This window comes from Pseudochaenichthys georgianus, unplaced genomic scaffold (genome assembly GCF_902827115.2).
Source record: "Pseudochaenichthys georgianus unplaced genomic scaffold, fPseGeo1.2 scaffold_443_arrow_ctg1, whole genome shotgun sequence".
NCBI classification, from domain to species: Eukaryota; Metazoa; Chordata; class Actinopteri; order Perciformes; family Channichthyidae; genus Pseudochaenichthys; species Pseudochaenichthys georgianus.
The window spans coordinates 143,442-215,530 of record NW_027263008.1 but is presented as its reverse complement, the minus strand read 5'-3'; the positions used below and the strand labels follow the sequence as shown (position 1 = coordinate 215,530).

Here is a 72,089-nt window from a genome sequence, read left to right as displayed (position 1 = left end):
AAATCAAATCTACAAATCAAATCCTGTAGCAGTTCTTAGGATTTAGCAGCCCGGTATATATATTACAGTTATTAAAGATGGTATATGTATATAAAGTATATATTGCACATAAAGCACATAGTTTGACGGTATTTAACAGCAGCAAGTTACACAATGTTATAATCGGGAGATAAGTTTCCATTCATTTCGGCAAGCCTGGGCAACAACGATTAAAAGATTTCTTGCTCCCAAACCAATTGTGTATTTCATTACAAAAAGCAGTTATACCATACTATGTTTAGGTACTAATGAATTATATCCTCAAAACAAACGCACACATAAATAACAAAGGAAAATACATCATTTAATAAATCCACAATATGATAACATTTTACTGATTAATTTAATAAACTTTTACAAAACATAGGTTGATGTTATATCGGGGGGGGGGAAATACATATTTAAACATTTCAATTAGTCTCTGCATATTTAAGTAATGCTTGTTTATATAACAGATGAACAGATGTACAATATCCAGAAAGTAGATTAGCATTTCCAACATATCCTCTGAAAGAGTGTTAGTCGTTGAGTTGAATAGTGAGCCATTCGTTTGACTTTGAGGACATCTGGGTCTGGCAGCTCCCCCCGCACGGCCTTGTAACGTGTACTCCTTTGAACATGTTTATATGATAATTAGGACTTTAAGAACAATTTTACACTCAGACAACAATCACAAAGTTGTAGCAGGCTACATACAATTACTTAGGACAATATATATTACCTTACACCGTCAGCAACTGTAAACTGCTTTGGCTTAGTGGAAATGAACACCATGTCACTCACTCTGCCTGGTTTCACACCCTATTAATTACACAAAAGAATTGTAAAATGTATTGAAAAGGTCGTTGATGCAACATACTAGATCAGCTCTTGGCACAAAGGAAATACTCATTAAACCGTGGATTGGTTGTGAATACATACTGTACTTACCATGGTTCTTGGCTTGTGCCATCGCTGCTCTGTTTCAGTGCAGCTGAGGACAGGGGGTACAGCAGCCAGGTTGAGTGTGGAGTAGTGTGCGGTCTGGAACAGCAGTGCAACATTCAGGGTTCTTATACCTTTTCCAAAGTCAAATTCAAGCACTTTTCAAGCATTTTCAAGGTGCATTTTCCAGCTTTTCAAGCATCTTACAGCTGTTGTAAATTACATATTTATATACACATACTCAAATGATTATTTCCCTACCTCACATTAAATCAGATGTTCTTTATGCTATAAACAACCAGATGTGTGTTTCGTGATAGCCTTCTACACGAGGATGAAAAATTAAAGAAAAGAAAACTAAGTTTAATATTTCAAAATTAGTGATCTGTACGTAGACTGGGCCTCCCATATAACCTGTCTGAGCCGATATACAACAATCAGCCAAATAACTTTTCAATACATTATTGATTACTATTTTTGAGTTACTTTTAGGTTGGCAGTAAACATAAATCAGAGGTACATTGTGTACTTTTGCTCCACTACATGTATTTAATCCCTTTAGTTACTTCACAGATCTGGATGAATGATGTGAAATATAACCAAGTGTTAAATCAGACTTTAGTTCCAACTGGAGTAAATTCACAAGCTACCCTGCAGTATACAAAGTCATTCAAACTAGCTGCACCTTTACCAGCTTTGAGAACACTTTCATGATCAATCATACTATATTTTGATGATAATACTTTTCTACTTTCACTTGAGGAACATTTTGAATGCAGGACTTTTACTGTGACAAAGTATTACTACACTCTGGTACTTGTACTTTTACTCAAGTACAAGATCTGAGTACTTATTCCACCTCTGGTAGTGTATTAGTTTGAATTGTAGCCACAAAATCACGTAGCGCTGCATAAAAATAGACTCACAATGGTAACAAGTGGAAAATAATTAAAAATAATGTGTACAATGATTTGTAGGTAATGTTAGGCACGTTCACACCGCAGTACTTTTCCCACTTTAGTTCCGATATAGTTCCGAAATGTTGCGTTCACACCAAAAAGAGCCGGAACTAAAATTAGTTCATCAGAACCTTTTCACCCCCTTTTCAGTCCCTGCTAGAGAGCAGGGACTTTCGTGGGAGAAAAAGGTTCCTGTGTCTGATTGGCTGGGCGGATTGCAGACCACGCCCCGCAAAACTCCCAAAACGTTTTGTGAAGCCGCCATTTTATTATCCTCACATTAGCATTATTAGCATTAGCCCAGCGCAGATACGCAGAGAGACTAACTTATGGCAACACAAAATAAAACATGGGAGCGGTGGAGATGAAGAGGTGTCGGCATTCTCGCGATTTACTCGACCAGTCCCCAACTCCGGGGATTTTGGGCGGCAGTCAGTGATGTACCTGAACGCGTTCAATGAACGATCGTTCATGAACGCGTTCATATTTTGGGCGAACGTGAACTGAACGTACTGTATTTCCGCTAGATGAACGTAATTGAGAACGCGTTCATTCTCAGCGCTGTATAACGGCGTTCAAAAGTGCGTTCATTCTCAGCACTGTATTATAACGGCGTTCAAAAGTGTGCCAGATTTCATATGCCTTTCAGCCGAAAACCCAGTTAAAACACACCGTAAACAGGCTTCAAAATAATGCGGAAAACCACCCAATCTGGCAACAGCAAGCTGCCTGTGACGCGTACGCGCCTGTCACCCCTGGCTATCGCACTAAAATATAAATATACTAAATATATCAGACTCCTCACAACAAACAATGTGGAACCGCGGAACCGGCGAGCATTGAATGAATGAATGAATGAATTAGTATGGACGAAGCCGAGAGCAGCTGCAGCAGCACTCGCTCAGAGTGAGACTCTATGGCAGGGGTGGGGAACCTCCGGCCTCCGTCCGTATACGGCCCGCGAGACAATTTGGTACGGCCCTCGAGGTAATTTATAAACACACGCAAAAAATAAAAAAATGAAAGAAATCTAGACCGCAAAAAAATTAAACAAGCGAGTGCCTGTTTTTCCTGGCCAAGGTCAGGGTCCTTGAACACAACACGAGCCTAACGTGTCATCACGTGGTATATGTCTTGACTGACAGGGGTGCAGTTCTGACGGAGAGCACCAGAACGCCACTCCAGCACTTCAGAAATTGCAGTACCGATAAGTCCATACACATGCCGCAGTTTCTGCGTGTCTGTGTCTTTAGTTGAAAGCCCAGTGGCGATCTGCTCATCTGTCATTCTGATCAGACAGTCAATAACTGTGTTGTTATCATTAGCATCTGGTAAGCTAGCTATGCTAACGAATATAAGAAGCTTTGTCTACAACCAGTGAGGTAAAGGCACATCTTTATATGATCATTTTTAAAGTTATAAAAAAAATAAGAGAATAAAGTAAACAGGTATAAAATACTATATGACAGTTATTAATAAAGAAGAATACAGTTTGAAAGGGGAGTGATTTGTCAAATATCCATACATTAAAAGAAAATCTGCTTACAGTTGTGTTTGGGTGTTGAGAGATGTGTCCATAGATCTCCTAATGTTGCTCTCAAAGTGCAACAAATCTTCCCAGGGGAGCATGCCCCCCGGACCCCTCTAGAGGAGGTTAGGTCCCCCCCACTTAAACCATGTTCACATGGATAGGAAACTAAATACATTTGCACACATCTTGTGTCCATAACTTTCTGTGTTGGTGGTCACGCCACACCCTGCACGTGCATGCATACGCGAGTCATGGTGAGATATCTGGATTAGGAGGTTGCTTTTTCTTTGCACAGAATGAAATGAATGGGCTGTGATTTTAGTTTTTTTAAGCAGAGGTCAATAACTTGTACGGCCCTCTGAGGATATTGTAAACATTGCAATGGCCCATTAACATCGTACAGGAGACAAATAATAGCTCGCAGCAACGTATTGAAAAAAGAACTATAAACTATAAATTAGTTCATTTTTGAAACCATGAACTTTAGTTCAACATTTTGAATTATGAACTATGAACTGAACTAGTTCATTTTAAAATATGTGAACTGTGAACTGAACTAGTTCATGTAGAAAGTGAACTTTCCCAACACTGGCGGCAGTATATGCCGTGAAGTGGTTTGCGGCCTGCCAGTAAACCCAAAGCAGAAGAAGAAGAAGTGACGTCAGCGGCTTCATTTGCCTAATCCTCCCCCAGGGATTTATTCCGGTGTGAACGCGATCTGTACTTAGTTCATGAGAACTAAAGAGTTCTCATGAACCTTTGTGGGAAAAGTACTGCGGTGTGAATGCGCCTGTTGACTACTCAAGACACCTGATTTATACATCTTCAAAGGAAGACTGTGTTCATTCTACAATTACATGGGATTAAAGCAAAATGTAGTTTTACTTGTATAATACTTCACATCACACTTATTAAATTCGCCCTGCTACTGACGTACATGACGTACAGGGATGTACACAGTTTAATACTGGCCACTTCTTATTATAGGAAATACGAAAACGTCTTTTAAAACTACAACTCCCAGAAGAGGAGTGCCATAGAGCATGTTGCTAAACAGCCAGCATGTGTAGTTCTGGGGACGGGGTGGGGGACGGGGTGGACCCGTTCAAATCCAGTTTTGGACAGTCTGCCGTGGTTCCATCCCATTTCAAGTGCTGTTCGACGCTCGCACACTCTCCAATCACAGAGCTTGAGGACTATCACAGGGTTTGTCCATGGAAGCGAAGAGCGGAGAGAGCAGAGAGAATACTTACTTCCGGGTGTAATATTCTGTAAAGCAAATGAGCTGCTCTGACCCTCGGTCCTGACGGACTCCAACTTGTGTTTATTAATCAAACAAATAAATAAACACAAGGATAATTATGTGTTATTGTTGCATGGGAGCCTGCCTGCAGACCTCCACTCTCAGGACAGTTCCGGTGCAGACCTCCACTCTCAGGACACCTCCACTGTCAGTACAGGAAGTGACGATTCTGACACGTTTTTTTTCCCGCCCACCGAAGGGCTCTTTTTGATGGAAGTTTTCAAATCACAATGGGGACTCATCCGCCCACCGTGCACTTTGGGTCGGCCCCCCCGATTTTGTTAAACTAATACGTTTGCGCTGTGGATCAACACTATACATTGACGGGGAAGGGGGTAGCAATAAAGAGAACACCATTAAACAGTTACACAACATAACAGAAATAATATCGATAGCAGCATCCCTAGCAACCACCTTGTTGACAATGAAAACGTTGTATAGACAATTTCCTGAAGTAATCTTCGTAATAACTAGCAAACTAAAGAGCATGTGCATCCACTGCACACATAATCTGAAATAACAACTCATATTTCTCGCATCAAAAGGCATTTTAATGGCCAAACTAACTTTAAAATAGGCATTTTACACCGAGAATAAAACGAAGTTCGGCCATGTTTTTTTTTTCTGCAGGGAGAAATTTGAAGATCACGTGACATAGACGCCAGCCATTGGAATGAATGGCGAAAAAAACCGTAGGGATCTTACAATTTCAGAGGCGTTTTTGTAGAAATACTACGTCCTACGTTGTGGACCAACGTAGTTATTACACGTTTTTTTGTGAGACTGGGTTGGAGGGGCCACAGTCTGACTCCCAGTTATTGTTATGCTCAAGTACATAATGTATGGATATCAGGAGGTGGAGTTTGTCAGGTTCAAGATATCCTCATACTGGCATTGCCTCATATTGAATTGGATTGCCTTCAGCTGTGATTGACAAGTATATTTAGGTTATTTTGTAGCATTTATATTGACAGGTGCACTTGTGCAAAAATGCCTAGTATACACCAAATAATTGTCAACTGAAGAAATGATGTGTTACATCTGACAGGTCTGTAAATGCTCGACTGTGCTCATGAGGATCAGGGCTCAGAAATAATGTCGTTCCACTCATGGGAGAGTAAATTACAAAAGTATATCTGCCATTTGTACCTCTATTAGTTTACACCAATTAAGTTATGGCTAGCTAAGAATGCTACCAATATCAACTAGTTGCGCTCTGGTAGTTTTCCTCTAGGGGTGATCTACTGGACAACTCACATAGTTACGTGCTAGCTTACCTCCCAAGCTAAATAAACTCAAAACTGTGCTTTCGCCTTCCTTCTACATTTAAAACAAATGTAACAATGGTTTGAATTGCAATCTTGAGAACTAGCTGGTACTAAACAAAGAGCGGAGCATATGGAGAACATTGCAGTGTTGTTTTTATTGACACGGTTCAAACATACAGAAAGAAAATAACAAAGATTTATGAATTGACAGCCCCCCGAAACAATATGGTATATGTGACCTGAATAGCATAACCTTCTGTTTTTAGAAGTGTGTTTCATCAGTATGTAGGTATCGGTGTGGAATGCGTGTTTGATAAGGCAAAGGTTCGGTTGGATTGAGTTTTTATGTCTGAAGGAGGGGAAAACGGCTTTAAAAAAAACCAACTGGTGTCGAGGTGGCGACAACACACTTGTGTTCAGGTGATAATCCATGCCCGCTGAAACAGACCGGCTCAAAAAGTGCTTATCGCGGGTAATTCTAAAACCCAGAACACACTTAAGGTTTTTTTTAAGTCCAGGTTTTTAACTGTGCGTGTAAAAAAATGAGCCGTGACACCTCAACATTAACTGCCACCAAGTTTTACAGAGATGTGTGTGCGAATTTGTTCTCTTCACAGGCCAATGGTGTAAGAGCGCCCTGCTGGATTGTGGATGGCGGAGCAGGAGGGCTCGGTCACGGCCCATTCGTACCACACTTTCTTCCCGTTGTTGCAGCGCCAGAATCGCACCGCGATATCTTCATCTCGGGATACGGAGATGGGTTGCTATTGGAAGAAAGAAAAAGAGAAATAAATGTACCCTATTATGGTCTTCTTTCTTGGTTTTCCCATTGATGTAGTGTGTTATTTAGGTTTTTGTGCATGTCAAGGCTAAAATACTAAAATCCTTCGTTTACTTCTGTAAAATAGTGACTATGACACATCGCGCTTCTATTGGTTAGCACTCCAACACATTGTACGTGATAGGCTAAGGGGCGGGAAATCTCTTAAGCAGTTGAGCAATGATAACAGAGCCGGCCAGCTAACCAATCAGAGCAGACTGGGCTCTGGTTGCAGACAGAGGGTCAAAAGAGATGCTGCCGCATAGAAAGTATGAGAAAAGTAAAGACCTTTATGTAAACACAATATAGGCACAAAATATGAACCTGAAAATGTGCATAATGTCCTCTTTAATGTGTACAAATGCAAATGTAGAAGAGCAAACCATTTTCCTAATCGATGGTATAACTTACTTTGAGGGGGAAGAAGATGGGGAACCAGGAGAACATTCCAGCTGAGTGGGTCTGTGGATTTATACCTGCCACACACAATATAAACATCAATATTTTTTTATACCATCATGACATCACTTATTCCTTATAAAGATGACTTACTGAGTGTGACATCTTTGTACAGCGTGGTCTCAAAGTAGCCCGCAAAGCCATGGAGCACCGTGTTACACCCCGCAGAGAATCTGAGGCACTGATACCGGTTATTGTTCATATCTTAAAAAGAAAAAAAGAGGAAGGTCAGCACATTTCAAAACAAATGAAAAAAAAAACACTAACAAAAGTAGCTTGTTTCTTGACACGTTTACCTTTTGTGGGGTGTCTGAAGGTGAAGCACGGTTTGGGCTCAGCCAGCTGGTGGAAGTTGTGGAGGCGCACGACGTAGGGCGTCTCAAAGTGGCACTCTGGGTCCTTGTCGCGCTCCCGGCATCCCCGTACTTCGTTGTAAAGCTTTGAGGAGGACAGGGGAGCCAGGAAGGACGTGTAGGAGCAGGGGATGCTCACTCCGCCATCTGAGAGAGAAATCATCACCCCATCATTACATTAAGTCATTTAGCTGAAGCTTTAATCCAAAGCAACTTCAAAGTATCGAGCCTTATTCACTTTTACCAAAACATTGAAGTACCTTTGAGGAAGTGCTGCGCTCCGTCCAAGCACTCAGGGGAAAGTTCGTTGTCCCCAAATGATCCCAGCAGCTCACTGACGATGATGTCGGCTTTCTCAGGTGCTGACCACTCCCGCATGTCACATGACACCACCGTCACCTGATCACCCCACTCCTCAAAGCGCCAATTCTCCAGCCTGAACAGGTATGAGCAGTTTAAATGTTTGTGCATGGAATCGATACCTGCTTCATGTGCTTCGACATATGTTCCACTCACGTGATTACAGCGTTGGGATTTTTCTCCACGGCGTAAATCTTCAGCTTCCTGTCTGCCTGTCTGGCAGCACGCAGGGACGCATTGACCAGGGGACCCCTACCTGCTCCCAGCACCATCAGCACCCTGTGACAAAGGGACATCATTTTGAGGTTGCTGCATTTCCTTATTCATGACTTATCTCACTACGAGTATGTAACCCTGTTCAAATACAGTAGGAATAAGAAAGTAGAATTGGGTCTAATTCCATTTCTGGTGCAGTCCACTGTGCAAGCATTAAATGGTTGGAGTTTATTAAAAGGTCCCATGACATGGCCATTTCTACTGATCATAATTCCATTGTTGAGGTCTACTAGAATAGATTTACATTGTTCAATGTTCCAAAATCCCATTGGTTTTCCATACAGCATCTCTGTATAGTATGTGTGAGCTGAAGAGGTCGTCAACATGAAACAGATGACATTTCAGTAGAGTTGAGAAGATGCATAGATTGTGTTTGTTTTTCAGAAAGTTAATATTTTTCTTTGAATGACACGACCAGAAATGGCTGAGTTAGTCTTACAGAACTTAAACTAAAAAGCACTGGACAGCTGTGTCCGTGCTTGCCACCATCATGGAACATTCCAAGAAAACAGACAAGGCAACAGGGAAAAAAAGTCACGCTGACTGCTAAGCCAAGTGTGACACCTAGTGGTCAAATTCGGTATATCAATTGTGTCCAGTGTTTGGCTTTCTTTCAAACCAATTTGAAAATGTTTAGTCCCATTTAAAGCTCAACGCTTTTTCAGTGGGAGAGTCTATTGGTTGTAAATGTAACAATAGCAGCAATTTGATAATCAAATCACTATATTGTAATTGTTTGTTTTGGTACAGATACTCACTGAACGTTTGTGTCTTTCTGCTCCTCTGGAACTCTGTCAAGCAGACACTTATATACAGCCTGTAGACACAAGGAAAAAACCACATGTTGTGGGTCTCGTCTGAGCATAACGTCACACAAACAAAGAAATGTCAGTGGTGTGAGAATTCTACACAAGAGAAACATTGTCATATAAGCTCTTCCTTCACTTACAAATGCAAACATTGACTGGATAGGACATTCAATTAGTTTAAGAATGGTTAAATTAACTATTATAACCGTGCCACCATCTAGACTGTTTCTTAAGTATGTTATCACAACATAATGCTACACAATAAGCCTGCTACCTAAAATGAGTTTTTGCAAACCAAGAGTGTAGATTATGTTGCCAAATTACATATACAAAGTAGAGTGCGTGTGATTTGAATGGCTGACTTTAAGGTCCTACCTGTTGGTACTGAGAGTATTTAATAGGATCCTTCTCAAACACCTCATATGTCTGAGACTCCAGGTTGTCCATGAGTGGCTACAGAGAGAAACAAATACTGTTAGTGTATATCATCAAGGGTTAAAAATATTTCAATGAGATGAGCACTTCCTTACCTGGAGGGGGGACTGCAGGTAGTCTTCATAGCCTTTGGCAAAGAGCTCATATGAATTAGGGGCAGGACGGTTCTGGTTGAGGTATTCCAGGTACTGCAGGTAGGAGCGGAAGTCCTTCTCAGTGTGGCGGCTGGTGCCGGTGAACACGAACTGGGCCTCCAACTAAGAAAAAAATAGATTTTGTTTTATTATAACACTTCCCAATTTGTCTTGTGATTAATTCCACTTGAATCTGTGGTGTTATACCTTGAAAAGACTGAAGATTATCTGCTGATGGGCTTTCGACAGAACAGGGAAGCCCTTCTTATTGGTTAGGAAGATGCTGGTGGGGAGAATGGCCGCTTTGATTGGTTCCCCGAGCCACTTATCGATCACAGCTTCTGACGGCATGTCTGCTCCGACTTCAATAGCTTCAGGAATACCAAAAAAAGAGGGGAGTAGAGTTCAGTAGCAGACACGATCATAATTATTTCTTAATGCGCTGACTTTGACCCAAGCTGGTGCTTCACAGTGTGCGTTCTTACCGAGACAGATCCTCTTGTTGTAATCACAAAGGGTTCTAAATGAGTGCCACCTAAAGGGAGCAGAGGTGCGTAAACAAAATGAGTCACGATTTCAAAAAGGAAATCAATAGCGGCTATTTGAGCATGCAGACAGATGCTGAGAGAGTGGGTGTGAAACTCACCAGCCCCAGGTCTTCTCGTCAACACCCGTGTCATCGACGCAAGGGCCCGGTTCGTTCTCAATCACGTCCTCCCGCGTGTCCTCTGGCGCCATCAGCGGGACACGTATCCAGAACTACATCAGAGGAGTACAACAGTTAGAAGTGAATTTAGCCTTTAAGAAATCAAAATGTGGGTGTCGAGATGTTTAATGCTGTCTTACATTTGAGGTGTGGTGTCCAGTGTGGATGTGGTTTAGCAGCAGGCGGGCTAGATTGGCACAGTGAGGGCCCTTCAGGTGGAGCATGAAGACAGGCAGACCCAGGTAGGCGGAGAAGTTTAACTCCTGTGTCAGAGCCTGAGAGAAACACAGGGGAGAAGAAGGATGAGAGCATGACGGGGCATTTGTGGCTCAGGGGGGAAATGGACATTGACTGTCAATATGCAAAATACTTTGAATTGTATGCAAGTTGCTTTGGATAAAAACAAAGCTAAAAGACATTTCATGACAAGAGCAAAACGGGGTTGAGAGGAGAGACTGGACAAGATAAGTTCACTAATAGAAAATCTTGTTGTAACTTTGTTCATGCTGCCCTTCTTGGCCAGGTCACTCTTGGAAAAGAGATTTTAATCTCAATGAGTCTTTTACCTTGTTAAATAAAGGAGATATATATATATATATATATATATATAAAGCTTGAGGTCAAAGAATCCTTTTTAACTATCAACCTTATGGCAGCCATTCGAAATGTTATCGCAGTCTCAATATCTTTGCCAGAATATGTGAAAATATGATTCTGTATAAAGTGTTGTAGCATTTACTGCACTTGCAATAGTAGTCAGAACATTCCCAAATAGTTATTTCTTTCAAAATCATGCAGCCCTATTAAAAATCCACGTATACATTACAGAAATGGACCAAGATAAGGAACTTACCGCTTCTGAGTTTCTTCGCTCGGCCTCGACTTCTGCATCTGGATCGATCCATTGAGAGAGCTTTCCAACAATAAGAGTATTCCAATCTAGATAAAGCAAAATGGAAAGTTTAACATAGCTTCAACTGAAAACTGATTAGAGTTTCTTATGAATCACTTGACTCAAACAATATCTCAATAATAACATTATTAAATAAAATATGTATTAAAGTAACAGATGAAAAATGTACTAATGTTTCTTTTTAATACATCATTATTGCATCTTGGCTTATTTTATTTCATACAACTGTGATCTACCGTGATTATCTTCAATACTAAATACTTGGTCTGCTTTATGAACAATTATATTAAGATAATTAGGGTAAAATAATTATAATGTCTAGCTCTGACATTACATGGAGAAAAACCAAGATCTCCCAGGTCATGTCATGGATTTAATAGACGAAATACATTTGTTGACTTTTAAAAATATTATACATCTATTCCAAATACATTTTCAAGTTATGATTTTTTGTGTGGGAACGTTTTTCTTCTTTTCATTCAAGAAGGGTCTGCAACATGTATTTAGACAAAGAAAGCTCAAAAACCTCCATTGGTTTTCACTTCCCATACAATGTGAAAGTATTTGCAGTAGCACTATAGGATTTTGTCTCTTTATTGTAATATAAGTTTTCACACTATTGTTTTAAAGACTATCTATGACTTTAGGAGGCGTGTTTGTTTGAAACACCCAGCTTTGTGTTCTTATTTTTCAAAAAAAATCCCAATCCATCATGGGCCTCGCACAGCATACAGTGGTGTACAGTATTTATGTTATTTGTAAAGCGTGTAGAATAGGTAAATGACTAATCACGCATGGCGTTATAGAAAATGAGAAGGAAGAAGCACTAACCTCTGCCACACAGCAGCAGGTCAGACCGGGTATGGGCACCGGATCGGGTTTTAGCGGGCTCCAACTCAAACTCTCTCTTGAACCTCGAGTGGAACAGGGGCATGCACAGGAAGTCAAACCTGCGCAGCAAAGAAAGAACAGCGTTTTAACATCGGTATGCTTTATAACTACAAGTAGAGGTGACATGCTAAACAGTTTAGTCACATATCCTCCAGCCAGCTCACACAATACTATCAGGCAGGCCTATATGGATATTATAAACACTTCCCAACAATAGGAAGCATCATTGTGATTGGGCACGTGTTGGTAATTCACCGGCTAGCTTAGCAAGCATCACGCACAGACATGATGCTAGCAAACCCGTGCACGGCACAGTGCCAGCAGACCACAGGTCACTCCACTAAAGCTAACTTGCACTTAAAAATGATTTGCAAAGCACAGCATTGTCCTTACCCTAGTTTGGCAACCGCAGCTAAGGTGTCAGCTACCTCCGGCACACAATTCAAATCTCTCCCGCAGGACACCCTGCTCCCGGTACTGCCACACGCCATGGTTTTCGCAGAGTGAAAGGATTCTGCTGGGGCCTAGTTGCTCTATCTTACGAGGAAACTGACGCCATCTTGGATCTGCACAGACGTAAATACTCATTGGGTAGCAAGATGGATGTAGACCCAAAATGGCTGTGCACGTAGGACAGTTACATTTCTCGTAAAAGATCGCGATAACTGCTGTTCATGTCAAAGCCTGTGTCCATTTATTAATTGTCTTTCTACAGAAATATACTGCTCGTATTTCGTTTTCTAATACAGTTAAATATAGTAACTGTCACATTTAGTAATAATACAATATTTTTGTCAGATTGATATTACAAGCTGAATTAGGCATAGGCCTATCCTCTAAATAACAAACGTTGTATTTGTAGCGAGAGGATATTCAATTTCATAAATTGCTTCATAAATTGCCCATAGCAAATATATTTTCAAAAAGCATCAAAATAGACTTTTAACCGGCCCCTGGAAAAGTGGCCCTCAGGCAAAGCAGGTTGAGTATGGGCAATATTTTAGACTCCACAGGTCGCAGTATAAAAAGCAGGCTTGTTCAGAAGATTTTGCTGATGCTGGTGGTTGGTGCCTTATTTTAACTGCAAACTGAAAATGATGAAAGAGATATGTTCGAACTTGCACACACAACTAACAAGATGATTGTTATTCTGCAAAATGTATAAGGTGTGCAGAAAAAGGCTTCCCTGGATATTACTTTCACAGCATGGTGGGATAAAATATCACTTATGTCAACTCGAATGGTTTTGAAGATAGGTCTTACGTGTTTTTTGAGCAAGGTGTCATATTTGGGAGGTCTATAAAAAGGGAAAACCCAAGGTCTTTCAGACTTTGCGTTAGATGAGAGTGATACATTACAACAACAAAAAAGGTTTCTGATCTTGTTTGACCAGTTTTTTATAGATGGACTCTGCTTTAATCTTGTTGTAAATAATAATTTTGGCCGCCTGTCTCTGGGAAAGACAATCTGATTAACTTATCAAGAAATCTATCTGTATTTTCCTAATTTTTAAGTTATGGCATTGGAAGATATCTGTGGTTTCCAAGACACTCCTTTGCATCGCAAGTGCTTTCCTGCCTCTCATTTTGAGGACACAGCCACCTCTTTCGACTGTTACAGCGCAGAATTTAGGGGACTGAAGAAATCTGGGAGAGACAGTGGGATCCCGCTGCAATTCTTTATACCATCTTTGCCAAACTCTGCCCCTTTCAACCACAGATCTACATCCCATTTTTCACCATCCAAACATTCAGTGACGGTCCGCAGGCCTTTCCCTCTGTCTCATGGAACAACAACCTTGGGTTTCATCTTCCAAGGTGGGGTCATCGCAGCTGCAGACACACGTGCCAGTGCCGGGGGATTGGTTGCCTGTCCAGCTGTTCACAAAATTACCCCTATTCACTCCCATTTAGTAGTCACCTCCTCTGGGAGCGGTGCAGACTGCATGCTGTGGGAGCGAATTCTGACCAGAGAGATCAGACTCTACCAACTCCGGCACAGGCGTTGCCTTTCAATATGTGGCACTGCCAAGCTCCTCTCATTCATGCTTCACCCCTTTAAAGGGACTGATGTGTGTGTGGCTCTTACACTGTGTGGCTGGGATAAAGAAGCAGGCAACACTGACTCATCCTTTATTACTGACAATAGCTCCTCTGCTGGTTTTAGTAGCCAAGATGTTTCTGCAATGGCGTATCCTTCATCCCCTAACAGGGGCCCAAAGCTGATTTATGTGTGCAGCGATGGTGCCCGACTGCAGGGGGACGTTTTTTTCTGTGGGCTCAGGCTCTCCCTACGCTTATGGAGTCCTGGATGGAAGGCTGAGGTGGAACCTGAGCAAAGAAGAAGCTGTCTCCTTGGCAAGAGAAGCAGTGTTCAGAGCCACTCACAGGGACGCCTACTCAGGAAACAATGTGGACCTGTTCCACATCACAGCCCAGGGATGGAGCCGAAGAAAGAGAGAGGAGCTGAAAGAGGAATATTATAGAGACATGGAGAGGAGAACGAAGACAGTGGGGGAAAGAAAAAGAGAGACTGTATTGGATGCTTTGGGATAAAGAAAAAAATGGGGGCGGGGGATGTCATGGGAGGCTAATGTAGGGCTGGGTTATGAGAAAATCTAATTGTACAACATTTCAGGACAATTTCACAACATTACCCAACAACAAGCAACATGTCTGGTAATTTTTGAAAATTACCTCACTTTACTTTAAAGCATTCTTCAATTGTGTTTTTCTGGAATTAATCTACTTTTATGACATACATATTTAGTTCCTAACTCATATAATCAAGCATAGTTGCTATTATAAAATTGCTTAACCTTGAAATGTTACTTTTTGTTAATGTGTGTGTTGTTTGAGTTAATTATCTTTGTCACCTGTAGGCTACATCGGTACAGCCCGCCACACATACAGGGGGCGCTGTGTCATTTCCTCAGCATGACTTAATAAATGTTACCCGGCGGAAGTTGCTGGTTCATCACATAGTTTCAAAGATGGCTCTCGCAAGTGTGTTGAGCAGTGATTGTGCGAAATTTTCTTTTGATAATTGTGAACCTGATAGTTTCGGTTGTGCACCTGGACAGAGCGGTCTTGGATTTGACGCTACGCCGGGAGACGGTCTGAGTTTCTCCGTCAGAAACCCGCTGTGTGCCGTTGACGAGGATGGCGTCGAGAGGAAAATAGAGTTCCTGCATGGAACCACCACCTTAGCATTTAAAGTAAGTTAATTAGTTGCTTATTGTAGTTGGTTGGTATCGTACAACGCTAACATATAGTATAGTTGTCAAAATAAGCATTTGTTACGTCATTCAAGGTGTAAACATCATGATTGAGCGTTAACGTAACACTAATCTCACACACATCTCCGACGGTTAGCATGCTAGCACGGCTACAAACCGCTATCTCATTGCAGATGTTCACATGACGTTAGCTTTGTGATGATTTCTGTTGGACTTTTCTTGCTCCAAAAGCAAGTAGCTATACGTAGATTGATACTTTTTGTGTGTAGCCATGGCAGTTATTTATTTTATAGGTTTCACAAGACCTAGCTATTTAGCTGTATTTGCATCTGCATGAATGGGAAACAACATGACAGTTGTGCAGCATCCACACATGACTTCTGTTTGGTTCAACTAGATAAATACAGTAAGATTTCTTAACATAAATATGACCTTAAATTGGTTAACAACGTTTTTGTGCTTTCTTTCTGTATTGCGAAATAACATGAAATATAATAAAAAGCTGTCAATCATTTGTTTTCAACCTTAATATTTCATGATATTTAACTGTACACCGAACGATTTAATTTTACGATTTATTAGTATGTATTTTACATATTTTTACAGTAACATATTCATTTATAGCAGGAAAGAGAAAAGCATAACACATGTTTTATCACAATTATTTTCTCTCTTTTATTATTTGTAAATTCAATGTACTATTCTGTAAATGCAGTTTGTTTAACCCGTATCCCAACTTTGAGTTTCCATCATTCTTCATACCAGATGATATCCATATGATTTCAGAACCAGGCATACATGCAAGTGGAGGAGTAATGCATGTTTTTGAAATAGTCCAACTTCAAGATGCAAGTGTAAACAATATTTGGTTTATGAAAAATGTTGAGAAAATAATCACTATTGCTATGAATATTTAAGGAAGGCTTAGTATAAGATAATTAAAGTGATACCAGATGTGTTTACTTTCCACTGTAAGAATAGCTGGAAACTATTATTTTGTAACATCACCAAAAAGTCCTTTGAAAACGGCAGAACCAATAATGAATTCATGCTACTAACAAGATAAAGGCATACTACTGCATTTGTGTGATTATATGCTTTTATTGCACGGAAAGCAGCCAGCTTTTTCCACTCCGTCAGGCTCACAAGCAGAGCACTGTATATACTGAACCAACTCCTCGCAGTAGGTTTTGGTCTCTTCAGGGATTTGTTGATAAAAAGGAAGGATAAAATAACGCCAACTTTATCCCTTAATCCCTGAGTGCCAGTCGATGAAAACCTCCCCGGGAGACATTTCCCAAATCTGTTGTCTTCACTTCAGTGCTAGAGGATTTTAGAGGGGAGAGCAAAGGTCTTCCATCTTATTCAGTGACTTTCTGGCAGAGCCTTATATTGTATCTCTGACAACAGCATTGCATATCTGCTTTGTCTGGAATAAGCTAATAGAGTGGTGCACATTCATGATACTTACACGTTTTGTTCAGCAGGATAATCCTCACCTCAAATGAAATGGCCTGAAAGCTAACGTTAGGCTTTAAATGTACTCCATCATAGTTGCAGGATGTCATGTCTCCACCGCTCAGTTAAAGGTGGACTCGTGTTTGGTGTGATGTTAAGTAGTCTCATTTAGTCACTAGATAGTAGCAACCACCATTTTCATGACACATGGAAGCTTCAGGAGTGGGACATTTATTGACGTATTTTATGTTGTGTAACAATTTTAAGCCTTTATTTCAGGCATCTAACCAAAAACACATCCCACATTTTTTCTAAACGTAACCACAAGGGAATCAAACGCGAACTTATTTCTGTGTTTTAGGACTCATTCCTGCACCACTCTATTGTTAATTAAACTGTACACAATAGGGCTGCACGATATTGAAAAAAACTGACATTGCGACCCCCCCCCCCCCCCCTGCGATATGAAAACATACAGGAATTGAAGAAAATACAGTTTTTCCCCTCCAAACCATCCTTTCTTGAATGCTATACAATTGGTATTTTTTTTTAAATCGCACGTCCTGCGATGTGACTATCGCGATTATCGTCAAGACACGATATCGTCCAGCCCTAGTACACAATGATCCATCAGTGATTGCTCTGTGTGTGTTCCCCTCCTGCTGTGCTGTGCTTCATTAATGTGTTCCCCCTGCTGTTTGCTCTCAGTTCCAGCATGGCGTCATCGTGGCGGTGGACTCCAGGGCCACAGCGGGTGCCTACATTGCCTCGCAGACGGTGAAGAAGGTGATCGAGATCAACCCCTACTTGCTGGGCACCATGGCTGGAGGAGCCGCAGACTGTAGCTTCTGGGAGCGCCTGCTGGCCCGCCAGTGCCGAATCTACGAGCTACGCAACAAGGAGCGCATCTCTGTGGCAGCCGCCTCCAAGCTGCTCGCCAACATGGTGTACCAGTACAAGGGCATGGGCCTCAGCATGGGAACCATGGTGTGCGGCTGGGACAAGAGAGGACCAGGTAAATATAAGAGCTATTTATATGTGCATATATCCCACTTAAGGATATTAACCAAAATTATATTTCTACTAAAAACAAAGTTTAGTAGGTTAAAAATATCATGAATTCAAAAATACTTAACATTTATTTTTTGGAAAAAGTCATAGCATAGTATGTCCACAAAGTTAACATTACGGATTTGGTGTTTATTAGTATGCTATTGAGGAAGGGAGCCTCATTTAAATACTTAACCTGTCTACAAACCTTCTATGAAGATACATAAAAAAAATATATATTTTGAGATGGCATCAGTATTCCAAACAAAATAAATAGTATCTTTTTGTTGTTTTATATTTAATTAGTTTTTGAATTTCACTTAGGCTACAGGTAGGGTTCACAATGTAATTTAGGATTTAAAACTAAATGTAACTTTTTCAATAAAATATTCCTTTCTTATTGTATTCATTTCAACTAATAACTTGAGTTTCCTAATATCGAAGAGCCCAACGTGACGTCTTTAATGTCTTGTTGTGTCTAACCAACAATCCAAAATCAAAACATTATCATTTCAATTGACAAAAAACAGAATCCTCACAGCAAATGTTTGCCATTTTTCAATAACAATTAATTCCTTAAACAATAATCAGGTATTGAAAAGGTTCAGTCAATTGACTCAATCAACCTAATCATTCTAATTGGTTTTAATTAACAAAGGATTCACTCTCTTATGGATCTGCTGTAACTCCAACCTAATGAAATGTGAAATGTTACATGTAGTCAGTTATTTTATATATATTTTTTTGATTTTGTAATAATCTATATATAATTCAGATTTACAGCTCCCACAGTGATCGCAATAATCAACTCTTTTAAAAGCGCAGTGTGGTTGATTTTAGTGATGAAACACCTGCACTATTCCTTAGACAGGAGGAATTGAATGTGAGTGATTGGCTGTGTGATATCAAGTTTTATGTATGTCCTTTTGTTGCAGTGCAAGTTTATCAGTTAATCTCGATATGAAACTATTTTCTATCCCAAATTCATGAGTAAATTATTTTCTATTAAAATGCAATGATCCCTTGAACTATCAAGTTTTTTCCAGTTACATGTGCTGTTAGATTTGTCTAAGTACAGCCTGTAGTTCCCAGATTATCCCACTAGATGGCACTGCAGCCTTTTTAACTCTGCTCTTTGCACTTTTGAGCCATGTATTTGGGATGCCACATACATCACAGAACGTGTGTTTAAAGAGGCTGCCAGTGTGACACAGTAATAGGAAATCAATTATGCTGGGACTGCATGTCCAGGCGAGAGCGTGGTGCTATGATGGACGTTGGGCCTCAGCCTCGGACAATTGGGGCGCATGCATAATAGCAGCACACCCACTGACATCGATACCAGAGTTGTGTGGAAAGCAGACGGGGCCTGTGTGATCAACAGCCTGACCGTATGCCAACAAACGTAGATGACACAAGTTAAATCCCAGGCAATCAATTGGGGAAATAATGATCCCTGTGTAAGTTCAATAAGCGCCACCATGGCCCCCAACCATGCCTTACGATTGAACTGAGAGGTAAATGTCATGTAAATGAAATCAATCGCGATTAGACGAGGAAGCTCATTAGCCTGCTACAATCCTGTCAAGAGCGCTTATTCCCATGATGGAGCGTCTTAAGCCGCATGTACATACAAATCGAATAAAAGCCGTGTTGACAAGCTTGTCAAATACGAGACTGTGTAATAACATTAAATGTTGTGACACTCGTAATCAGTGCAGAGTTGATGATGGAAAGAGACCGCTTGACAGCAAATCCTCTATAACCCCTTCATCGCTACAAGGCCATGAAGGGTTTGCAATATGGTGATATTCAATTGGATGCAGCCACCATGACAACAAAGCAGTGTGAGATGAGACCTCGTCAGAGTAGACCCAAGTGGCCGTGAGTTTTACAGCCACTCCAAAGAGCGTCATGTAATACCCCCGGTGGCTTTCTTTTAACTCCTGATCCAGTGGTGAAGCGTAGGAAAGGGGAAGCACGCATTTGATGCTAGTTGCCACCCATCCATCGCACTTTGCTCCTCGCCTACCTCTAAAGGCTGTCAGTCCAGCCAGTTGCACCGGCCTCTGTTAAAGAAAGTCCCCTTAAGCACCTGTCAGTGGACTGACAGAGTGGAAGGAGTCTCTCTTGGCTGCTACTGCTGCAATGCTAAACCATCCAGGCAGCCCCTACCCTCCCGCTTCCGTTCTAAGTGGGCCTCATACATTTCACTGCCCCTTTTTTCCCTTTTGTTTTTTGAGCACTCATCGTCTTCATGCGTCAGTGTTGCAATGCAGGAACCGCCAAACAATTTGGCGTTGGGCTACACAAAGAACCAGGTGTGTTTCGGAAAGGAATGGATGCGGGAAGTGTTTTTCGGTGGCGCTCTGCTTCTAAACTTGGACCTCCTAAAGAGTCCTCGCGCACCTCCATCAACCGCGCCACTCGACACAAGAGGCCGCCTTTATAAACCCTCTCATCCCTGCCTATTATGTTTTCAAACGGGTCCCTTTACAGTTTTCAAGAGGAACAGACAGACAGGTCTCAGAATGGCAAATTACCCCCGTGGATAGACAGGCACTGGATGATTATCATGGCAAGCTAACGACAGGCTGAGGAAGCTGCAATTTTCCAGTTGAAAGCAATGTTGAGTTTTTTCCTCCCTCTCTTCAGAAAAGCAAGTGGCTCTCTACCCTTAACAGGCAAGTCTATCTGAGGAACTCTGCAAGCGGGGATGTGCCATCTGAGGGCATTTTAAAGTGTTTTTTAATGTGCGAGATGAGCGGCAGCGGCGAATATTGAGCAATTTCGTATGCATGTGTTCCTGCGTTTGTCGGTGCGAGTATCATTTTCACAGGTTTCCTTTTTGTGAAGCGCTATATAAAAAAAGAAGCCTTTTTACCATCTGTGGGCTGGCTGTGGGCGAGCTCACAGGCTGGTGCTAGTCACCCGTTCCACGTCACTCTGGGATCAGGCCTAGCGAGGGCGTCATGTCGCGGAACAAAATGTCTCGCAAGCGTCCACAAAGCGCGGCGTGGAGGAAACGGTCCCTCACAGGTCCATCAGAGCATTGTGTGTCTGCGGTGCACGTTGAATTACACGTTTGTCTGGTTTGGTGTGGGGTGAGTGCCAGTGTCACAGGTGAAGGAAATGTCCTGTGTAGAAGGATATGAATGTGCTGTACCCATCTCATGTCCGCAGGATGCGAGCACACTATTATTATCTTTTCTGTCCCTCCTGAGGGGCAAGGTGCAGTTACCTGTGCAGCTCAGGTTGCCGGTCGATAGTTAATTTTTAGCGTGTTTGCAAGGATCAATAAAGCCCGGAGCTAGGCCCCAGGGCTCACAGGGATGCGGCCCGCGTCTTGTCAGCAGGTTCCGTGGCCGGCTTCGTTTTACTTGAAGAGGATGCAGCTGTTCATACTGTATCTGCCAGCCTTACTTCACTTGGAGAGGTTGCAGCTGTTCATATTCTTTCTCCTGAGAACATAGTGTGTGTGTTTGTTTGGCCATATTAGATGTACAGCATCTCAGTTTTCCAGACAAAGCTCAACACCTGAGTCAGGAGAATGGAGGATACTTTTGTATCGAACACATCGCCCTTAGGGTAGTTTTCCATCACCTTCTCTATTGACTTCAGGAGACAAAGTGACTGAGAAGCTTCTTTTTTTTCAGATGTGCTATCAATCAATCAATCAATCAATGTTTATTTATATAGCCCAATATCACAAATGTTACATTTGTCTGAGTGGTCTTCACAGTGTGTACAGAATATCAGTATGACAATACGACACCCTCTGTCCTTAGACCCTCACATCGTACAAGGAAAAACTTCCAAAGAAAACCCACAGTTTAAAGGGAAAAATGGGAGAAACCTCAGGGAGAGCAACAGAGGAGGGATCCCTCTCCCAGGACGGCCAGACGTGCAATAGATGCCGTGTGTAAATTGAAAAGATAATACATTTGCAACATAGGTAGTCCAGATGTTTGGAAATGCATGTGTGTATAATAAGAAGATGAATCCACGAGGATATCCATCCAGGACCGATGATCCAAAAAATGATATAAAAATGATATGCTGAGATCCAAAAAAAGCTTTAAACAAGATCTTAATTAATACAAATTATCAACTTAATATAACGTGCACAAACAGATAATCAGAATAATCCAGCTATGACGAAGTTGCGGTCAACAAAAAAAACACAGCGACCCCCTCACACTTCATGGCTCCTACAGCAGTTTTCCATCACCTCCCTCACCTACCTTTTTGTGATTCGTCCCCAGGGCTGTACTACGTCGACTCCGAGGGGAACCGGGTGTGCGGCGACCTCTTTGCAGTCGGCTCTGGTTCCATGTACGCTTACGGCGTGATCGACAGTGGCCTGCGACAGGACCTGACCGTGGAGGAGGCATGCGAGCTCGGCCGCCGCGCCATCTACCAGGCCACGTACCGTGACGCCTACAGCGGGGGGCAGGTCAACCTGTACCACGTCCACAGCGAAGGATGGACCAGGGTCTCCCAGGAAGACGTCCTCATGCTGCACCAGCAGTACAAAAGTCAGGCATAGTGCGGACCAGAAAGCGCAGAGAAAATAGGTCGGGTTCGGAGTTTATTCTAATATCAGTTTAAATTGTTCCAAAATGTCCATAGGGTTGACACATGAATAAAAAAGGACTCGATTGATTTCCACTTCTGTGACCTTTCTTCACTTGTTGCTAGCTTCGAGCTTTATATTGTACATTTTTAACAATGCCAGCAAGCTCCACTCACCCCGCACTCGGTATGATTTGAGGTGCTGAAGCAAAGAAGAACGATGACTCAAACGTGCTTTAATACAGTGTGGGAGTAGTGTGGTGCTTGCCCTACATATGTACATTTAATTTGGATCCTACCCTGGGAATCTTCTTTCTCAATAAAACCTGTGATGTTCTTTTTTTCCAAGAGCCTTGTCTTTGTTTTGTTTTTTTACCTTGCAGGTTTAAAGATGGTAAATAGTTATCCCCAGAATGTACTTCTAACATAAACGTATAGTCTTTTTCCATCATCTTCCTTTGATGTAGTCATTTTCCCGCGTTTGTTTACATTTCAGTCTTCTGCTCCCCCAGATGTTGAGATGGGAGGTACATCCTTGTTTTCTCTCATCTATATGTTCTGCAGTTATTAGCACTGTCTCAATAGCACTATTTAATTGCATACCACCAGCCTCAATCATTGTGCCTCCTGAGTTGTAACAGTTTGTTTTCTTCCCTTCATTGATAATGTTCCTTTGCTCCGCTCACGTTGCACAAAATACGTCTTTTAATTGGAAGGGGAAATGTATTCTTTAATTCCTCTCCGACACACTTCTCAACGCGCAGTGTAGTGTGCCACCCTGCCATGGTGTTTCACTATGTAACGACCCGTGCTTGGGAGTGTGTGGCCCCTCCAACGGTTTTTATGGTTGGGAATAAACACTAATAAAGGGGATGGGGTCGACATTTGGAGCCAGTGCACTTTTCGAATCGTGGTTAAAAACTAGTTTCACAGGTGACTAGTTTGCAGATGGAATAGAAATGAAATGAGCAGGCCCCGTCTGCGATGCTGCTCTTAGTAAATGAAGTGATGGGAGTTGGACCATCAATAGAGGCAGAAACTGACAGCGCCTATGCGTGTGCCCATGGAGAAATGCTGAAATGGAGCAAATGTGGATTAAAGCATTACGAATTTTTACAAGAGTTAACCCATTAACCATCCTCCTGGGTTAAAGGGATTGATTGATGTGGGATTGTATAAAGTACTCTTAATTAAAAGTGTGTATAGATGACGCACCCTTTTTGGAAAAGTGGAAGTATTGGCACTTCACAAATCAATGTAATGTAGCAGCAACACACATTTTACGCATCATAAAGGCTTAACTTAAACAAAATCAGTTCCAGTGTACCCAATATGTAAAATAGTTTCACTGTTGACATTAATGTCAGGAGGACCCTTCCAACAGGCAATGAAAGCCGTTACATCTAGGCGAGGAGCATAGAAATAATGGATTCAGTTGCCTATAGGTCAAATGTACCCACCCATACTATCTTACCTGTACCTCATTACTGAATTTAATTAAACTAAGAGGTGAACGGGCTAAAATACATTTGGCTGTGGCCCCTTTCACAGCACTATATTGCTTTGTTTCTCCTGTCTACCTCTTGAAATTAATGGTGGGTTGACCGCCATCCACTATAAGTAACACTGACTATGAATAAGTTCCTCATAGCCGTAAGTAATCCCTTTAAGGGGTTAAAAGAGTCGTTTTCACAAACTGACTGAATAGGACCCTTCATTATATGCTCTGAAAAGTGGATAAAAGCTAGGTTCTGCAGCACCATTAAATATCCAAGGTTTTGAATTGTCATTTAAGTGTAGTGTAGGAAGCATTGCCTTGAAAAGAAAATCCAGGCTTTAAAAGGTTACAATTTGACTAATTGCTTGATTGGATACTATCTGAGAAAATCACTGCGCAGCATGTGTACATGAAGCCCACTTCCAAATCTATTTTCATTCCAAAGAGCCATCTGTGGCTTAGACAAGAAACCAACACATTACTCATGAACATGCTAACTAAACAGCTACCAGTGGTAGGAAGTAACAAAGTATTTACTCAAGGACAATGTTGAAGTACTTGTTCTTTACTTGAGTATTACCATTCAATTCTACTTAATACTTTTAGTCCACAAAATGTAAAAGGGATATAATGTCATTTACTGCATTGAAAATAAATTGATAAACTTTTAACATAATTGCATCTCAAAATTAAACTAGTGGACTAACTGTTTGAGGTACAAAAAGTAAAATGATACAATATATTGCAAAATGTTTTTTCAGTCAGTAAAATGCAATTTGATGCAACAATCTAATAATGTTTTACATACATACTAATATATCACATGGAGGACATTTTCTGCAGAATTAGTACTTTTAAAATTTAAGTATATTTTCTCTTGCTAATACCTATACCTTTACTTACGAATGTAGAACTTTTACTTGTCTCATCTCTTTCGACTCCACTTCGAGCGATAGAATGACTAACAAAGAACTGCTAACAGAGCACTTATATACTAATAAAGGACTGGCTTATCTAAAGCCAGTTGAGCAGCACTTGAAACGATTGTTCTTATATGATTCTGTTTTCCTCAAGGTTGTGTCTTCCTGGTCGAATGTACTTATTGTAAGTCGCTTTGGATAAAAGCGTCAGCTAAATGCAATGTAATGTAATGTAATGTAAAGAAGTATTTTGACATGAATGTATAATTTTTATTTAAGTAAACAATCTGAGTACTTCTTTCACATCTGATCATAATCCAGTAATGTCCTATGATTCTGAAATGGGCCTCTAGGCGTAATAACTTATTTTACTTTTGGTACTTTAAGTATATTTTGATACCAATACTGTATACTTTACTTGAGTAACATTTTGAAAGCAGGACTTTTACTTGTATAATAGTATTCCTACACATTGGTACTTCTACTTTTACTTAAGTACAAGATCAGAGTGATGATTTATTATAATTATTAATATAAACATTTGGTTGAACATATAAATATTATTATGAATATAGATAAATACTGTATTCTAAAAATGTTCACATTTGTTTTTTTAATCTGTTCGAAATAAAGATGGAAATGAAATGAGAGTACTTCTCCCACCTCTGACAGCTACTGACAAGCTGGATGGAGGATTGATCCGTCACTTCAGGTGGCTGTCGTTGGGAAAATATGGTGGCATCTATTTTACAACTGTCTATGTAATGTAAGTGAGAATGTTTTCAAGCTTTTCTTTGTCTCTTTTTTTTAATTCCTAACTTCTGCAGTCCCGTTTAGCTATCGATCTGCCAATGGATGGATGGCAGTTTCCTGTTGTCATTCAGACCACATCTGAACATCTCATTTTGTACAGACATAAATGGTCTCTAAAGAAAAATATGTCATAGACTTTCTATATCGCTTATATATCAAGTGTTACTACTACCAGCCCTGCAACACATATTAACTGGCGTAAAATGCACTTAAAAATGATTGTGTATTGAGGAAATACATCGTATCCAGTCATAAACAGGAATGGTACTAAAGCATGTATTCAAACGATTTTTGAAAGGCCTGCAAATGTATTCATCTTTTTTTTCTTCTTTAAAGCAAATGTTGTGTGGAAGGGGATGTGTCCATCAGTCTACCAAATTATCTTATAGCATAGGTATATGTAAATTAACATTACACATAAGAATGACTGGAAGCCTGTTGATCATAGCCGTGATTGTGATTCATGTTCAGCAATAGCAAAGCCCACACAAAGTATGATTATCTGGAAAGTACACACATGAAAAAAGATGTGTAAATATAAACAAAGAATCCACATTTTGCCATCCGGAGATACATTTAAACGAGGCAGCAAAGACATAAAGGTTATCTATAGTCTTTTTTAACAATATATTATAGGTCTCAGATATATACAAAACATGTCTCTGAAGCGTTTGCTGACAGTAACACACAGATCATGCATTGTAGCATGCTATTAACCCCTCTGGTTCAGCAGTGTTTCAAAAGGGCTGATTCTGGGTCTGTAGCTTTAAATGCTAATGAGCTGCTGCTGGCCACACCCCTACAAGAAGATTGGTTAAAAAAAACCACAATGGTGCTATGAGAGATTCAGGTGATAATGTGGGTTGGTGTTACCTTGGCTACTAATGGTTGCACAACCCCCCAAAAAAGTGGCCAACATCTGACCAGCTTATTTCCGAACAGGTTTTGATATAAATGGATCGGGACAAAAAGAGAGTAACTTTTTTCCGGAAACGTACGAATCTCTTAACACTGACGTGACACATATTTTTGTATAAAAGACACGAAAAAGTGGATTTTGCACAATAGGTGACCTTTAAACTAACCACAAATTGTACAATTGCAAAATGGTCATTGTACATCTCGAAACACTGACTGTAATCAACAGCTTTGCCTCTAGATATGCTCAGAAAACAGTTAGTACGAATACAGTTTACGCCTGAAGCATGATGAAGCTTTTAAGAAGTTTATTTTGGTGATCTTGTTCACAGATTTAGATTTGTAAACCTGGAGTTACTGGTGTGGATTTTCCTTCTGCTTTTTTGGCATATCTAGTCATGTGTAGAGGAAGCACTTCTCACCCGTGTTTTCCACCTTGTTAAGACCCTTGGCACTGGACCAGCAGACAGTGGGCAGTGTGCTGCCAGTGTCGGCGGTCGTCTATGTCTGGCACGGAGATTGCAGGTTGTCAACAGGTATAGCCGCTAGTAAGTACCAGGCTTTCAGAATTTCTCACAGACAGCTTTACACTCAGGGCAAGACAGTGACACTCTGGAGAGGCATGACAAAATGAAGAAAATAGCTTTTTCCCCCAGCCTAAATTAGACGGAATGCTTTGAAAAAGACCAGCTGGCGATGTCGAAATGTGCCAGCGTGATGATTTTCACACTGTTAGAAAATAAACCCCGTGCCCACATTATACCATCTGTCAGGTGGTCATATGTGAGTTTCAGTCCGAGACACCAGATCATTTCTGAACCTTGTCCTAAGGGTTTCCTGACAACCTTTTTTTGGATTCACAACACCTCACATGTGAAGCCTTATTTCTCGTGATTTGATGCCCGGACTTTGTAATTGGATCTTCACCGAAAAAACCAAACACCCCCTGCAAGGGTGCACGATTGGTGATTGAGTATCTATCAGCCATTGTTTATTCCCGTTGATGCTTTGCCCCGACGGAAAAATAAACGAGAAGTCTATTTGGTTTGGTAATGACTCCCGGCTGGCTGCCTCTTGTCCACCCCAAAGGCTCTCCGGGTGTCATATAATCAGTACAACCCACTGACCCAAGTCTTTTAATGCGTGCCAGTTCTGACAACAACAAAGCTGGCGTGAAGATAATTGCGTTCGTGGTCCCTGCGCATCCCCTTCCTCGCTGGCGCAAGAGGCAGCCGCTGCCTCGCCTCGTCAGCGAGGTGCTGTTTTTCATCCCTCGCGATGACAGCAACGCTCTTGTCATTCCCGCTGCATGCTTGCCACTGCCGCCTTCTCCCTCTCTGTCTGTGAATGTTCTTTTTTTCCTGCACGCCCCCCTCTTCCCAAGCAATGTTTTTGGCAATTGGCTTTTTTTTTACTCGATTAATTCAGTGACCACGAATGAATGCGCCCGGAAAGTAAACAGTGCAGCCCTTGAGTTTTGTCCAATCAGAGTCATTTACTCGTCCGCTTCCCACAGGCACCCAAGAGCTCTGGCCAACACCGCTATTGCTGCTCTTGATGATGATGATCACGAGGTTGATCTGAGGATGAGGATGATGATAGCCCCGCTATTAGTGTAGACTGTTTCTCAAGAGGCCCCAAGCAGGCCGGCTGTTGTATCCCTTGTCATGACACCTGACTGTATAAATGGAAGCTGTCTGTTTGTTTATCGTCAACAGCGCCGGGCTTTGCCTCACAGGCAAACGGCAGACAGGGGTCACAGAGACTACAGCTAAGACGTGGCAGTAAGAGCGATGGTGGCTGCCACGGTCACTCCACTCACTCCCGTGGGGCTCGTGGCTTTTTCAGATTTTCTTATATGGCACTGCGTCCTTTAACACGTGGTGGCCAAGTCCCTCAGGGTGGACGAAAGTGCGGATTATGTTGTTTCACAGTGTCAATTGGATTTTTCCCCGACTTCTTGCTATTATAGTGCAGTTCTGGTTATGTGAGCACTTACATTTGTTAAGGTGACGCACCATTACAGGGGGTTGTGTTTTTTCATTTGAATGACCGCATATGCTACTTTGCTTCTACGACCTTTCTGTGATCTTATTGCGGAAATGTTGAATAGTGGGTTGTGGAGGTTGTCAGCAACAAGTATGGAAATCTATTAAATCTATAAAAGGCAGCTTTTGAGTTTTTCTCCCTCTAGAAGTATCTGCTTTACAATTCTGATAGAAGAGCCCAACAGAATGTCACTCTGAGCTGAAGGGTTTTTGACAGAGGAGCCGTCCCCAGCGGAAGACCTATCTGTCGAAGAACAACTCTGCCAGGATTAGAACCACCTTCCCCCCTTCTCTACTTTTTCTCTCTAGCGTTTACCTCTCAATCCGTCCATCCCTTTTTCTGTTCCACATTCTGACTTAATCCCCCCTGCGGTGCCCTCGGCCTGTTGCCCACTTCCCTCCGGCCTGATCCCACTCTGATCAATGCCACATCCCCCCCTGACAATACCATCGGGGAAATGGAGGCATTAATTACCCACCCCAGAGCTTGTTACCCAGGCTCAGCCCTTTCAGCTTCCTGGCTCTTCACTGACTCTGCAATTGTGATTCAGCTGTGGGCCAAAGACGTGAGGGTAATAACAGAGGGTATCCATCCAAACGGACGATCGCCCACTGATAGATGATCCGCTGGGTCGGACGTGACGGAACTGACGTGAGGGGGCCGGGAGTGTCTCCAAATTGATTGACACACGGCTCTGGCACTGGGATTACGTGTGAGGGAAATAATTTATGACTTTCTGTTCCGGAGCCGAGACGAATGCCAGAAATGAGTAACGACCTCTTGGAAGTTCAGCTTCTCTGATCGCAAACAATAGCCCAGGTTGTCACTGCGGTGGAAAATGACAGAGTTGGAAATGTTATGAGAATGAGAAGCTAATGGACTAAATCACGGAAATGGCAGTTTAATTAAATATCAGGACCCTGCTATGAACAACATTTAGAAATTAGAGACACCCTTGCTGGTCCATAGTTTCCCCTGTTCTGGTGCAATGATAAATAAGGTAAATTGTTCTTTCTTTCATTAACTGCCTTTCTTCGTGTTCCCTAATAGTCAATCTTTCGTCTTCCTTCCCTATTGTTTTATGATTATAGTTTGAGAGCCAGAGTCTTGAGTGCCCAGCAGTTGTCCTCCTTTCACTTGACTCTGTGTATTTCAGCATCTGATGTTTTCATGTAAGCACTGTGGTGGAAAAATAAACGTTATGTTTTTGCCAAGCTGAGTCAAGCATTTCCCAATAGTCCCCATGTTTTCCTATAGCCCCTTAGTCCTTATCCCTTTAACTGCAACTTTTTCTTCTCCTCCCATGCTTTATTCTATATCAATTTTTTTCCTTTCTCTCTGTCCCATCGCTTTCCCTCCCCTTCCCCCTCCCACTGTTACTCCATGTAACCAACTCCCTCTTCCCCCTCCTTGCCTTTTCTTTGCTCAGGACCGATCTGCCCTCATTACATTGATGGCCATGATGATTCAGTTGAATGGTGCACTCTCTCCCCAGTGCCTCTCCAAGGCCTTTCTCTGCAGCCTGCTCAGGCAGCAGCACTCAGCAGCACTCTGCTCTTTCTCTGCTGGCACAATGACTGCGTGGCACCTGCTACTCACTGAACTCTTTTTTATCATGATATAGGTCACGGCAAAATGTGTGTGCTTTATTTAAGAGTTTAAAATGTTGTCCAAGTAAGAAGATAAATCAAACACTGAGATGATGAAGTGAGGAATTGTCAAGTTCTTGTTGTGAATGTATGTGTGTGTACAGGCAGCCCGGTTTGGGAGTATTAAACAAGGTTGGTGGACATTTCAATTCCAAAAACACATCCCACATTTTTTCTAAACGTAACCACAAGGGAATCAAACGCGAACTTATTTCTGTGTTTTAGGACTCATTCCTGCACCACTCTATTGTTAATTAAACTGTACACAATAGGGCTGCACGATATTGAAAAAAACTGACATTGCGATCCCTCCCCCTGCGATATGAAAACATACAGGAATTGAAGAAAATACAGTTTTTCCCCTCCAAACCATCCTTTCTTGAACGCTATACAATTGTTATTTTTTTTTAAATCGCACGTCCTGCGATGTGACTATCGCGATTATCGTCAAGACACGATATCGTCCAGCCCTAGTACACAATGATCCATCAGTGATTGCTCTGTGTGTGTTCCCCTCCTGCTGTGCTGTGCTTCATTAATGTGTTCCCCCTGCTGTTTGCTCTCAGTTCCAGCATGGCGTCATCGTGGCGGTGGACTCCAGGGCCACAGCGGGCGCCTACATTGCCTCGCAGACGGTGAAGAAGGTGATCGAGATCAACCCCTACTTGCTGGGCACCATGGCTGGAGGAGCCGCAGACTGTAGCTTCTGGGAGCGCCTGCTGGCCCGCCAGTGCCGAATCTACGAGCTACGCAACAAGGAGCGCATCTCTGTGGCAGCCGCCTCCAAGCTGCTCGCCAACATGGTGTACCAGTACAAGGGCATGGGCCTCAGCATGGGAACCATGGTGTGCGGCTGGGACAAGAGAGGACCAGGTAAATATAAGAGCTATTTATATGTGCATATATCCCACTTAAGGATATTAACCAAAATTATATTTCTACTAAAAACAAAGTTTAGTAGGTTAAAAATATCATGAATTCAAAAATACTTAACATTTATTTTTTGGAAAAAGTCATAGCATAGTATGTCCACAAAGTTAACATTACGGATTTGGTGTTTATTAGTATGCTATTGAGGAAGGGAGCCTCATTTAAATACTTAACCTGTCTACAAACCTTCTATGAAGATACATAAAAAAATATATATTTTGAGATGGCATCAGTATTCCAAACAAAATAAATAGTATCTTTTTGTTGTTTTATATTTAATTAGTTTTTGAATTTCACTTAGGCTACAGGTAGGGTTCACAATGTAATTTAGGATTTAAAACTAAATGTAACTTTTTCAATAAAATATTCCTTTCTTATTGTATTCATTTCAACTAATAACTTGAGTTTCCTAATATCGAAGAGCCCAACGTGACGTCTTTAATGTCTTGTTGTGTCTAACCAACAATCCAAAAAACATTATCATTTCAATTGACAAAAAACAGAATCCTCACAGCAAATGTTTGCCATTTTTCAATAACAATAATTCCTTAAACAATAATCAGGTATTGAAAAGGTTCAGTCAATTGACTCAATCAACCTAATCATTCTAATTGGTTTTAATTAACAAAGGATTCACTCTCTTATGGATCTGCTGTAACTCCAACCTAATGAAATGTGAAATGTTACATGTAGTCAGTTATTTTATATATTTTTTTGATTTTGTAATAATCTATATATAATTCAGATTTACAGCTCCCACAGTGATCGCAATAATCAACTCTTTTAAAAGCGCAGTGTGGTTGATTTTAGTGATGAAACACCTGCACTATTCCTTAGACAGGAGGAATTGAATGTGAGTGATTGGCTGTGTGATATCAAGTTTTATGTATGTCCTTTTGTTGCAGTTGCAAGTTATCAGTTAATCTCGATATGAAACTATTTTCTATCCAAATTCATGAGTAAATGTATTTTCTATTAAAATGCAATGATCCCTTGAACTATCAAGTTTTTTCCAGTTACATGTGCTGTTTAGATTTGTCTAAGTACAGCCTGTAGTTCCCAGATTATCCCAACTAGATGGCACTGCAGCCTTTTTAACTCTGCTCTTTGCACTTTTGAGCCATGTATTTGGGATGCCACATACATCACATAACGTGTGTTTTAAAGAGGCTGCCAGTGTGACACAGTAATAGGAAATCAATTATGCTGGGACTGCATGTCCAGGCGAGGAGAGCTTTGGTGCTATGATGGACGTTGGGGCCTCAGCCTCGGACAATTTGGGGCGCATTGCCATAATAGCAGCACACCCACTGACATCGATACCGAGTTGTGTGGAAAGCAGACGGGGCCTGTGTGATCAACAGCCTGACCGTATGCCAACAAACGTAGATGACACAAGTTAAATCCCAGGCAATCAATTGGGGAAATAATGATCCCTGTGTAAGTTCAATAAGCGCCACCATGGCCCCCAACCATGCCTTACGATTGAACTGAGAGGTAAATGTCATGTAAATTGAAATCAATCGCGATTAGACGAGGAAGCTCATTAGCCTGCTACAATCCTGTCAAGAGCGCTTATTCCCATGATGGAGCGTCTTAAGCCGCATGTACATTACAAATCGAATAAAAGCCGTGTTGACAAGCTTGTCAAATACGAGTCTGTGTAATAACATAAATGTTGTGACACTCGTAATCAGTGCAGAGTTGATGATGGAAAGAGACCGCTTGACAGCAAATCCTCTATAACCCCTTCATCGCTACAAGGCCATGAAGGGTTTGCAATATGGTGATATTCAATTGGATGCAGCCACCATGACAACAAAGCAGTGTGAGATGAGACCTCGTCAGAGTAGACCCAAGTGGCCGTGAGTTTTACAGCCACTCCAAAGAGCGTCATGTAATACCCCCGGTGGCTTTCTTTTAACTCCTGATCCAGTGGTGAAGCGTAGGAAAGGGGAAGCACGCATTTGATGCTAGTTGCCACCCCATCCATCGCACTTTGCTCCTCGCCTACCTCTAAAGGCTGTCAGTCCAGCCAGTTGCACCGGCCTCTGTTAAAGAAGTCCCCTTAAGCACCTGTCAGTGGACTGACAGAGTGGAAGGAGTCTCTCTTGGCTGCTACTGCTGCAATGCTAAACCATCCAGGCAGCCCCTACCCTCCCGCTTCCGTTCTAAGTGGGCCTCATACATTTCACTGCCCCCTTTTTTCCCTTTTGTTTTTTGAGCACTCATCGTCTTCATGCGTCAGTGTTGCAATGCAGGAACCGCCAAACAATTTGGCGTTGGGCTACACAAAGAACCAGGTGTGTTTCGGAAAGGAATGGATGCGGGAAGTGGTTTTTCGGTGGCGCTCTGCTTCTAAACTTGGACCTCCTAAAGAGTCCTCGCGCACCTCCATCAACCGCGCCACTCGACACAAGAGGCCGCCTTTATAAACCCTCTCATCCCTGCCTATTATGTTTTCAAACGGGTCCCTTTACAGTTTTCAAGAGGAACAGACAGACAGGTCTCAGAATGGCAAATTACCCCCGTGGATAGACAGGCACTGGATGATTATCATGGCAAGCTAACGACAGGCTGAGGAAGCTGCAATTTTCCAGTTGAAAGCAATGTTGAGTTTTTTCCTCCCTCTCTTCAGAAAAGCAAGTGGCTCTCTACCCTTAACAGGCAAGTCTATCTGAGGAACTCTGCAAGCGGGGATGTGCCATCTGAGGGCATTTTAAAGTGTTTTTTAATGTGCGAGATGAGCGGGCAGCGGCGAATATTGAGCAATTTCGTATGCATGTGTTCCTGCGTTTGTCGGTGCGGAGTATCATTTTCACAGGTTTCCTTTTTGTGAAGCGCTATATAAAAAAAGAAGCCTTTTTTACCATCTGTGGGCTGGCTGTGGGCGAGCTCACAGGCTGGTGCTAGTCACCCGTTCCACGTCACTCTGGGATCAGGCCTAGCGAGGGCGTCATGTCGCGGAACAAAATGTCTCGCAAGCGTCCACAAAGCGCGGCGTGGAGGAAACGGTCCCTCACAGGTCCATCAGAGCATTGTGTGTCTGCGGTGCACGTTGAATTACACGTTTGTCTGGTTTGGTGTGGGGTGAGTGCCAGTGTCACAGGTGAAGGAAATGTCCTGTGTAGAAGGATATGAATGTGCTGTACCCATCTCATGTCCGCAGGATGCGAGCCACACTATTATTATCTTTTCTGTCCCTCCTGAGGGGCAAGGTGCAGTTACCTGTGCAGCTCAGGTTGCCGGTCGATAGTTAATTTTTAGCGTGTTTGCAAGGATCAATAAAGCCCGGAGCTAGGCCCCAGGGCTCACAGGGATGCGGCCCGCGTCTTGTCAGCAGGTTCCGTGGCCGGCTTCGTTTTACTTGAAGAGGATGCAGCTGTTCATACTGTATCTGCCAGCCTTACTTCACTTGGAGAGGTTGCAGCTGTTCATATTCTTTCTCCTGAGAACATAGTGTGTGTGTTTGTTTGGCCATATTAGATGTACAGCATCTCAGTTTTCCAGACAAAGCTCAACACCTGAGTCAGGAGAATGGAGGATACTTTTGTATCGAACACATCGCCCTTAGGGTAGTTTTCCATCACCTTCTCTATTGACTTCAGGAGACAAAGTGACTGAGAAGCTTCTTTTTTTTCAGATGTGCTATCAATCAATCAATCAATCAATGTTTATTTATATAGCCCAATATCACAAATGTTACATTTGTCTGAGTGGTCTTCACAGTGTGTACAGAATATCAGTATGACAATACGACACCCTCTGTCCTTAGACCCTCACATCGTACAAGGAAAAACTTCCGAAAGAAAACCCAAGTTTAAAGGGAAAAATGGGAGAAACCTCAGGGAGAGCAACAGAGGAGGGATCCCTCTCCCAGGACGGCCAGACGTGCAATAGATGCCGTGTGTAAATTGAAAAGATAATACATTTGCAACATAGGTAGTCCAGATGTTTGGAAATGCATGTGTGTATAATAAGAAGATGAATCCACGAGGATATCCATCCAGGACCGATGATCCAAAAAATGATATAAAAATGATATGCTGAGATCCAAAAAAGCTTTAAACAAGAACTTAATTAATACAAATTATCAACTTAATATAACGTGCACAAACAGATAATCAGAATAATCCAGCTATGACGAAGTTGCGGTCAACAAAAAAAACACAGCGACCCCCCTCACACTTCATGGCTCCTACAGCAGTTTTCCATCACCTCCCTCACCTACCTTTTTGTGATTCGTCCCCAGGGCTGTACTACGTCGACTCCGAGGGGAACCGGGTGTGCGGCGACCTCTTTGCAGTCGGCTCTGGTTCCATGTACGCTTACGGCGTGATCGACAGTGGCCTGCGACAGGACCTGACCGTGGAGGAGGCATGCGAGCTCGGCCGCCGCGCCATCTACCAGGCCACGTACCGTGACGCCTACAGCGGGGGGCAGGTCAACCTGTACCACGTCCACAGCGAAGGATGGACCAGGGTCTCCCAGGAAGACGTCCTCATGCTGCACCAGCAGTACAAAAGTCAGGCATAGTGCGGACCAGAAAGCGCAGAGAAAATAGGTCGGGTTCGGAGTTTATTCTAATATCAGTTTAAATTGTTCCAAAATGTCCATAGGGTTGACACATGAATAAAAAAGGACTCGATTGATTTCCACTTCTGTGACCTTTCTTCACTTGTTGCTAGCTTCGAGCTTTATATTGTACATTTTTAACAATGCCAGCAAGCTCCACTCACCCCGCACTCGGTATGATTTGAGGTGCTGAAGCAAAGAAGAACGATGACTCAAACGTGCTTTAATACAGTGTGGGAGTAGTGTGGTGCTTGCCCTACATATGTACATTTAATTTGGATCCTACCCTGGGAATCTTCTTTCTCAATAAAACCTGTGATGTTCTTTTTTTCCAAGAGCCTTGTCTTTGTTTTGTTTTTTTACCTTGCAGGTTTAAAGATGGTAAATAGTTATCCCCAGAATGTACTTCTAACATAAACGTATAGTCTTTTTCCATCATCTTCCTTTGATGTAGTCATTTTCCCGCGTTTGTTTACATTTCAGTCTTCTGCTCCCCCAGATGTTGAGATGGGAGGTACATCCTTGTTTTCTCTCATCTATATGTTCTGCAGTTATTAGCACTGTCTCAATAGCACTATTTAATTGCATACCACCAGCCTCAATCATTGTGCCTCCTGAGTTGTAACAGTTTGTTTTCTTCCCTTCATTGATAATGTTCCTTTGCTCCGCTCACGTTGCACAAAATACGTCTTTTAATTGGAAGGGGAAATGTATTCTTTAATTCCTCTCCGACACACTTCTCAACGCGCAGTGTAGTGTGCCACCCTGCCATGGTGTTTCACTATGTAACGACCCGTGCTTGGGAGTGTGTGGCCCCTCCAACGGTTTTTATGGTTGGGAATAAACACTAATAAAGGGGATGGGGTCGACATTTGGAGCCAGTGCACTTTTCGAATCGTGGTTAAAAACTAGTTTCACAGGTGACTAGTTTGCAGATGGAATAGAAATGAAATGAGCAGGCCCCGTCTGCGATGCTGCTCTTAGTAAATGAAGTGATGGGAGTTGGACCATCAATAGAGGCAGAAACTGACAGCGCCTATGCGTGTGCCCATGGAGAAATGCTGAAATGGAGCAAATGTGGATTAAAGCATTACGAATTTTTACAAGAGTTAACCCATTAACCATCCTCCTGGGTTAAAGGGATTGATTGATGTGGGATTGTATAAAGTACTCTTAATTAAAAGTGTGTATAGATGACGCACCCTTTTTGGAAAAGTGGAAGTATTGGCACTTCACAAATCAATGTAATGTAGCAGCAACACACATTTTACGCATCATAAAGGCTTAACTTAAACAAAATCAGTTCCAGTGTACCCAATATGTAAAATAGTTTCACTGTTGACATTAATGTCAGGAGGACCCTTCCAACAGGCAATGAAAGCCGTTACATCTAGGCGAGGAGCATAGAAATAATGGATTCAGTTGCCTATAGGTCAAATGTACCCACCCATACTATCTTACCTGTACCTCATTACTGAATTTAATTAAACTAAGAGGTGAACGGGCTAAAATACATTTGGCTGTGGCCCCTTTCACAGCACTATATTGCTTTGTTTCTCCTGTCTACCTCTTGAAATTAATGGTGGGTTGACCGCCATCCACTATAAGTAACACTGACTATGAATAAGTTCCTCATAGCCGTAAGTAATCCCTTTAAGGGGTTAAAAGAGTCGTTTTCACAAACTGACTGAATAGGACCCTTCATTATATGCTCTGAAAAGTGGATAAAAGCTAGGTTCTGCAGCACCATTAAATATCCAAGGTTTTGAATTGTCATTTAAGTGTAGTGTAGGAAGCATTGCCTTGAAAAGAAAATCCAGGCTTTAAAAGGTTACAATTTGACTAATTGCTTGATTGGATACTATCTGAGAAAAATCACTGCGCAGCATGTGTACATGAAGCCCACTTCCAAATCTATTTTCATTCCAAAGAGCCATCTGTGGCTTAGACAAGAAACCAACACATTACTCATGAACATGCTAACTAAACAGCTACCAGTGGTAGGAAGTAACAAAGTATTTACTCAAGGACAATGTTGAAGTACTTGTTCTTTACTTGAGTATTACCATTCAATTCTACTTAATACTTTTAGTCCACAAAATGTAAAAGGGATATAATGTCATTTTACTGCATTGAAAATAAATTGATAAACTTTTAACATAATTGCATCTCAAAATTAAACTAGTGGACTAACTGTTTGAGGTACAAAAAGTAAAATGATACAATATATTGCAAAATGTTTTTTCAGTCAGTAAAATGCAATTTGATGCAACAATCTAATAATGTTTTACATACATACTAATATATCACATGGAGGACATTTTCTGCAGAATTAGTACTTTTAAAATTTAAGTATATTTTCTCTTGCTAATACCTATACCTTTACTTACGAATGTAGAACTTTTACTTGTCTCATCTCTTTCGACTCCACTTCGAGCGATAGAATGACTAACAAAGAACTGCTAACAGAGCACTTATATACTAATAAAGGACTGGCTTATCTAAAGCCAGTTGAGCAGCACTTGAAACGATTGTTCTTATATGATTCTGTTTTCCTCAAGGTTGTGTCTTCCTGGTCGAATGTACTTATTGTAAGTCGCTTTGGATAAAAGCGTCAGCTAAATGCAATGTAATGTAATGTAATGTAAAGAAGTATTTTGACATGAATGTATAATTTTTATTTAAGTAAACAATCTGAGTACTTCTTTCACATCTGATCATAATCCAGTAATGTCCTATGATTCTGAAATGGGCCTCTAGGCGTAATAACTTATTTTACTTTTGGTACTTTAAGTATATTTTGATACCAATACTGTATACTTTACTTGAGTAACATTTTGAAAGCAGGACTTTTACTTGTATAATAGTATTCCTACACATTGGTACTTCTACTTTTACTTAAGTACAAGATCAGAGTGATGATTTATTATAATTATTAATATAAACATTTTGGTTGAACATATAAATATTATTATGAATATAGATAAATACTGTATTCTAAAAATGTTCACATTTGTTTTTTTAATCTGTTCGAAATAAAGATGGAAATGAAATGAGAGTACTTCTCCCACCTCTGACAGCTACTGACAAGCTGGATGGAGGATTGATCCGTCACTTCAGGGTGGCTGTCGTTGGGAAAATATGGTGGCATCTATTTTACACTGTCTATGTAATGTAAGTGAGAATGTTTTCAAGCTTTTCTTTGTCTCTTTTTTTTTAATTCCTAACTTCTGCAGTCCCGTTTTAGCTATGCGATCTGCCAATGGATGGATGGCAGTTTCCTGTTGTCATTCAGACCACATCTGAACATCTCATTTTGTACAGACATAAATGGTCTCTAAAGAAAAATATGTCATAGACTTTCTATATCGCTTATATATCAAGTGTTACTACTACCAGCCCTGCAACACATATTAAACTGGCGTAAAATGCACTTAAAAATGATTGTGTATTGAGGAAATACATCGTATCCAGTCATAAACAGGAATGGTACTAAAGCATGTATTCAAACGATTTTTGAAAGGCCTGCAAATGTATTCATCTTTTTTTTTCTTTCTTTAAAGCAAATGTTGTGTGGAAGGGGATGTGTCCATCAGTCTACCAAATTATCTTATAGCATAGTATATGTAAATTAACATTACACATAAGAATGACTGGAAGCCTGTTGATCATAGCCGTGATTGTGATTCATGTTCAGCAATAGCAAAGCCCACACAAAGTATGATTATCTGGAAAGTACACACATGAAAAAAGATGTGTAAATATAAACAAAGAATCCACATTTTGCCATCCGGAGATACATTTAAACGAGGCAGCAAAGACATAAAGGTTATCTATAGTCTTTTTTAACAATATATTATAGGTCTCAGATATATACAAAACATGTCTCTGAAGCGTTTGCTGACAGTAACACACAGATCATGCATTGTAGCATGCTATTAACCCCTCTGGTTCAGCAGTGTTTCAAAAGGGCTGATTCTGGGTCTGTAGCTTTAAATGCTAATGAGCTGCTGCTGGCCACACCCCTACAAGAAGATTGGTTAAAAAAAAACCACAATGGTGCTATGAGAGATTCAGGTGATAATGTGGGTTGGTGTTACCTTGGCTACTAATGGTTGCACAACCCCCCAAAAAAGTGGCCAACATCTGACCAGCTTATTTCCGAACAGGTTTTGATATAAATGGATCGGGACAAAAAGAGAGTAACTTTTTTCCGGAAACGTACGAATCTCTTAACACTGACGTGACACATATTTTTGTATAAAAGACACGAAAAAGTGGATTTTGCACAATAGGTGACCTTTAAACTAACCACAAATTGTACAATTGCAAAATGGTCATTGTACATCTCGAAACACTGACTGTAATCAACAGCTTTGCCTCTAGATATGCTCAGAAAACAGTTAGTACGAATACAGTTTACGCCTGAAGCATGATGAAGCTTTTAAGAAGTTTATTTTGGTGATCTTGTTCACAGATTTAGATTTGTAAACCTGGAGTTACTGGTGTGGATTTTTCCTTCTGCTTTTTTGGCATATCTAGTCATGTGTAGAGGAAGCACTTCTCACCCGTGGTTTTCCACCTTGTTAAGACCCTTGGCACTGGACCAGCAGACAGTGGGCAGTGTGCTGCCAGTGTCGGCGGTCGTCTATGTCTGGCACGGAGATTGCAGGTTGTCAACAGGTATAGCCGCTAGTAAGTACCAGCTTTCAGAATTTCTCACACAGCTTTACACTCAGGGCAAGACAGTGACACTCTGGAGAGGCATGACAAAATGAAGAAAATAGCTTTTTCCCCCAGCCTAAATTAGACGGAATGCTTTGAAAAAGACCAGCTGGCGATGTCGAAATGTGCCAGCGTGATGATTTTCACACTGTTAGAAAATAACCCCTGTGCCCACATTATACCATCTGTCAGGTGGTCATATGTGATTTCAGTCCGAGACACCAGATCATTTCTGAACCTTGTCCTAAGGGTTTCCTGACAACCTTTTTTTGGATTCACAAACACCTCACATGTGAAGCCTTATTTCTCGTGATTTGATGCCCGGACTTTGTAATTGGATCTTCACCGAAAAAACCAAACACCCCCTGCAAGGGTGCACGGATTTGGTGATTGAGTATCTATCAGCCATTGTTTATTCCCGTTGATGCTTTGCCCCGACGGAAAAATAAACGAGAAGTCTATTTGGTTTGGTAATGACTCCCGGCTGGCTGCCTCTTGTCCACCCCAAAGGCTCTCCGGGTGTCATATAATCAGTACACCCACTGACCCAAGTCTTTTAATGCGTGCCAGTTCTGACAAACAACAAAGCTGGCGTGAAGATAATTGCGTTCGTGGTCCCTGCGCATCCCCTTCCTCGCTGGCGCAAGAGGCAGCCGCTGCCTCGCCTCGTCAGCGAGGTGCTGTTTTTCATCCCTCGCGATGACAGCAACGCTCTTGTCATTCCCGCTGCATGCTTGCCACTGCCGCCTCTCCCTCTCTGTCTGTGAATGTTCTTTTTTTTCCTGCACGCCCCCCTCTTCCCAAGCAATGTTTTTGGCAATTGGCTTTTTTTTTACTCGATTAATTCAGTGACACGAATGAATGCAGCCCGGAAAAGTAAACAGTGCAGCCCTTGAGTTTTGTCCAATCAGAGTCAGTACTCGTCCGCTTCCCAGCAGGCACCCAAGAGCTCTGGCCAACACCGCTATTGCTGCTCTTGATGATGATGATCACGAGGTTGATCTTGAGGATGAGGATGATGATAGCCCCCGCTATTAGTGTAGACTGTTTCTCAAGAGGCCCCAAGCAGGCCGGCTGTTTATCCCTTGTCATGACACCTGACTGTATAAATGGAAGCTGTCTGTTTGTTTTATCGTCAACAGCGCCGGGCTTTGCCTCACAGGCAAACGCAGACAGGGTCACAGAGACTACAGCTAAAGACGTGGCAGTAAGAGCGATGGTGGCTGCCACGGTCACTCCACTCACTCCCGTGGGGCTCGTGGCTTTTTCAGATTTTCTTATATTGCACTGCGTCCTTTAACACGTGGTGGCCAAGTCCCTCAGGGTGGACGAAAGTGCGGATTATGTTGTTTCACAGTGTCAATTGGATTTTTCCCCGACTTCTTGCTATTATAGTGCAGTTCTGGTTATGTGAGCACTTACATTTGTTAAGGTGACGCACCATTACAGGGGGTTGTGTTTTTTCATTTGAATGACCGCATATGCTACTTTGCTTCTACGACCTTTCTGTGATCTTATTGCGGAAATGTTGAATAGTGGGTTGTGGAGGTTGTCAGCAACAAGTATGGAAATCTATTAAATCTATAAAAGGCAGCTTTTGAGTTTTTCTCCCTCTAGAAGTATCTGCTTTACAATTCTGATAGAAGAGCCCAACAGAATGTCACTCTGAGCTGAAGGGTTTTTGACAGAGGAGCCGTCCCCAGCGGAAGACCTATCTGTCGAAGAACAACTCTGCCAGGATTAGAACCACCTTCCCCCCCTTCTCTACTTTTTCTCTCTAGCGTTTACCTCTCAATCCGTCCATCCCTTTTTCTGTTCCACATTCTGACTTAATCCCCCCTGCGGTGCCCTCGGCCTGTTGCCCACTTCCCTCCGGCCTGATCCCACTCTGATCAATGCCACATCCCCCCCTGACAATACCATCGGGGAAATGGAGGCATTAATTACCCACCCCAGAGCTTGTTACCCAGGCTCAGCCCTTTCAGCTTCCTGGCTCTTCACTGACTCTGCAATTGTGATTCAGCTGTGGGCCAAAGACGTGAGGGTAATAACAGAGGGTATCCATCCAAACGGACGATCGCCCACTGATAGATGATCCGCTGGGTCGGACGTGACGGAACTGACGTGAGGGGGCCGGGAGTGTCTCCAAATTGATTGACACACGGCTCTGGCACTGGGATTACGTGTGAGGGAAATAATTTATGACTTTCTGTTCCGGAGCCGAGACGAATGCCAGAAATGAGTAACGACCTCTTGGAAGTTCAGCTTCTCTGATCGCAAACAATAGCCCAGGTTGTCACTGCGGTGGAAAATGACAGAGTTGGAAATGTTATGAGAATGAGAAGCTAATGGACTAAATCACGGAAATGGCAGTTTAATTAAATATCAGGACCCTGCTATGAACAACATTTAGAAATTAGAGACACCCTTGCTGGTCCATAGTTTCCCCTGTTCTGGTGCAATGATAAATAAGGTAAATTGTTCTTTCTTTCATTAACTGCCTTTCTTCGTGTTCCCTAATAGTCAATCTTTCGTCTTCCTTCCCTATTGTTTTATGATTATAGTTTGAGAGCCAGAGTCTTGAGTGCCCAGCAGTTGTCCTCCTTTCACTTGACTCTGTGTATTTCAGCATCTGATGTTTTCATGTAAGCACTGTGGTGGAAAAATAAACGTTATGTTTTTGCCAAGCTGAGTCAAGCATTTCCCAATAGTCCCCATGTTTTCCTATAGCCCCTTAGTCCTTATCCCTTTAACTGCAACTTTTTCTTCTCCTCCCATGCTTTATTCTATATCAATTTTTTTCCTTTCTCTCTGTCCCATCGCTTTCCCTCCCCTTCCCCCTCCCACTGTTACTCCATGTAACCAACTCCCTCTTCCCCCTCCTTGCCTTTTCTTTGCTCAGGACCGATCTGCCCTCATTACATTGATGGCCATGATGATTCAGTTGAATGGTGCACTCTCTCCCCAGTGCCTCTCCAAGGCCTTTCTCTGCAGCCTGCTCAGGCAGCAGCACTCAGCAGCACTCTGCTCTTTCTCTGCTGGCACAATGACTGCGTGGCACCTGCTACTCACTGAACTCTTTTTTATCATGATATAGGTCACGGCAAAATGTGTGTGCTTTATTTAAGAGTTTAAAATGTTGTCCAAGTAAGAAGATAAATCAAACACTGAGATGATGAAGTGAGGAATTGTCAAGTTCTTGTTGTGAATGTATGTGTGTGTACAGGCAGCCCGGTTTGGGAGTATTAAACAAGGTTGGTGGACATTTCAATTAATATTTCTCACACTAAACCAGTCTATTTCAGATAAGACTTCCCCTTTGTTTTTGGCTATAGACAGTGAGAGCCAACTCTGCAAGCAACCTGAACCCCAACCACCTTCTATTAGTCGTCCTTAAAGGCGCATGTTTCACACATTCACACAATTACCCGCACTGCAGCGGTGGTTTGCCTCCACTCCAAGTGACTCTCACTACTAACCCTGAATTTATTGCTGAAATGCAAATGGTGCAGACTCATCTTACACCGTGTCCCATTTCTTCCCTCCGCCCCTCACCCTCAATGTTTCCTCATCATACGTACATTCATGGGAAATTAAATGTTATTCCAATACAGGACTTAATGAAGTCAGGTTTTTAAACTGCACTTACATCAAAGCATATCAATGTACCCCTTAAAATCACAATGTTCCCTTTCAATGATTCAGCATGGCATTTTCATAACATCTTTAGATTTATGAATCAAGATCGACCGAAAAAAGCTCCAAAATGGATGCAGAACCCATAGACTATAAGAAGAAATGTCCTTTCGTCTTTGCCATCTTGTTATTTGGCCATTGCCATCTTAGTAAAAAAAGACGAAAACACAAACAAACAATTTGGACAACTCTGCAGTGGCGAAAACCTAATTAACAAGGTAACCACATCGTGAAGGATACCCGTAAATCGTATTTTTTACCGTAAATAGGACCATAATGGACCATGGCAACTTCATACTGTATAAACTTGTAAGAACAATGTCTACTGGAGTAATAATTGAAGAACTAAGTAGACGTTTTCATAGACTTTTATAATAAGCTGACTCAGAGGCGCGGGAAGGTATTTTGAGTGGGGGTGCTGAGGTGCTGGACTCCAGTGAACACTCTTACGGGCACTATAGAGCACGCACAAAAGCACTCCCCACACGCAAACACACAGTACACCCGCGACTGTTACAATGAAGGCTCGATAATCAGCACGCGGCATATAGGCAGGAGTAAAGTGCTATTTTTTACGAGTGGGGAGCGGACCTGACCTCCTCTAGGGCAGAGTCCTGCATCGGGTCGGGTACCCGCGCTTTTTTCCGGGTTCGGTTCTGGGTAAAACAAAGATGATGCGGGTCGGGTCGCGGGTATTGCATAATAAATATATTAAAATAATAATAAATTAGTTTAATGATTAAAATCCTCAGACCTCTCCCCCGCGGGACCGCGCATAATCATAACCTCTGCAGCGCATCAATCTGCTGCTGTGCCCGCCACATTCTAAATGGCTGAGGTGAAGCTCTCTAGCGGAGAATACAGCATTTTCAATAACACTTCCTCAAGAGCGAAATCCAACGTCTGGGAGGCTTTCGGTGTCATCCTAGATGGAGAAAATAACCAACATCCCACGCTTTTTGAGACAAATATGCAACTGCGTGTGTTAATAATTGCACGTTTTCAGTGCTCATATATATGCGGGTTCGGGTCGGGTTGCGGATCTTGTGCCGACGGGTCGGGTTGCGGAACTAACGGCACGTCCACACAGCAGCTTTAAACAAATCTTCCAACGCTTCTCTGCCCATTGACTTTGAATGGGGATGACGTCACTTTGCCTCGCTTTTCGCCGAACTGCATTGTGGGGGAGCGAAGCGAAGATTTCCAGGATTTTCAGGATTCAAAAGTTGAGCAATGTTTAACTTTTGAAGCTGAGCTGGAAGCGTCAGCCAATCAAATCCTGTTTATGCAAATCTGACAGTAGAAGCGCTAGCCAATCAAACCGCGTGTAAGCAGGGAGAACCAGACCGCAGTTCATTTCCTCATATTCCAAACGAGAAATTACGGTAGCAAATCACCCGGTTCTTTACGACCAGAACTATTAACGGGATACAAACCGGAGGAACCAGGCATGGAGGGAGGTGGCAGAGACAGTGGGTGAAACTGGTAGGTTTTCGCCTGTTTGGGGAGTTTACATATATATATATATTGCTCGCATAAAATCCCAGGGGTTTTTTGCTTTGTATGTCGGGGGCGGGAGATTCATGTGATTGGTTGTTGGTCGCGTTGCTCGCAAAAAATCCCCAAGCTTTCAGACACGCCCAGCTCCAAGATTTTCAAGATTTTTGAAAAGCTGCTGTGTGGACGTACCGTAATTGGCAATATGTGCGGGTAGCGGGGCGGGTTCGGTATTGCACGTCGCGGGGCGGGAGCGGGTCTTGAAAATCAGACCCGTGCAGGACTTTGCTCTAGGGGGGTCCGGGGGATGATCCCCCAAGAAGATTTTTAATAAATATTGAGGTTAATAGCATCAATCTGGTGCACTTTGAGAGCAACATTAAGAAACCTATGGATACATCTCTCAACACCCAGATGAAACACAACTGTAAGCAGATGTTCTTTTTCTTTATGGATATTTTACAAATCACTCCCCTTTCAAACTGTATTCTTGTTTTACTGCCATATAGTATTTCATAACTGTTTTTCCTTTATTCTCTTATTTATTTTATAACGATAATGATCATATGAAGGTGTGCCGCGGAAATAATCTTTTGAATAATTTGTGACCAAACCGTTTGAGACCCACTGAGATAACTTAGGCTGCGGCCCCACGAGGACGAATTCGGTCGTTTGCGTTACTGTTTAGTGTCATATAGACCGTTCGGCCACACGAGGACGACCGAATATGGCACTAAACGACTGAGGAAACGACAACGGGTCCCAAGGTGGATAGAAATGCATACGCCACTCTCTGGGGGGTCAAACAGCTCCGTGTGTGCGCCCTATACGGACATTTTCAGATCACTGATAGTGATTGCGCAATAGCCCCGCCTCTCCCCACCTCTTCTGCTCACCTCCGCTTACCCCGCGCCAGTGCTGAAGTGTTTCGCCACCAACAACAACAACAATGGCGGATCGCAGAGTTGCTATCGTGCTCCGGACGCTATTGACCATGCTACAGTTGTTTATGCAACATCTACAGCAATAATGATGAGGCAATAGCCCCGCCTCTCCCCACCTCTGCTGCTCACCCCCACGTCAAAGTAAACTGCACCCTGAATTCAGATTATTTATCTTTCTCTCGAGAGTGAAGTCTAATCTGACAGGACGGAGACACGCAGCTCTGCTCACCTGCAGCTCCTCCCTCTGCAGCAAAACACACACTTCAAGTCAGATCATCACCCTTAGCTATTTTAATTACCTCTCAAACTTCCTAAACTAGTTATAAATATGTTTATTTGTCGTTATTCATTTGTTTTAAAGCTCAATAAATAACAAAGAAGACCTTTGACCGGGACTTTTATAATTTTGTCCGGAAGATTTCAACTTTAATACACGCTGACTGGCGAAAAACTCTGCCCGGTTCCCTCCGCCCCCACCGCGGAGAATAAACAGAAGGGCAACCATGACAACCTTCTTCTTTGCTGCTTTTGTGGAGGAAGTTACAGCGCCACCTACAGGCTCCTGCATATGTACTGCAGCTTCTCCAGCGGTTGGAGCTAAACGGAGCGGTCTCGTGTGGGCAGACACTATCCGGATAATTATTGCATGTGGACGGAAGCCGTTTGCGATTGCGTTTGCGTTAATCCTATGCGTTTAGCCGTTTTCGTCCTCGTGGGGCCGCAGCCTTAGACTAAAGTGAACTATCTAAACACTCAGAGAGTCCTTTAGCTCACCTGAGCCTCTCAGTCTGAGAGGAGAGCTCTCCTCCAGCTTGTTGTGGAACCAACAGCTCCGTATGTCCGTTAGTGCAGCTAGCTAACCAGATGCTAACATCACGGTCCCTGCTGCTGGCACCGGTCCCTCTCTCTCTCTCTTCCTCTCTCACACACACTAAATGCGCTATTTCCGCACACACACAGAGCGCTTGAATGACACAAGCATACTTTTATTTCCATGCAACTCTCTGATTGGTCTGGTGTCTTGCCTCTGCTGCATTCACTCAACACGGGAAATTACAGTTCTATCGTCCTCGCTATTGTCTTGATGAGGTTCACGTAAAGCACGGTTAATGTATTATATTATGGAGGTAGAATTGTCCAGGGCTACAGAAACAACATTCGGGGCAGGCCAAAATATTGTTTTACCAACAATGTGGAATTTATTGGCTACATATTACACAGATTATGCACAGCGGGAGCAGCAATAACCGTCAAATAATAATTCAGACAGGGGCGCTCCGCACCCCCTGCCTGCCGCTGCAGCGCCCTCAGCACCTGCTCAGCACCCCTCAGCACCCCCCTTCCCGCGCCCATGAGCTGACTTGTTTTTGCAACCAGTGCTGTCGCCTCCTGCTTGATAAAAATCTTCTGCAATGGCTTCACTTTCCAAACTATGAGGTGTTTCGTTACTTAACTTAATCTTAACATCTATATTGCCAAGAATGCAACTTTCTAAACGTTCTAAATTGATAACCCAAAATTGTTTTCATTTTCAAACCTCAAGTCTTATATCTCAATTGAAAGGGGACCTATCATGCAAAATGCACTTTTTGATGTCTTTTACACATAAATATGCATCCCCGGTGTATCGGGGAACTCACGCAGCGTCAAAAAATAAAACCCTTTCTTCTCTTTTCCTCCGTACCCAAATCTTTTAAAAACGGGGCTACAACGAGCGGATACAGATTTGCTGCCGATATTACGTAATTTCGGATAGTGGACCCACAGAGAGTTGCTATCAGAAACAATGCCTGACGTGTTTTGGACGTAATATGGTATTAGCAAACCTCGCTAACACTAACCTGTACTGGAGAGCACATGTGTTTAAAAAGCAGGAAATATAAAAAGGAACTCACCTTGTGATAAACCCGCTAGAGAAAAAGCATTTGAGCTCCATACTATTTCAGAAATAATCCATGATGTGGTTTAGAACAGGATGGCGTTTTATCACAGCAGAATTTAACTTAATCTCCTGTAGAATTCTGATCAGGCATTAGCTCCGCCTCCTCCTCCTCCTCCTCCTGTTTTTTTTTTTTAAAGCTAAGGACCCAAAATCCGCGTTTCTCTAAACAGGGCTAGAATAGAGGGATATGAGGCATGGCTAGAATGCATGATCTGTTTGTATTTTGAGCAAAACACATCATAGACATGTTTTTATATAATTTTATATATCTGAGGCCCATAATATGCCTTAAAATAGCATGATAGGTGCATTTAAGTAATCTGCAATTGTTCAGGATTCGAACAACTCCCCCTATAGAGTTAAAGGGCTTTAAACAACCTTTTTCTCATACTCCCAAGCAAACGTTGATGTTTATACTCAGTGGAGTTCCCCTGGCTGTAATAACTATTTTATTTCAAACTGTCTGATGTTAACATATATATATAATCTTAATTCACATGTTCCAATTCTTGAAATAAACGACTGTACTATTATATTTACAGAGTTACTTATTTAAACCCCAAGACTGAATTGCTGCACTTGTCAATCAAATGGAAATATTCACAATATAGTGGATTATTTTATATGCTCTTCCCCTCATTTTATCCAGGATCCAAGATAGAAGGCAAATGAACCAGTGTACGTTTGAAAAATACTTCACTGCAGTGCATGAACCTATGACTCTCCCACTGGTGAGACCAGGAGGGAAAAAAGTAGATGAGGGAGTGAAACCTTGGATGTGATCTACAGTAAATCACAATATAATCTGTGCTGATGTTTTGAGAAAAACCCTTTTAAATCTTACAATGTCACCCTATTGTTACAGAGTTGTTAAACATTAAGGTTGTGCTACTAAAACCAATAAAAATAGTCTGTCTCTTTAATATCATATTATCTGCAGACCTCGCAATGAACTGTTTCCATTGAAACTTCTTTGACGAAACACAGTCCCAGTGAAACTACAATAAGTACAAGAAGTGGTCCATTGCTCAGTTCAGTGAGAGAACTGCCCGGAGAGTCAGCTATTTTCCAAAGAGAAGTTCGCTCCACTGCACTTAATATCCAACTGAGTTAAATCCCAGAATGCACTGTAAAAAGCAGGGAGCATTGATTAGAAGTGACGTCACTCAATTTCCTCTTAACTACACTTCAAAAGAGCACAGTGTGGCATCAAGGATACATCAATGCATTGCTGCCACAGAGAAAAAAGTAATATTTGTCAAAGTATCATGTTATAACTTCAAGCCTCTCAGAGGGGTTTCTCATAAAAGAAAGATTATTAACCTGTTAAACCCTGAGCCTGTTTTTCAGGTTTCAGGCTCGAAAATGACATTCCCAGAACGAATGACTATAACTTCACTTCTAAAAGGTTTATATGAATAATTGTTGTTGTCAAAGCAAGGTTACATCTGTGAGTTGGATGTAGAAGTGTCAGAATCAATATAGATTTTTCTGTGTCAGAGTAAATTCAGATGGAACATAGCAAAAAAATGTAAATTCCTGTCTCCGCCTAAAGAAAACCCATTACTTATAGTGAAGACCAGTGGCGACTGGTCATTAGGGGCAGGTGGGGCACAGCCCCACCTAGTGTCAGCAGAAAGTATTAAAAATAATGATTACAACAAAATGCAAAAAATAAATTAAAAAATATATAAAATATATTTTAAGATCATGTTTAATCATCTGATTCGTCTGTACATTGCTGTTTTAGTATGTATCCTTCTAATTAGTGTCTACAGTGTGTGCCTATTGAGCTGTTTAGAGCCATGTGGGACAAAACCTGATCCTGCCCCTCCCTCTGACTGTCTAAGTGAACGGTGACTGCAAAAACTACACTGCGCATGCTCAGAGTATTTTCCTATTTAATGTGTGTGGCAAAAAATAATGACCATAGGGGCAAAGTGCTGCCATCCCCACCATACGTCATCTCACATAATTCAGAGCTGATTGGCTGTAAGTACGTGTGCCGCGAAAAGTGTGGTGTGTGAAGAGGAGACGAGAGAGCTGCAGTGAGGCGTCCTAAAACCAGGAAGTAAGCTGCGCATGGCTTCCCTCCACAAAAAAGCAACGAGATTTCTCCATAGGATTTTAGAAAATAGCTCAAAATAAGATCTGTGGGAAACGTAGCTGTTAGATAAATGCACGTTTTGTTCAGCCGGATAATATCCACATGTCTACCCTACTTTTATCATTTTCGAATCAAAAATCTATTGATTAGATTAGATTTATGATAGACTTTTGAAACTACAAGAACATAAGGAGGACTTTTACAAAAAAGTAATAGAGATTTTTGTCCAGAAGGATAGGCAAATGGACTTCATCTTCATGTCAAGGTAAGACTGCAATTTTATTGAAAATGGGATCTTACTAAGAGAGAACAATTCAATATTTAAATGATAAAATTACATTTTTTTGGGTATCCTTCTGTTAAACTGTCTGTTTAAAAGTAATTGAAGCATCAGACAAAAAAAGCTTTTGAAAATAATATTATATTTTGATTTAATATATTTGTAAACCTGAAGAGTCAGTGCCAGTGCCTCACCAGCCATGAACCTCTCTGCAGAAGCTTATATATAGACATCTGAGTTTTTGGGCCCCACCACTTTTGTACATATAGAAACGCCACTGGTGAAGACCAACCTTGAATGATGGGTTAGTAGCCTAAAAGCTTTAGGAATCCAAAGTATAACATATAATAAGTACCCTGTATCAAGATTGAGGCAAAACAAGTGACATTTGACCTTTTTAGAGAGGTTTATGTAAATAAAGTCCAGGCGGAATAAGCTTTGGGCACATTTGGGCACATTTGGTTCCATCAGTGCCATTTGACCTTTTTCAGGTACCAGACTATAAAAATGATTGTATTACATTGAATCATCACTATAGGTATTCATTCCATCCAAAAAAAAAAAAAAAAAAAAAATTCTGTGATGCTATCTGTAGTTGTCTGTCTTATTTTTTGTTGATGTCATCTTGTTTTCACAGTGCTGTAAAATGAATTTCCCCCTGGGGACAAATCAAATCAATGTTCCAAAATCCATCACTAGATGTCGCTCATTGTACCAATACGGTTTATATAATACAGATTACCACAACAGAGCTGTGGAAATGAATTTCCCCCTGGGGACAATAAATCTAATCTAAACTAATTTAATATTCAATCCCACACTTAGCGATTGAGAACATAAATTCGTAACTTACCTCGTTTAAAGCACTTTTGTTGTAATACTATGGATTTAGTTGACACTACTAGCTGAGTTTCTTTTGTCCAATATTTCGCAGGCAGGTACATTGAATTAGAAGTAGAAGAAGAAGAAGTAGAGGTAGAAGAAGAAGTTACAAGAACTAAAGAAAGTGAAGACATTTACATTTCTGGGAATATGGTTGGACGAGAGAATCACATGGAGTACTCTCATTGATAAAGTAGTAGATAAATATAAAAAGGTTTTAAATGAGGTGCTTGGCAGGCACTGAGTGGGGGGCTGATAAAGCTGCTTTGAGGAATGTATACACAGCCTTAATTAGATCAGCCATAGAATACGGACTAATAGTGTATGGTTTAGCTGCATACTCTTCTCTTCAAAAATTAGATAGAGTCCAGGCACAAGCACTAAAGATATGCTGTGAGGCAGTCAGATCTACACCAGTGTCGGCACTTCAGGTAGAGGTCGGAGAAATACCCATTTCTTTGAGGAGAAAACAGTTAATTGTTGATTACTGGGCAAATCTACAGGGCCATAAAGATACTCACCCTACTAAACAAACTGTAACAAATAAGTTGGGAAAGTAACTAAATTAAAAAAGTTTTTGTGTTTGTGTTTCAGAAATATGTAAGGAATTCAAAGTTAAAGAATGGAATATTAGTCCGACGGTGTTGTTATCAGCTGTTCCACCATGGTTGCTACCTCAACCTGTAGTAGATTTATCCTAAGTTATTGAAACGGTTACATTCAATGAAAAGTAAAATCAATGTGCAGGCTTATGTGAACACTGTTCTACATGAACAGGGCAGTTTATAAAAATATTTACTGATGGATCCAAAAATCCAGAACATTGTCAAACTAGTTGTGCATTTTATGTTCCTGAGTTAAAGGTGAAAGTGGGAAAGTGAACGGGTGATCACATCGCAGTATATACAGTAGAGATGATGGCTATCTCACTAGTACTTCAGTGGATAGAGGAAATACAGCCAATGCGAGTGGTCATTTGCTCTGACTCCAGCGCAGCTCTGGAGAGTATAAACAACTTCTCTTCAGCATGTCGTCAGGATATTTTACATGCAATTTTGCACATCATGTAGGTTAGTTCATTTGGGAATTGTCGTTCAATTTGTGTGGGTTCCAGCGCGTGTGGGTATTAGAGGGAATGAAGTAGTGGATCAACTGGCAACATGTGGTTTGAAAGCAAACCAGATTGATATTATGGTACCCATCAGTAGAGCAGAAGTCAAATCTGTTACAAAAGTTGTTATCAAGCAACAATGGAAAAAGTTATGGGACAGTAACACCAAAGGAAGACATTTATACCAGATACAAAGGGAAGTAGGAACAGGAAGCACTTGGGGGAGTAGTAGAAGAGAACAGAGCATTAACAGCAGGATAACATTGGGTCACTCTGGATTAAATTCAACAATGCATCTGATTGGAAAACATCCAAATGGCAATTGTGATGGTTGCCAACAACCAGAGACAATATACATCATGTATTTTTTAGCTGCTGAAGAGAATTAAATTAACATATTATAGCAGGAAGTTTAATACAGTGTAATTTTTGGTATATTCATTTTAATGTCTCCTGATATATAAGAAGTATGTTTTTATATATTCATGTGTGTACTTAATTACTTTGTATTTAATAGTAGCAGTTTATATGAACAAGAAGCTGGAGAAATGAGAAGTGAAAACTTCCCTGTCAGGAGAAAGGGACAGAGAGGAAATACCCTCATATAGACATATGCTATAGGCAGCAGAGAGAAGTGTGTGTGTGTTGCAGTAAGCCATGGTCTGTGTAATAACTGCTCAATTATACTGGTGCTTGTGTTTTTATTGATTTCTTTCGGTTTCATTCTTTCATGTTGTGAGTACTAAATTGCCACAACTTTGTGCAGTAGTTGGCTTAAATGTGTTTAAATTACTTATGTGAAATAAGGAGCAGGTTGGCATGACAGGAGACTGGGGATGTGGGGAGAGGACACATTCTTATCTAAACACAGAATGCCAAGTAGCTAGAACATACATGTCTAAAATATATGTGTGTGTTTAATTACTTTGTATCAATAATAATAGGGAGTTGGAAATATGAGGAGTAAAACCATTATTTAGAGTAAAATGTGAGCAGGAGAATGCCCTTATTTGAAGATAGCTCAGATCTCTGAAATGAGTGTGCGTTCTCTGTATATGTTATGTAGGGTCCGGGTAGGACACCCAATGTGTCTGTGTTACCTTAAATGGTAAAAGAAGGAAAATGAGTGTGCGTGACACAACCTAAGGGAAAATGAGTGTGCGTTCTCTATAGAAGCTGATATTCTACTATTTTACTGCTTGAGAGCAGAGGTAATGTTTTCCTCGTTATTATTGATATTAAAGTAGTACATATATTGTTTGTATTAGTCAACTATAACAAAAGTATGTGAAACTGTGTGTACATTGAACTAAGGGGGAAGGGGGGCCACAGAGAGGGAAGTCTCTGCAAAATGTGTGGGTGTGTGAAAGTACACCCAATGCGTCTGTTTTACCTTAAATGGTAAAAATGGTTGTTTCTGTGGGTCCTCTGCTGGCTCGTCGCTTTTATATCAACCAATGAATGGACTCTATGGGAGGAGAATCCGGCACACCTTATCCCCGTTCTCTTTGCATATAAGCCTGTTGTTTCTTTAGATCACTCTCTCTTCTCCTGCTGTCAAGACCGGAATCTGAACAGCACGCGAACCAGGGCAGGAGTACTCCTTATTGTATTGTATTGCATTGTATTTTTACCTTTTATAATTAAAACAGATTATTGTTTAACTGGTATCCTGGTGTCTTCTGATTTGGTTCCTGTTTATGATTTTAAGCAGCTCGCCAAACGACACGCGGAGCCGAGGTGGGTTGTAAAAACCTCTCAGCTACAACACTGCCCGGATTATAACAGACAAAGACTCATTCTGAAAACTGCACTGGAACAACTTAACATCAAGGACATGGATTTCAAGTCAATATACGAAAGTAAATCAAGAAATGAAGTAAACAAGCTGATCTTAAAGTTCCTCAAAAACACTGGTCTGAGGACAAGCATTTAATATGAACATTTAATAAATCAACAGTAGGTGGCGATATATGCTCCAACTGGAAGTGATTCGCCATTAAAGAAAAAATAAGAAGTAGAAGAAGAAATAGCTAACGCTACAAACAGGCACACCACTAGTGATGGGAATTCCGATTCCCTTCGGGGACACAAATCTTTTGATTCAGTTCACTTGAAAGATTCGTTCACTGATTCGTTCACCGGTTCGCGAACGACTTCTGGTGATTTGCACGTTCGCGAACGATTCGTCTTTGTACTTAATTCGTTCAGTGAGTCTTCACTACTGCCAAAGTCCGTACAAGAAGTTTGCTGGCGTAACATTTATGATATTAAAACACATTTTACACCTCACCTTGTTGCCCCATGAATTATGCTCTGGGAATAGGCTACATATTATTTAAGAAATATAATTGGCCATTGTTAAATCTCTCATAAATGTGTGCCTGACTATACGATGTATTACAGCAGGCTAGCACGTTATACTTTCAAACCCATGCATGGACTATGTGCTTAAATCCAAAAGCATTAAACTCCATTTGGGCGAGTTCAAAGTGAATACAAAGATATATCCTCTACATCGGTGACGATTTATTCATATTCTATAGTATGTACCCATCTATGTTTACCTTTAGCTAGCGGCTAAGCTAGTGGGACGCTACGGAGCCCAGATATCCGCCCTCTGAAGCTTTTAGGGCCGACAGGGAGAGGAGAATGTCCCGCTAACGCGGTGTGTGTGTTTCACATGAGCGGGACGCTATGGAGCTCAGGTATCCGCCATCTGAAGCTTTTAGGGCCGACAGGGGGAGGAGAATACAACGCTGTGTGTATTTATTGCTAAGCTAGCGGCTAAGCTAGCTGGACGCTACGGAGCCCAGCTATCCGCCCTCTGAAGCTTTTAGTGCCGACAGGGGGAGGAGAATGTCCCGCTAACGCTGTGTGTGTTTTTCACATTAGCGGGACGCTATGGAGCTCAGGTATCCACCATCTGAAGCTTTTAGGGCCGACAGGGGGAGGAGAATACAAAGATGTGTGTATTTATCGCTAAGCTAGCTGGACGCTACGGTTCAGGTATCCGTCCTCTTTATTGCGGACAGGTTGAGGAGGATGTCCCGCTTCTGTGTGTGTGTGTGTGTGTGTGTGTGTGTGTGTGTGTGTGTGTGTGTCGGAGCTCAGGCTCTGATTACAGTAGCTACACTGTAGGAAACAGTTCTGAACTGTTTCCGCCAGTTCTTTAAGTTCGTCGTTCGCGAACAGCGAACGAATCGTTTTGTGGGAGGAATCAGTTCATCTCGTTCACTTCAAAGATTCGTTCAAAAAGAACGAATCGTTCGCGAACGACCCATCACTACACAACACTGTTACTCTGTTTTTACTGACATATAACATTTGATTTCACCTTGCTCTATTCTTTTTAACGCATGTTAAAAAACAGGAACATTTTCGGGAGTTTCAACCGGGTACCGGCCACGGAAAACGGGGACGTTTTGGTCACCCACCCGACCGTGTTTACAGCTAGCACAACGCTAACATTAAGACTACAAGCTCACTTGGGGTTGAGGCTTTTTTACACGTTGCTTGACCCACACATCTGATCTAAACAAAGTAACGTGTCTTGGGGAAAATAATTATTTAAAGTTATTTAATAATTGTGACATTTATTGTACTTGTTGATGGATGAATGATGCTCAAGTGAGGGGGCAAAGAATACAACTGAGGGGGCAATGCCCCCCTTTTGCCCCCTGCAACAAAACTGCAGATAAGACAACATTTCATGTACTGTTCTCTTACTAACGTGTTTGACGCATCTATTGTTTGACAAGAGGAACATGTGTGTGTTTTAAGCCCTAAAATAGAATAATTCAACTCTTAGTTGATTTCTGCAGTAAAACTGAATCAACACTTTGTATTATAACTTTTCTTCTAACTTCAATTGTGTAGTATCTAATGATATTACTATGCTGTTGATTAAAGATGGCACAGCTGCGTGTTTAAAATCAACAACAGGTAAGTGTAAGGTGAGCCAGTGAGTAGGCCCCCGAGGCCATACTGATTAACGCAATCAAACATACCTGTAATTATTTTGTATTAGCTGCAGCTGTGTTTTCCACTAAATGACTGCTCTGTGAAAAATGGTCCCATTATAAGCAAATGTAAGCTCTGTCACACATTCATATATCACACAGTTTAGACTTTTTTATTTAGTCCAGAAGACTCTGAGGAGATACTTTCTGTCTACTGTGTCTGTTGTGTAAGTGCGCATGCTCCAACTGTGCTTGCAGTCTGTTGCAGTTGCTCCTGCTATATTTGTAATATTTTCAACTTTTAGATTTCTTATTTGATCTTACTTGTTAATATTATGTTAATAAATTCTGTCAGTAACTTATAAAGCTTTGTCTACTCTAAACTCTCTTAGAGAGAGAGATTTATATATTTTTTCCCGGTGTTGATTTGCTGCTGTTGTTGCTAATTGTGCCAAAGCCGGCTAGAATGGTGGACGGAACAACCACTATCCCCACTGAGATCGGAAAAAGGACACACAATTCAGGGGCAAACCAATGAGACAAAGGAGGGATGGTGGGTCCAGATTTATGGGGAAAGTAGATATTTAGGCCATGTCTCCCCTCTCATCATGGGCAACGTAAGATCACTGGCTAATGGATCGGAAGAGCTATACCAGCCGGAAGTCAGAGGGAATATCTGGAGGGAAGTTAAAGTGCTTTATCAAAACATGGCTGCAGCAGGATTGTTACGACCCTGGGTCGTTATGTGTATTGTGTGCAGATTTTCTTCCTTCTGTGTTTGTGTGGCTGCGTGTGATTGAACAGGTAGTGTCCGGTTGCTGATTGGCTGCCATCGACAGGCTGATTGGTCCACCTGAGGAGACGGGAGCATTTTAAGCTGCAGCCGTGCAGTTTCTCGGCGCTCTCTCTGACTCAACTTCTCCTACTCCCAACGCTGCGCGTGTTAAGATATTTTGTCCTGTTGTGCTGTGTTCGCACTTTGAGAGTAGCTTGTCCTTCTCTGCTTGCTGTGAGCTATTTTACTTTACCTGTCTTTGTAGACGGGTTATTTTTTCTCAGGAGTGCAAACCCTTTTTTTTTTCTTTGGTATTGTTCGTTTTCTCCTGTTTTAAGTTAGAGTAGGTAAGAAGCCTCTATATTTATTATTTCTCTATTAGGTAAGATGTTGTGTTAAAGGTTAGTTTGTTTTTGTGGTTTTGTTACTCCTGTTTTGTTCATTTTGTATCAGACTTTCAGCATGTTTTTTTGTTGTGAAAGTATATTTTTGTTGGATTTGGTAAATTAAATTTACCAAATGACATTCTCTGTCTCGGCGTCCTTTGTCTTGAGAGTGGGAAAAGTGGGGAGAGAGCAAACTTTGTGCTGCGCCTAGGTTCCCCTAGGCCTGGGCGTAACAAGGATATATCTGTCAACCTTTCAATCTATGGCTTCCCAACTGTTTGAAACATCATCAAGAACATTTACAACATTTCCTTTGATGGCTTCCGGACTGTTTGGTCTGACAAGGATGCTTTGAGAGCTTCAACATGCACTTACAATGAGTCTTCAGCTGTGTCCTGCCTCGTTCCTGTCCGTAAAACTGTTCAAGGACTTATATAGCACATTCTTTCTTCAACCATGTTTATATAAATACATTTTTATTGTCAGATGGTGTCCGGCACAAAACCTAATATTCCCCATGAATTAAAAAGTATTTTTGATCAATGGCTTGATTAATTGATTGCTACATGTCTCTTCACAGGGTGACACTCCAAACCAAGGTGACTTTAAAATGGGGGTGAGTACTGGGACAAATCTCATTATAGACTAATGTCATACAGTGATATGTACTTTCACAGGGGCGGTCAACCATATACCATGGAGAGACAAAAGTCTTCAGGTATTTATTGTAACAGATCTCCTCAGCAGATGACTGAGGAGTTACTCCCTAGTGCGGACCGTAATTAGTGTCTCTTTGGTTTCATAAATAAAAGCCTTCAACATGGGTTGGCTACATTTGTAATTACAGGTATGTTTATAATGAGTTTTAGACATTATAGAAATTATTACTTGGAAGAACCAACATCAATCAAAATGCAACTTCAGAGAAAACGTTTGCCAATTAAACTTATGGAGACAAGAAAAAAGGTTTTTAATATTTTGTTTACTGGGATTCTCTTGGATCTGTCTCGGCGTCATCAACTAAATGTTACATTTATTTTCCCCATCGTGAGCAGCTCCTCCATTTCCTTTGATGTGCATTTCATTGATAGTGTCCATCAAAAGTACACTAAAGCATCAAGCAAATGTAATATGCATCCTCATACATTTCAGTATACACAATTTAGTATTTTTTTATATTTAATATGGCAACATTTGTTTATAGTCGTGTCTCTGGCCACCTAATGAATGTTTGTCCATCAGACCTTGAAAGAGCTGCAAATATTGCAATAAGTGTTGAGAGTGAATAAAAATGGTAAAGTTGAGCTAAAAAAAGCTCTATAGAGCTGCAATTTAGCAACCCTACAGTTTACACTATAAACTGCTATATATTATAACTGCACTTGTTATGAATTCATTGGTTTAAAATGATCAAAAGCACAAGACAGCAAATATTACTTTTTAGTCCGTTACCTTGCTACCACTGCTGGCAGCACGGCTGACTGAGCTAACAGTTCACTAGCTGACGGCAACTGCTGTTAGCAGCGGTTAGCGTTTAGCATTACTTTAGCAACAAAAAACGTTCTGTCCTTTTAGAAACTTTGTAAATCACAGAAAGGGAAGGCCTGTGGACTTCAAAGGGATAGAGCTTGCCACAAAGCCTTACACACTTCCTGGAGATTAGCCTATAGCAGGGGTATTCAACTAAAATTATACGAGGTCCAGTTAGAGAGAATCTCCCCATGCAAAAGTCCGGAGCTTCAAAATGTCTAACTTGCTTTATGAATTAGTGTGATATATATATTGAAGTAGCCTGTAGCTTTATCAACGTCTGCATGTAATCAACAACTGACTGCCAGATAAAGAAAGTACAATTCATAAACAACAACAATATTTATATATATTTTGTCAGTTAACATTGAACTACACAGATATACAGTAAAATACTGTGGATATGTGTAATGTTCCTCTCGGGCTGCATTTAAAAATAAAATGGGAGAAAATAAATAAAATAGCTTTTGAAATATGTGCATCTCAAAAGTGCTTAATTTTAGATAAATAAAATAAAGTGTAGCAGCAGCTTGAGTTTCCCTTTTTTCTTTGTTAACCATTTCACATCATGACCTAACAGTTTCAGACGATTATAGAACAATATCAGTCTTTACACATCAAAATTGAACAGTTTTAAAGTTTCTCTTTCTTTCCCTCTTATATTGCAGTCCCTCACTCACTTTTTTTTATTCAGTGTGAGAATTGAGCTGGAGCTTGTCCTGCCAGGAGTTTAAATCTGGGCTGAAATGGTGTCAGGGCCATTCTCATACACAGGTGCTCATTGGTTAGCCTCGGTTAGCCTGCGCTGGAACGATATTTATTTTTTGTGACCTCAGTTCTGACTTGAGAGGGAATGTTTGGTCAAACACTTTGTGTATTGTCTCATAGTGGCGTTTTGGCACTTTTAATGAGCGCCACGGTCTCTGAACAAATGAGACACACTGGCTCTGTCCTCCCAGTGGGCAGGATGAACATGAATGAGTCCGTCCACTCAGGGTTAAAAGCTCTGTTCTCACTGTTCACTTGCCTCTTCTTGGAGAGCGCCATGTGTAATTATGTGTCTCTGCCGCTAACACGCCTGTTCACTCTCCTCTCCGCTTCTCTCCCTGTATCGCTAATTATTGTCTTCACTTACTTTCCTCTCCGCTTCTCTCTCTGCCGCGCTCTCGTCTCTTCTTCTGTGTTCCTCTCCCTGTATCGTTCACTCCTCTCTTTCGCCCCTGTCGGCAGCGGTTAAAATAGAATCGCCCCGTCAAAATTGAAATCCCCTATTAATGTATTGATTATAGGTCTGGGTCCCGATCCGGACCGCGGTCCACCTGTTATCGACCCCTGGCCTATAGTATGACCAACTACACAAAGTTACAAACTGTCCACCCAGTCTCACGGCATTTCATATAGTCACGACATTTCATCTATTGATTCGTGTTCACCAACACGATTTTCCCCTTTTTGTGTGTGGTTCATTAAAAACGTTTTCTAACTCAATATCAAGCCACGATTATTGTTTTTATTTTAAATCGTATAATGTCGGACTTTTTTTGCCATCCGCGAGGAAAATAAATGGGGCTCAGAATAGTGCAATATGTATTTTTAAAATCTTTTTTTCCCTTCTAATTTGTTATTCTTTTCTAAATAACACACTGTTATTTACTCAATAACACACAATTATCCTTGTTTTTATTTATTTGTTTAATTCTATAATCTCTGTTTTGTTTTTGCCATCCGTCAGGAACTGAATTTCAAAATAAAGTCACCGGAAACAGACGTTGGCGATACACACCCATTGAACTAATTACCCAAGATCCTCAGCTATGGTTGAAGCTCGGTGATTGGATGTTTTAGCCGCAATGCACGTTGGGATATGGTGTTTATGCGATATGAAATCCGAAAACATTTAAAAAAAGAAAACAATACTTTATTCCGAGTGTGCTTGAATAAAGTCATCACATAACGGCATTGTAATACACGATTCGGCTGCATTAAATATTACACATCTGCCGTAGTTCTTTATTTATAGAGCCCTGATTAGAAGACTTCTAGACAAACTGGAAGAACTGCCACCGAAACTGAATACGTGATGTGGATCATAAATATATCAGCAATTAAACAACATCTTCAATTTCTTTTCACACAATATGTCTCCTTGCAGTATCAATACTAATTCGGCTGACTTTTATATTTGATCCAATTGGTAGATATATTTACACCATAACGGTGCACAGCTGATAGACAGGGACTTGTAGTTTTTAAAGATATTACTGATTTTCTTTGAATATAAGAATGTAAATACTATTCTGACTATTTGGTGATGTAGTTCAGCCACCTGGTATTCCCCTCTCCAAATATAATGACCATCAGAGTAAGCATTCTTAACTTATAAGCTATTGTGCCACTTATCCCCCATTCGGAATTTGACTATCAGAGAAGAGGTAGGCCTATGTCTAAAGACATCTCATTTGCAATAGAACTGTACCAGATATTTCCATACAACTACTGATTAGTGTTCAATAGCACCCTAGACAATTCAGTAATGGCATATGTTTTAGGGATTTCTGTTTTTCTGATAAATGAGAGAAAAGTGAGTCCTATGTTCCTATCACCAAAAGTACAATTTCCGTCTAAACTAAAGCTACGTTTACAGGACTATAATTCAGTATTTAGTTAAATAATTGTCTGACTATTTGGTGATGTAGGACAGCCACCTGGTTCATACCTCAGCAAATCTGAAGAGGAAAAGAGTGATCATTCTCAAGTTATGGGCTTTTTTGTCACCTTTCCCATATTCGGCCTGGTCTAATTTGGCTCTTTTTCAGGGATTTGGGTAGTTCTAAAGAACAACCCAAAGATTTTTTTTCCACCAAAATAAAATTTGACAACAATCAATTTCATTAATGGGAGACCCTAAAGATAAGAAAAATCATTGTTGTTATTTGTTCTACCTCGGGTAATCTCAAAAATCTGAGGGCCCTTCCTGCTAGCTAGACTGTAACCGTACGAGAGAGAGAGATCAGAGATCAGAGATCAGCTGCTGAGTCTGGAGGAGACAAGCAGCTCTGTATGATCACCTGAAGCTCCGCCCACTGTTTAGCGAGCTGCATAAGAAACTGACGGGCTGTCAGGAGAGAGAGGGAGGGAGAGAGGAAAAGAGAGGATCCCTTTCTCCCGTGTTATTATCCAAAGTTAAAGGTGGGGTAGGTAATTTTGAAAACCAGCTCGAGTGCGCTAGAATTTGAAAATACACAGCCGGAAAAAATCTGCCACTTCCTTACAGAGCACCTCCTCCAACACACACGAACGCGCACATGACCAATGAGGGCACGAGATAAGTTTGTGTGCACAGATGGAAGGCTGACAGGCAGGTAGGCCATCCAGTTATTTTAGCTGGGCCGGCTAAAATGATTGGTCGTGCTTTTTACAGTACTACGGCTTCCACAGATGACATTTTTTTAAATGGATTTTTTTGTCAAAGCAGCTATCGGGATGTTAAGAGCATTCCATGGAATATAACAAAAACTGTATCTCGAGCCGGTTTCTCAAACTTAGCTACTCCACCTTTAATGTAAACTTTTGAATAATGTACTTCATCTACTATAAGTAGTTTGTTTGAATGTAATAATTATGTTGTTTGTGGAAGCGCATCATTTATTGAAAAATTATCTGAATTTTTCAATGTTACGATTATAAACTGAACAGAACATTACTCCTGTTCTGGCTGCCTTACACAGGAGAGAATTTAAAATTCTTCTTCTCGCCTACAAAGCCCTTAATGGGCAGGCGCCATCTTACCTTAAAGAACTCATTATACCCTACTGTCCTACTAGGGCATTGCGTTCCAAGAATGCAGGGTTGTTGGTTGTTCCTAGAATCTCTAAAAGTACAATGGGAGCCAGAGCCTTTTCTTATCAAGCTCCACATTTGTGGAATCAGCTTCCAGTTTGTGTTCGGGCGGCAGACACCCTATCCGTTTTTTAGGGTGCGCTTAAGACCTTCCTTTTTGATAAAGCTTATAGTTAGGGCTGATTAGATTCAGCCCCTAGTTTTGCTGATATAGGCTTACTTTGTCGGGGGACATCTTACTTCTTCCTTCTCTCTGTCTATACCTGTGTACTCTCATGTTCCCATTAACCCAGCTTCCCCAAATGTCTTTCTTTTTGGTGTCTATATACGCCGGGATCCGGAGTCATGGATGATCCTGCGGTCCTGTGTCCTGGATCGCGAGCCCTGGATCGCGAGTCGTGGCTGTGGTCCTGGATCATCGGTCCTGGATGGATATCCTCGTGGATTCATCTTCCTATTATACACACATGCATTTCCAAACATTTGGACTACCTATGTTGCAAATGTATTATCTTTTCAATTTACACACGGCATCTATTGCACGTCTGTCCGTCCTGGGAGAGGGATCCCTCCTCTGTTGCTCTCCCTGAGGTTTCTCCCATTTTTCCCTTTAAACTGTGGGTTTTCTTCGGAAGTTTTTCCTTGTACGATGTGAGGGTCTAAGGACAGAGGGTGTCGTATTGTCATACTGATATTCTGTACACACTGTGAAGACCACTGGGACAAATGTAACATTTGTGATATTGGGCTATATAAATAAACATTGATTGATTGAAGCAATATAAAAATGAGCCCCATTAACTGAGTTTTAAACATCAGCATATCCGGTCATAGTCCGGTAATTACCTGCTAACGGAAACTCTTATTGTTATTATTGAAACATGAGCGGTAAGTTTCAAATTTGTCCGGTAAAATAAATAATAATAAAACACCCTAGTTATATAAGCACAGGCGGAGCCCTCTACTGGACTCTATGGGTACTACTCTCTATCATGCTGTGCGTGCTTTCACCTACTGAGTTTACGTAAACGTAGCCGGCCAATCGGGGCGAGCCTACCTGAATGCGCGCGCAGGCCCACAGTATATAAAGGCGGCTACACCCGCCGCCCACTATCCTATACACTCTTCAGTGAGCGGACTAGCAAAGACAGGGCCCCCAGGTAGAGGGCTCCGCTTGTGCTTATATACCTAGGGTTACAATACGTAACCCCCTGTTATATTTCACATATGTATACACAACCTGTCATCCAACAACATCGACCCACCACACCGTCCCTGACCGGCTTTTGGCTAACATCCATTGCATCCCCACTTCCTCCCATCCGGTTGTAACCGTAGAGAAGTTGGGGCCGCAATTTGGGTAAGGCACACTCACACACGCTTACCTCGTGTAGAGTGTGCATGGAAAAGATCTGTGCGGAGACTCCGTCTGGAGCCGACCGCGTACCATGTTCCCCAGGTCCCTCAGGAGCATGGGAAAACATAAGTGCACCACGTCCCCCACACTCACACACGCTCCGTGTAGAGTGGGCATGGACAATAGTGAGGAAGGCTCTCCCAGCCTGCCTCCAGCCCTGTATGGGGCTGATTGCGCACCATGTCTCCCGAGTCCCTCAGGAGCATGGGAAAATACAAGTGCTTTATGTCTAGGGGGGGGGTCAGACACCTGTTCACCCACAGCCACCCCCCCTCTCACCAGTCATGCGTTGCCTCGGCAAGCACAGACGACGAGAAGGAGCCAGACATGTCCAGGAGATAACATTTTATGAAGGAGCCTGGCGTAGACCAAGACGCCGACGTGCATATATCTTCTACACTCACGCTGCTGAATAAGGCTGTTTGACACAGCCTGTGTAGAATGCGCACGGACCCCAGTGGGGAGGGCTCTCCCCGCCCGTCCATAGGCATGTGTAATGCACCCGCATAGCCATCCTGTTTCGCATAGCCATCCCCGCTTCTTGGAGAGAGCTTTTCTAGCCACACCATCCCCAAAGCACACAAACAGCTGTTCAGTGCGTCTAATGGCAGCCGTGCGCTCTACATAACATGCTAGCGCACGCACCGGGCAGAGGAGGTGCAATTGAGCCTCCCTGGCCTCAATATGGGGTGGAAGATTAAAGCCACCTAACTGAATAGCCCTTGACCTGAACAAACTCCTTAGGCTCTTAGAAGTAAAGGAGGGGTTCGGTCTGAGTGTCACCCCGCTACGGTCACCCCGGATCAAAAGGCAGCTTGGGTGCACGACAGAGCGGTCAGCTCGGACACTCTTTTGGCCAAAGTCAAGGCAAGTAGCAATGCTGTCTTCCATGACAGTGCTTTCAGGGAGGAGAGCTCCAGAGGCTCAAATGGTTCTGTGACCAGAGCCTCGAGCAGCAACGGCAGGTCCCACTGTGGGGCGGAGGCGTGCACTACTGGGCGCTGCCTCCTGACCCCCTGCAAAAACCGCGACATAAGCGGCTGACTGAAGGCTGACCTGCCTCCAAATCCCTCATGGCAGGACGAAATGGCTGCTGCATACACCTTAATTGTGGAATGAGCCAGCCCCCTGTCCACCAGTATCTGTAAGTAGGTAAGAATAGAGCCCAGCGTGCATGACAGAGGTTCTAGACTCCTTCCTTCACACCATCGCCAGAATCCCGCCCACTTTGGCCTGCAACAGGCTGTGGTGGATTCTGCTCCTGCTGCTTGGATAGTCTGAATAACGTTGTCAGACAGCCCCACCTGTCTCAGCCTGTCCCTCTCAGGAGCCAAGCCTTGAGAGGTTGGCCCAGAGTGGGTAACGCCCCTATTGCCCCTGCTTCCTGAGACAGCGCTCCCCAGACCTGAGGAATAGCCCAGGGCTGGCCCACCATCATCTGTGTTACCCCGCGTACCACGGCGCCAGGCGGCAATCTGGGGCCACTAGGATGACTGACAGCTGCTCCCGCCTCACCCTATCCAGAAGGGGGGGGGGATAAGGTGCAGCGGTGGAAAGGCGTAAAGCAGCTTCCTTGGCCATGGCTCGTGTGCAAATGCGTCCACCCCCAAGGGCGGATTGTCCCACCGGGCCAGGTAGAACCACAGGGCACAGTGGCTGTTGCACCGATTGGCGAACAGGTCCACCTCTGCTCTCCCGAACTGAGTACAGAACTGCTTCACCACCTCCGGGTGAAGCCTCCACTTGTCTGGCAGGGGTCTGCCTCTTGACATGAGGTCGGCCCCCCCGTTCTCCCGTCCCGGGATGTGCAGGGCCCTTAGAGACAACACAATCTGTGAAACCCACAACCACAGGTTCTCTGCCGCGGTCAACAAGGCTATTGAGCGGACTCCGCCTTGCCTGTTGATGTATGCCACTGTGGTGCGGTTGTCGCTCCTCACTAGCACATGTTTGCCCTTTATTAAGGGTTTGAAGTGCTGTAGGACCAGCATCACTGCTGGCAGCTCCAGGAGGTTGCTGTGCCGAGCCTCTGTCAGAGGCCAGCAACCACCTACAGCTCTCTCTAGGCACATCCCCCCCATCCTGTCACTGAAGCGTCTGTAAAGACTGTGATATAGGAGGTCACTTGCCCCAGTGGAGCTCCCCTCCGCAGATTCTCTGGGGACCCCCAGAATCGGAGGTTGCTCTCTACTGAGGGGGGGATGATCACCAGACGTCGTTTGTGTCTTGAGATCTAAACGAAGGCCGGTAAGCCACCTCTGTATGCGACGTGCATGCGGGAGTCCGAGTGGCACTACGGAGTGAGCAGCCGTCATGAGACCCAAAGTCTGCATGATGATCAAAGCTGTCACCGTCGCCCCCTGACACAGCCTGCAGACTGCTCGCAGCAGGGATGCCTGTCTGCTTTCTGTCACGGTGGCACGTAGTCTGCCTGCATCGAGCATCACCCCCAGATATTCTACCTGCTGGTGAGGTATGGGGAGCTCTTCTTCCAATTGACCGCAACTCTTTTTCAACCCAACTTGGTTAGGTGTAGGATCAATTGGGCTGTGTGAAACATTGCCCATTCCCTGGACCTGGCCATGACTATGAGGTCGCCCAGATAAAAGAACACCCTCATGTCATGGTCCCGCAGCGGTTGCAGCGCCGTAGCTTGCGTGGGGATAGGGAGTAGCCGAACGTCAGTCTGTTGCAGTGGCGAGCCGTGACTTTTATACCTAGGCCCTCTGACCCCCCTTCCCTCGAAAAAAAAGAAGAGTTATTACGTCACAGCGTATACTTCAGCGGAATATCAAAACAGCGGCCCGGGGTGCAAAACGCATCAATGACAGCGACCCTCTACCACACAAAACAACACCATTTATATAAACACCTATCATGACAGGGCACCCACAGCCAAGTAACAATTACAAATGAATTAAGTCGGCACGGTGGCCTACATTGAAAATGACTTGGGCCTACCTTTGATGATCAAATCACTTAAACACAAAGTCCATCCTCCTGTCCTTTTGGATGAAGCACTTGCGGGTCATGCAGCTGATCCTTTGCCACTCCAGTTTATCATTGTAACTCAATCTTAAAAGTGACTAATTTTTTGCAAACGATGTCATCACTATCACTGAAGTGAGCCATCATGAACGAACTTATGCTAATCATAAATCTATCGATCATAAATCTATCGATTAGATTTATGATTCAAAATTAATAAAAGTAGGGTAGACATGTGGATATTATCCGGCTGAACAAAACGTGCATTTATCTAACAGGTTCGTTTTCCACAGACCTTATTTCAAGCTATCTTCCAAAATCCTATGGAGAAAACCCACTGCTTTCTGTCGAGGGAATCCGAGCGCAGGTTACTTCCGGGTTTTAGGACGCGTCACTGCACCCCTTGCATAGACCTCACAGCGGGCGGAACTTGTCATAAAGTCCGCGAAAATAAAGCCCGCCCATTTAGAGGGAAGATATGATTGGTCAATTGTACTGTCATTTGACATTACTCTCTCGTTGAGTTAAGACATTTATTAATTTTATTTAATACGAATTCTTGTCATTTATATTATTTATTGTTCTCATTGTTTAAAAGTTTGTGTTATGGTTATGGTTCTGGTGTGAAATAAATCACAATAATTACATTTAAGACTTTCGTTTTTTTTAAGAAAAGTATCGAAAAAGAATCGGAATCGCAATTCTTGACTTGGCATCGAAACCAAAATGTTGGTATCGTGACAACACTAAGCTACTCCTGACAGTTAAACCTGATATTTAGTAGGTCTGTTAAGTATTAAATGCTGATAATTCTGACGTAATTTGGCCGGTCAAAGTTGTTTGGGCTCGGATAAAATCGCTCCATTACTTTTGTCCCGTGTTACTTTCGTCCCGGATCTCCCTACATGTGTAAGTGTGGTGTCAGGTGTCAGTATGAGAGGATGACAGCGCGTCTAATTTTGATGTCACATATATTTAATAATTCTGTGTTCTTTATTTATTGATTGTTCAATACCTGACAAGGTCGGAGATGAAACACTTTGGTCACAGGTTCCTCAACAGTGCATCACAAGACATCTTTCAATATGTGTGTATACCTCCACCATTAAATTGTCATATTCTGCACATTTCTTATACTATCTACATACATCTTATAAGAGTATAATACATATGTATAATATCAGTTAAAATAAGTGCTTCAACATAGTTAACATTGCTGGAGGTATACACAAAGCTTTACATTCATTGCATAACTACACCGTTTATGAATATGATATGTCAATAAACCTTAGAAAATCTTGAAATCTTGAAAGGGATTTGCAAAATAGCCATTATATACAGTATTTAATTAACTATTAGTAGAGAATAACGAGTAATGAACATACTTTATAGGGATTCTATTAATATCTAATAATAAAAATAATGAAATTCAATAACATGCTTTAACCACTAGGTGTCCCTTTATATCAGCTGTGCACCTTTATGGTGTAAATACAGCCTATCTACCAATTGGATCAAATATAAAAGTCCGCCGAATTAGTGTTGATACTGCAAGGAGACGTATTGTGTGAAAAGAAATGTAAGATGTTGTTTAATGGCTGATATATTTATGATCCACGTCACGTTTCCAGTGTTGGCGGCAGTTCCTCATGTTTGTCTAGAAGTCTTCTCATCAGGGCTCTATAAATACAGAACTACGGCAGATATGTAACAGTTAATGCAGCCGAACCGTGTATTACAATGCCGTTATGTGATGACTTTCAAAGAGAAAAGCAAGTACACTCGGAATAAAGTGTTTTCGGTCTGTTTCCGGTATTTGTTAATGAAGATGTGCTGTGAGATGTGAGACTGGAATTGTACAGGGGGAAATAACGTTTCTGCACCATTTTAGATGCGGATTTTGTTCAACTAATACGTTTGCGCTGTGGACCAACACTATACATTGACGGGGAAGGGGGTAGCAATAAAGATAACACTATTAAACAGTTACACAACATAACAGAAATAATATCGATAGCAGCGTCCCTAGCAACCACCTTGGTAACAATGAAAACATTGTATAGACACCATTTCCTGAAGTAATCTTCGTAATAACTAGCAAACTAAAGATCATGTACATCCACTGCACACATAATCTGAAATAACAACTCATATTTCTCGCATCAAATGACATCAAAACGCATTTTAATGGCCAAAGTAACTTTAAATAGGCATTTTACACCGAGAATAAAACGAAGTTCGGTCATGTTTTTTTTTTCTGCAAGGAGAAATGTGAAGATCACGTGACATAGACGCCAGCCATTGGAATGAATGGTGAAAAAAAACGTAGGGATCTTACAATTTCAGAGGCGTTTTCGTAGAAATACTACGTCCTACGTTGTGGACCAACGTAGTTATTATACGTTTTTTTGTGAGACTGGGTTGGGATATCACACGGCAGACAACGGCGGCAGCCACGATCAAGCTACAAATAATCGCTCTGATCTGGTGAGGTGGGGGCATCTCCAGCAATGAGCGAGATGCCCAACACACCCGTGTTTATTTGCAGTCGCCCTGTCACGCGGTAGCGTTTTCAGCTCCCTGCCCAGCCTGCTGCCCGCTGGGAGCAGCTGTGCTCCGCCGCCATGGTCATCACCTAGGGCGGTGGACCTCCATGGACCGGACCCGGAAGTGCCCGACAACGGCAAATGGAGCCATCCGCCCCGCTGGAATGGCGAACGTGAATGGCGAACGTGAATGGCGAACGTGAATGGCGAACGTGAATGGCGAACGTGAATGGCACCGCCTCGGCCATATCCACCCGGGAGGCCTGGCCGACTACAGACCCATTTCCAACCTTCCTTTTCTATCAAAGGTGCTGGAAAAACTAGTTGCTGCTCACCTCCAGGACCACCTAAACTCCAATAACCTATTTGAGAAGTTCCAGTCTGGTTTCCGCTCAGGCCACAGCACAGAAACTGCCCTGGTCAGGGTCACCAACGACCTGCTGATGACGGCTGATGCTGGCTCTCCCTCTCTCCTCATCCTCCTCGATCTCACTGCAGCTTTCGACACCGTCGATCACGGCATCCTCCTCCATCGTCTGCACTCCACCATCGGACTCTCTGACTCTCCCCTTGACTGGTTCAGATCATACCTCACCGGGAGAACAGAGTATGTCTCCTTGGGCGAGTCAGAGTCGGGTACCCACAACGTCACCTGTGGTGTCCCTCAAGGATCAGTTCTCGGCCCCACCCTCTTCACACTCTACATGCTCCCCCTTGGCTCTATCATCAGCCGACATGGAGTATCATTCCATTGCTACGCTGATGACACCCAACTGTACCTCAGGATCAACCCTACCTCCTCTGCAGCCCTGCCTTCACCCACACTCACTGCCTGCCTGGAGGAGATACAGGCGTGGATGAAGCAAAACTTCCTGAAACTCAACAGCTCCAAGACCGAAGCCATTATAGTTGGCACCCCACACCAGGTTCGGTCATCCATCACCACCATCACCTTCTCCGGCCAGGACATTACCCTCTCCTCAATAGTCATCAACCTGGGTGTTAAAATGGACGCCCATCTGACCTTTGAGGCTCACATTAAACAGCTGTGCAAGAACTCCTTTTATCACCTCAGGAACATCGCCAAACTCCGCCCCACACTCACTCTGTCTGACGCCGAAAAGCTGGTCCATGCCTTTGTCTCCTCCAGGCTGGACTACTGCAATGCACTCCTCATCGGGATCCCTAACAAAAGCATCCAGAAGCTCCAATACATTCAGAAAAGCGCTGCTAGGATCCTGATGAGGGTGCGCAAATATGATCACATCACCCCCATCCTTAAAGCACTACACTGGCTACCCGTGGAACTGAGGATCGAATTCAAGGTCTCCGTCCTCACCCATCAGTGTGTCCATGGAACTGCCCCTCCCTACCTCAAGGAACTCCTCACCCCCCATACCTCCTTGCGGACCACCCGCTCCAGCAACTCCAACTTCCTCAAACCCCCCAGGACTAAGCTCCGTACTATGGGAGACCGGGCCTTCTGCTCGGCTGCTCCCAGTCTGTGGAATGCTCTCCCCGACCAAATGAGAGCACCACAGACCGTGGAGGCTTTTAAAAAAGGCCTCAAAACCCATCTCTTCAAAAGAGCCTTTGCCTAGACCTTTT

The 72,089-nt window shown here is 42.3% G+C and overlaps 3 protein-coding genes and 1 pseudogene across 3 annotated transcripts; 3 read left to right on the top strand and 1 right to left on the bottom strand.

Moving 5' to 3' along the window:
• Positions 1-6,160: 6,160 nt before the first annotated feature.
• On the bottom strand, positions 6,161-12,751 carry prmt5 (protein arginine methyltransferase 5). The gene is made up of 16 exons (XM_034078542.2): positions 12,574-12,751; positions 12,121-12,239; positions 11,230-11,315; positions 10,517-10,651; positions 10,317-10,429; positions 10,156-10,205; positions 9,878-10,041; positions 9,632-9,793; positions 9,477-9,554; positions 9,051-9,109; positions 8,173-8,295; positions 7,917-8,092; positions 7,600-7,803; positions 7,397-7,507; positions 7,256-7,320; positions 6,161-6,788 (listed from the first exon to the last, which is right to left on the bottom strand). Exons 1-16 carry the CDS (start codon positions 12,669-12,671, stop codon positions 6,636-6,638), a joined length of 1,896 nt encoding a protein of 631 aa, XP_033934433.1. The 5' UTR covers positions 12,672-12,751; the 3' UTR covers positions 6,161-6,635.
• A 945-nt stretch (positions 12,752-13,696) lies between these two features.
• Positions 13,697-14,735, top strand: LOC117442573 (proteasome subunit beta type-11-like; annotated as a pseudogene).
• A 406-nt stretch (positions 14,736-15,141) lies between these two features.
• On the top strand, positions 15,142-22,851 carry LOC117442574 (proteasome subunit beta type-5). The gene is made up of 3 exons (XM_034078541.1): positions 15,142-15,397; positions 17,585-17,891; positions 22,192-22,851. Exons 1-3 carry the CDS (start codon positions 15,173-15,175, stop codon positions 22,473-22,475), a joined length of 816 nt encoding a protein of 271 aa, XP_033934432.1. The 5' UTR covers positions 15,142-15,172; the 3' UTR covers positions 22,476-22,851.
• An 8,062-nt stretch (positions 22,852-30,913) lies between these two features.
• LOC117442577 (proteasome subunit beta type-5-like) lies at positions 30,914-36,190 on the top strand. The gene is made up of 2 exons (XM_034078543.2): positions 30,914-31,221; positions 35,531-36,190. The coding sequence occupies exons 1-2, from the start codon at positions 31,026-31,028 to the stop codon at positions 35,812-35,814; spliced, it is 480 nt and encodes a 159-aa protein (XP_033934434.1). The 5' UTR covers positions 30,914-31,025; the 3' UTR covers positions 35,815-36,190.
• Positions 36,191-72,089: the final 35,899 nt, after the last annotated feature.

Coding starts and splice junctions, on each gene's coding strand:
- prmt5 (XM_034078542.2), bottom strand. CDS start 12,671: ATGGCGTGTGGCAGTACCGGGAGCAGGGTGTCCTGCGGGAGAGATTTG. Junction 12,240..12,573: donor GCTGCGGTTGCCAAACTAGG/GTAAGGACAATG, acceptor TTTGCTGCGCAG/GTTTGACTTCCTGTGCATGC. Junction 7,804..7,916: donor AGCGCAGCACTTCCTCAAAG/GTACTTCAATGT, acceptor TTTCTCTCTCAG/ATGGCGGAGTGAGCATCCCC.
- LOC117442574 (XM_034078541.1), top strand. CDS start 15,173: ATGGCTCTCGCAAGTGTGTTGAGCAGTGATTGTGCGAAATTTTCTTTT. Junction 15,398..17,584: donor CCACCACCTTAGCATTTAAA/GTAAGTTAATTA, acceptor GTTTGCTCTCAG/TTCCAGCATGGCGTCATCGT. Junction 17,892..22,191: donor CTGGGACAAGAGAGGACCAG/GTAAATATAAGA, acceptor ATTCGTCCCCAG/GGCTGTACTACGTCGACTCC.
- LOC117442577 (XM_034078543.2), top strand. CDS start 31,026: ATGGCTGGAGGAGCCGCAGACTGTAGCTTCTGGGAGCGCCTGCTGGCC. Junction 31,222..35,530: donor CTGGGACAAGAGAGGACCAG/GTAAATATAAGA, acceptor ATTCGTCCCCAG/GGCTGTACTACGTCGACTCC.